We start from the raw sequence: 72,089 nt of genomic DNA on the forward strand, positions 1-72,089 counted from the left end.
TTACATGTGAAGTATATGTCAGCTGTGAAACTACAGTGGACATATTTTCCTTCAAGATTTTCATTGCAGTTTTTTATTTTAAAATAGTCCTTGGTAACTGCTCTTTTTGAAATAAAATCCATGCCTGCAGTTTGCACTTATCTAGATTCACTCTTTCACTGTTTCAACTATTTATCTTATCCAGGCCCTGTTGCTTACTGTGTCAAATTATGTCTCAATTATGAATAGTTGCTCACTTAAGGTTTCCTTTGTGATTGTTTACATGTCAAAGTAAGAAAAAATAAATCAGTCTTAAGAAAAAAATACATTATGAATAAGAGTTCTGAGGGTTTTCCTTCTTCGCATGGAAGCGTGCTCTCCGCTTTCACTCTGGCAATCTAGTGTACCCCAGTGCAAATGAATCACAGAAGATTTAGCTTTTGGAAAGGCTTTGTGAGTCTTTGCCAAATTAATAGTATTCCTAAGACAGCGATATCTTGTTCTCCCTGACTTTCAGATTTAGCTGTTGTTGTCTTAAAATTCTTTTTGTTCTACTAGAAAAAAAACATGTCCTTGCATTATAGGAAATACTACCAGAACATAATTGTTGATGATCACAGACATACAGACGCCAACAAAATAGGGTAAAAAAATACTAGAGCCCTTTCTGCATTTCATTTTGTACACTAGGAAAAAAACTTACACCTCAAGATCTGGTTTTATCTTGGCTGTGTATTAGTGAAGAAACAAAGGGCCATAGAAAACTAAAATTATCTTGAAGAAAGTGATGACCCTGATGGAATGCAGTAGCTGCCACAGCTGTATTTCTGTATACACTGGACAATAAAATGATACATCATGGGAAGATTTACATCTCTTATGCTTTCTTGTGAAATTCTTCCTCTGCCCCTTGGACAGATTCAGCTTGTCTTTTAAATATATTATCAAGCTAGAGAATTGATTTATTTACAGCTCTATGATTTTTCTCAATACACCAGAAAAAAGTTCAGTAACAAGAAAGAGGTTCAATAACAGCTACAAATGCCTTAGGTTGGTCTAACAATCTTCATTTTGGATATCAAACATTAAGGCTTTTCCAAAGTATATATGGCTCAACAGCAACAATCACTTTAGACCGAGCCTTCATTCTGTAAAACGCCTGAATAACCTAAATAGTAGTGTAGAGGCAAGTGCACTGTTTTCTTCAAATAGGATATGCAGAACCAAAATATGCTCTATGTATATCTGAGATAAAGATACATTACATATATAATGCAAGTCTCCTCTCTAACGCAGTCCCTGTGTGAATGAGGTGAAGTTATCTGGTCTCCTCTTTGATTTTCTATTTAGAAATATGAATAACATTGCTATCCTACTTCCGGGGATATTATGAGAGCCCAATCAGTAAACAATTTTGGGGTGCTCCAATATTAGGGATATAGAGTCAGATATACCATTCTAGATCAGATAGGTCCTATTAATGTGTAAATACCAAGTGCTTGCAGTATTTTTCCTGGATGTTATCCTCGCAATTTCCAGCAAGACATGACTGTTTCAGATAGTAATAACAAGATAGCAAGTTCAGATCATCATGTTGTATGTTGCTGGTAACAGCCCAAAATTGTAACAGAAGTTAATAAAGAAAAAAGATGCATTTGTTTTCAGGTGAAACATTAAAAGTAACAAAAAAAACCTCTCTGAGTTGAGAAATGCAAGCAGATGGAAAAAACTATTATGTAAATGCATGATTCAGAGTTTTCCTAAGGAAACAATTTGACCTGAAAAATCTAAAACCAGGATTTGGCCACAACACAGATGCATGTCAAAAGCCTGATCCTTACTCCTTGTTGGAGTGCTCTTTACAATTGCTTAAAGAATACTGTTTAGAGGTTCGTGAGATCCCCAGTCCAGATGACTTACTCATTTGACTTAAGTTACAGTGCCATCTACTGTAGTAATAGACACAGAGAGTCCAGATCTGTTCTAAAATTTCCCTCTCCTGAGCTTATTTTTCATTTATATTCCACTGTAACTGTAATCAAATCAATCTATGAGTTTACAAGCACTCAAAGTCATATCAAATATGAATATAAATGGAAGGACATTCAGAGTTAAAACAGCAAAGTTAGAATACAGTTTTAGGACAGACATATAAACAACAATGAAGACTTTTTGAGGGTGTGTAAATCTTGCTTCAGAGTTCAGGATGGCCAATCAGAAGGCTTTTTTCTGTATTCCACTGAATGTACTTTCGGCTAATCTTAAATACCTCCCTACCAAAAGAGAGGCCACAGAGTCGAATTTTGTGCCCATCTGCCAGAGCAGGAATGCAAAGTTGTAGATTTCCATACACAGGAATCCCAGTGCTCCATACAATGAGCATACATGAAATATCCCAGTACCTTGACATTGCAATTTCAAAGACAGAACTGGGCATGAAAACCTTGTCATTTTGTAGATAACTAGAACACACTGAAAGGACGGATGTTAGTCAGAGAGAGCTCCTCTGATTCAAGCAAGATAAAGGCAGAGAGAGAGCAGTTTTCAGAGATCTTTCAGGCATGTTGGTATCATGACTGGGACATAAACAGCTCTTAGGACGGGTGCAGTGCACACACAGCTCACGATTTTGCTGCCCATGTTCATTATGCTGCTGTAGTCTGGACAGCCCTGCAGAGTAATCAATGATATGCAATCATCTAATTTTTCTGCATGCTTGTTAAATCAGAGGTAATTATGTTCCAGAGACTCTCATGTAAATGTGTAAATACATCACATACTAGAATAAAGTTAAAGGTGCTAGCACTATTTCTGTATCAGGCTTTAGTTTTCTAGATGCAAAGAAAGAAACCATGACCCTGAAAAGTGAGGTTTTGTAGGTTATGATTTCTGTTCATGCTCTAGACCACATTCACTAATTTACTGAACCTGCAGCCAAATGGTATTTCATATTTTCCCAACACCTTTGCTTCCAAAAAAAAGTCAGGAGAATTCACATCCAAAATGCACCTGGTTGCATCACCAAACATCAAATTTAATACAAGACTATACAGCTTTGTGTCTTAGACTGATGGGGCTCCCTTCTCTTTGCTCTCTACTTCTTCAAACCAGCCTGCCCTTCCAGCTGATTCTTCAGACCTCTTGGCAGCTGACAGCTGCACTGCAAAGGCTACAGAGATTTACAGCTGGTTAATTCCCCTTTTCCAGTGAACTGCATTGTGCACCCTGCTCCTTTTCACTTGTATTGTGAATGTAAATGTTGGAAGTTTTACTGAGCAGTGGAAAACAGACCTTGATAAAACACACGATGCTGTAGTTCACTGAGAGGTCATCTCATATAAAGACTGATGCAAGTTGGTTGTGTCTCAGATGGGGCTTCTCCTAAGGATTTAATTCCATTTCAGCAGGTTTGACCCCGGGCTTTTTAGTAAGCTGGTGTGAAATATGTTGCTGCTTGAAGGCACGCCTGTTTGAAAGCCTTTATAAAGACGTTCAACATCTTTATAGCACATACACATGAAGGAAAAGGAAAATAATTTTTCACTGGCTATAGCACCAGAACTTCTGGGGGAAAAAAGCCCAACAAAACTTGAACAAAACAGACAAGCAAAGGTGCTAAGCCAGGCCTTATTTTCACCATTGTTTGGAACCATAAACCAGAATAACCACTGAGAGAAGTCATCCTGCCCTTACCAGACCCTTGTGTGTGCAGCCCCCACCACTCCCACCCAGGCACACAAAGGATCCTAAAGCCTCATGTCAGCTTTATTCTTTTTACCATTTTGAGTCAGATCACTGCTGTGACCCAGTTCACCACGGTCTACACAGGTTAGGACTTTACTGCTAATTTAGAGAGTGCCAAGCAGTGCAGGGGGACTTGCAGCTACTTTCTTTACAGCTGGTCCCCTCCGGAGAATGTCTCCTTCCTCCCCACAAATCCCTGGCCCTTGAACAGTTCACACATAGTACCACTGTGGCCTCAAGTCATAACTGCTCTTTTGTCTGCTTTTCCTCAGTTCAAAGAGTCTGAAAGGATGGGATGGCCATGTCGCAGCTTACCAGGAGAGGTTTTCTATAGCACAAAACAGCGAGCATGAGCTGCACGCTCCGCGATAACATGGGCAGGGAGGGCATTGATAATAGGACAGAGGAACCCAGAATTAACAAAGTCTTATCTGTCCCACCCAGTCAGGGCTGCTCAGGATTAAACTGCATCGTGAGCCAGCCAATGCACACAGGGAAGGTGCAGGCAGAGGAGGAGGGGGTGCAGAAGGCCAGCTTCCCTTCTTCCAGGGGCAGTCTCCACTTGAGCACTTGGAGGACTTCAGCTGCTCTTGGAAGGGGGCTGTGAATCCTGAGCAATGATGTGTAATAAACTTATCTTAAAGAAAGGGTATGTAATTCCAAGGAGTTAAAAACTGCTGAGTCGGCTTTGGGAAATGTAAAAGATGGGTGAGCAGTGGTGAGCATCAGTTCAGAAAATAAATCACTTAGTTTCAGTAAACCGGGGCTCTGTTCTACTGCTCAGGGCAGAGCAATTGAGTCTCTATCATGGATGAAGTCCTGCCAACTAAAAGCTGTTGAAGTTCACCTGTGTGAAATTATATGCTGGTGATACCAAATCTTTCCGAGTTCAACCTTGGGGCAGAGAATATTATTTGGAGAGTGTGGCAGTACACAGCAACCTTACTGCCTCTGCTAAACAGAAGTACTGAGTTTATCTTCCGAGCCCTTCCTTTTTAGTTGCCATAGAAACCACCATTAGAGCCATTTTATATCTAGCTGACAAACCCCATATTTTCTGATATGTCTTGCTTTTTTTAATCTTTCTTTTTTTTATCTTTTCATGTCTGATTTTTAATTCAATGCAAAATGTCTGACAGAGACATAACTCCTACCTGAAACACAGATACAATTTCTTTTATTTTTGTCTGTGAATTTCTCCATTGGTCCTAATATATATGTGCTCAGTTCATAATAAAATGATATATTTCTACTTGAAAATAAAGAAAAGGAATAAAGACACACATATAAAACAAGATTACAATTATAGAAACCGATTTTTTTTCTCTTGCAGTAAAGTATCAGATTAATATTAGGATGAGATCTTTCTTCTAATAGATTCCCAACTGTTTTCTTAATTTGCTCCTCTTCAGTTATCCCAAATGGATTCCAGGCACAAAACAGGAGTTTATATTTAGTTACTTGCATTTTAAATTAATCAAATTACTTTTTTTGGTGAATGTTTTCATTGACTGAGGTGTTCTTCCACTAATTCTGAAACTTTCTAGGTTTTTTTTTCCTTTAGTAATGATATCTTGTGACCTCACACCTGCAGGAAGAGAAAAACAAGATTTTTTTTAAATGTCCATTGATTTTGAGCAACTCAAGTATAAAAAGATGCTGAACTTCACCAGTGTTTCCTGACTACTGCTGATACTGCAGTGACTGACATTCTAGATGTCTGATTCTCACAAATTCAATAGGTGCTTTTGGAAATTTGAGCTCAAATGTCTCCTTTTGATTAAAATAAATATCATGGTACTTTTAACTAACTTACAGAGAGAGAGTTAATGAATAAATCATAACACTTGCAAATGATATAATCCATTCAGATTTGAAGTGTTGGGAAAATGCTAAGTATTTATGAGTATTTTGTGTATTTTCTGCAAGTCAAAATGAATTTGGGCTAATTCAGAATGAGACTTTCTATCCCAGAAGTTAATTATTACATATATAATATTTTTATTTCTAAGATACCCTTAAAATTCCTAAAGAAATAATCTTGTTGAGAATAAGGAATACTTTTCTGCCCCCAAGCTATTGATAGCAAAAGGATGTTCTATTCAGACACATGAAAGCAACGCTGAAGCAGTCCTTGAGAATGGCCTGGGAAACCATACCTTTGCTGTATGATATACAAGTATTCTGACAGTAAGCCTGGTGGTATCAGCTCAACAGTGCACATGGCTTTCACTGATTCATCTTCTGCTTATTTGCTTCCCTTTGTGGTGTTTAAATCTAAACTCCTGTCCTGTAACAACTGCGATCAATTCACACATAATTGTTTTATGGTGTGGGCAGCAGTTGATGGCCCTCCTCTGGGGTGAGTCCCTGATTTGTAGAGCAGAAAGAAGCTGCCATGGGATTTACAATGGTTATTTATTCTGCAGTATCCTCAAGACCAAACCCCCTTCCTATCTGTGCAGCCTCATGTCCCTGGCTTGTCCCTTAGGGATCTTTGGAAGGAAAACCCGATCCTTTGTTCCTCTCTGCTGTCTCTGCAAGCAGGATGGTCCCTATGAAAGCTGCAGACGAGAGTGATCCCTGTTCCTTATAGCACTTCTGCAAAGGTACCTGCAAATGGCACAGCCCATCCCGCTGCACCCACCTGCCATACCCTAGCACAGCTACTCCTGAAAATGTCAGTGGTACAAATGGGACAGCCTCTCCTCAAAATCTTGGTGCCACAAATGAGACACTCAGCTTTTCTGGTGCAATCCCAGCAGTGGGATAGGGGCTGGGACCTGGTATCCTGTCCCTACAGCAGGAGCAGGAGCTCACAGAGGGCACAGGCAGGGGCATGTCCTCTGTGACCCTTGCAAAGTGCTCATATGAACATCGCTCAGCAGAGCTGCAGAGACGTGGATCAGGGCCAGAGTGAGAATGTTGGCCTGCTCTTTGAATAAGATACATTGCTTTCCAGTTCCAGACTCATTCTGCGTATTTAAAACACAGTAATGATGGATACTACCCCTCCTGAAATCTGGAAGTGTTCAAGTTTAAAAAAGACCAAACCTGAATATTATGAAGTAGGGTTCTCTTCTCTGAAACTCTATCTCTAAACAGCTCAGCTTGACAAAGAGGAAGCCTGGAGAACAGACTTGTGCCAGCCTGTGCTCAAAGCACTAAGGCATGCACAATGCATGAGTGAGCAGTGAAGATTTCATCCAAATTCAGAGTGACTCCTGGTCTCCGAAATAAACAGAAACTATGTAACAAAGTTATCCTTGAGCTTAAATTCTTTGAAATATCAGAGAACATCCTAAAGTGGTCTTCGTGGTGCTGTTCCTTTATTTGTATATGCATATAGCCAATTCAGAGAAAGAAAGATGTGTTTAATGCAGTTCACAAGTTTAGGAGGTTTCAATCAATTTAGAAGAGGATTTGAACTGCAGAAGGGAAAAACAGATTAGTGACAGTCTTAAGAGTACAAATGAAATTTTAGAGACAGGTTTTTAAACAATGGAATGCGAAGCTATAAAAAAATAGGATGTGATATTAAGCTGGAAATTCAATTTCATACTTTTTCTGACAGTAACTGAGCCCTCTGATTAGCAGCTCATATGAAAGTGGATTCAAATGAGGCAATTGAATTTATTATCACCTTTTGCACTATACTTACCTTCTCTAATAAACTTTTCTGCCTTGAGGGTTAGAATATGCATACCATTTGCAAATCATATCCTGATTAACCATAATTTTCAACCTGGCTCTGAACCAGAGAGTGAACAGTTGAACCAAGAGAATCAGCAGACTGCCAGGCACTTATAGAGGGGAAAAAAGATGGAGCACAATGCTCACATGTATGATTCCAAAACAATTGAATACCTATAAAAAGACAACTCTGAGCAAGCAATGAATAATGCCAGCTATTTTCCTACAATAGCTCTGTCAGTTTGAGTTCTTGTAGCTGGCCTTTGGATGCAGTTTTATATTACATTTAATCCAATCTAACTGAGCCGCAACCAAGAGATGAGGTAATATTCCCTCTTTCCCAGCACGGGCTGTTGCTACCTTTGTTGAGAACACAGTTGTCTCTTTTCCTGTCAGCCTGCAATTACACAAGAGTTAACAAAACCTGAAATTTTGGCCTCTGAAAGCAAATATGCATATTTGTGCCTATTTGCCATCTCATTTAGAATAGAACGTTTTTTTCCCCCCATTTTTTGTCTGTGGAATTTTATAAACTAAGGCATTTCAGTGGAAAAAAAGCAATTTCTTATAGCTTAGAGTACACAGGACTTGCACCATTTGGATATTTTACAGGGAAAAAACAATAGAAGGGCCTGCAGAATGGCTCCAAGAGGATTTGGAAAGATCAAAACCTTCAAGACTACAAGTAAAGAAACAAAACATATTCATTGCAGTTGGACTGACATAGCTAGGACATAAGTTTATATAACAACACATACATTGCATTTCTCAACTAAGCTGAGGTCTCCTCTGATTTTGGGTACTATCTTGATTAACACAGCACTTTTTTATAGATTATCTTTTCACTTTGTTGCCTATAACATTACTCCATGAACAGTTTATGCTGACATTGAAATAAAAGTCCATTTGAAAATTCCTGAACCATTCTCAGTCTTGATTCCTCAGGTGAATTCTACACAAATTTATTTTTCAAAATGTAAATATATATTTTTGCCATGTTGATATTGGCAAAAATAGATTATTGTTTAAAAAGCACTGTGATATTGAAGCTGGTTCTGCTACTCTTAACTAAAGTAATATATTTAAATATTTTTGAGATAATCACATACAATACAAAGGGCTGGGAAAATAGCTCTCCTTCCCTTTGTCTTGCAGCAGGAACTTCCTAATAGAAAATGGTCTGAAATGCTTTGAAGAAGAAGGTGTGGAGAGTTCTGTTGGCTAACAAGATGTGTGTCATAAGGTCTTCAGAGAACCAGCTGCTGCTTTTATGCTCAAAATGAGGATTATATCTGAATTTGTATCATTAACAGCACAAGAGACCAAAGGAACAATATACAAATAAACAGGCTTTTGTGTATCTGTGAGAAAGAGAGACTTGTAGGCTACCTTCTTATGTAGAACTGCTACAGTCCCTTTCCCCCTTTCTTTTGCTATAAAGGGAGCTCCAGCTGTCATTATCAAATAACAGAACATCCCACGGTGTGAAAGAAGAACTGAAGGAAGACACCCAGTTCATCTGCTGCCATTTGTTCCTGTGGCGGGCTAAGGCTTTGGAAGGTGTGCAATTACTTCATGAGAAGTGGCTCCTGCTGTCCCCAACAAAACTTAAGAGGACACTTCTCCAAGACCAAATATTCTTTCTCTCATGATCACATTTCTGTTTCAAGCCCTGCTTCACCTCAGCCTCCTGAATTTTACGGGGTGAAGGATGGCAACGTTTTGTCTAAATAATTTAAATGCGTACAATACATAAAGCATTAATATTTTCACTGGAGTAGATCAACTCTGAAGTTGCTCCCTTGAGGCACAGTAATTCACAAAGAAGCTATTGATGACCACAAGAAAGAGGAAGATATATTTAGTAAGTCTACTCATGGAAAGAATGAAAACACAACAGAAAATAAATAGAACAGCTTGCATAATATTTAGTCTCCTACACTGCCTACAGCATTTGCTTAGTAATATGCATACAAGAATAAAAATGATCATAATCTACTCTGTAAATGACTGTGGACAATAAATCTTGCAAATCAAACTATTAAAAAGGCTCCAAAGTGGAAAAGCCCCCTGAGCATGAAACAGCATACGGGGGTCCATGGGCTTCATTGACCATCCTTCATTATCACCACGAGCACAGCAGAGGCTGATGTCTTTTCCTGCCTCTTCAAAGGCCCCAGATGAGATTGTTCAAATGCCAGTGGTAATCCCTGAGGTGGTTCTGAGGTGATGATGATGACTTTTTCATTCATATTTTATTGCCTCGCCCTTTTAAACTATCTATGGATAATGCTCAGATGCATAGAAAACATTCAGTTGCACACGACCTACTAACTGCTGTTATTTTTTAATCTGATCATCAGGATAGCAAAGCAGTTGTTGATTTTAGCAACTTTATTTAGCATGTCCAGAAGTGGTAACTGTCACAGTGCCTCACTTTATTCTCTAGAAGACTAGTTACTAAATCATTTCACCATCAGGCAAGTATGTGAACCCAATTAGATCTTAATACTGAAACAGTATCTGCATGGACTGTGAGAAATCCAGAAGAGTGGATTCTCCTTGCAAAACCAATCAATCATTTCATTCACCAGCAACTTGTGCGTTCATAGATGTGAACACGTACTTTTAACCTGTGATCAAATGTAGTAGTAAATCTAACTGCAACCAACACTAGAACTTCAATTCAGATGTCTTGTTTGTTTGCTCCTAACTACCACCTCTAAAATGTTTTTTTTCAGGTAATACTCTGAACTTTACCAAAGAGCTCACAATCTGCTAGTTTGTTCAACCAGGAAACTCCAATTAAAAACGTTTAAGTATAGTACCTCTGTTTTCTGGAATTAACAGCAGGAATGACACAAGATCTGCAGTTGATAAATTAATCATGTCACGAGTTGGATAAGAACACCAGGAATAACCCAAGCATCTCCATACCTGAAATATATTCAGACTGTCAGCAGGTGTGCCCCACAATATATCCCTTGGTTTGGATCTCTGATTTTTTAGCTATTTTTCGGTCTGTTCCTATTTCTTTTCCATGGACAATTCAGTGTGGGATTTCAAGACAGACAGGGATGATCTGCACACAGATCCAGGACCCAAGATGAAGCCAGGACACTTTGGATGCCGATCTACAGACAGTGAAGTTCTCCCAGTCATGAAACAAGAAACTTGAGTCAAGCAAAAAATAACATTTTTATTCATGGCAGTGATGTTTTTACATTATTTTAATTCAGTCTGAGAAGAACAGGCTTCTTATTGTCAGCTTGTGATAAAGTAAAAAAAGCAGGTTTATTTTTGGATGTGGAACATAATGTACAAAGCAGAAGATAACCTATTATGTAGAGCATAATGAGCACTGCGCTTCATATACCAGGAGCTGGTGTTTCTAAAAATCACCTGGAGCTTAAACATGGATCCGGGTAACAGAACATTCATTCAAAATTAATTTGAAGCTGTCTTGCAATCCAAACAGTTCTGAATGCACAACAAAAACAAACAAACAAAAAACCTAGCACCGAAAATAAGGACACCGCTTGATTTGACACTAATTTATCTTCACTCTGTGATGTTAAAAAGAGAGCTCTGCAGCAGCACAGTATAGCCCTGGCTAAACGCAGTTCGGCCTGTGCCTGTTTGTGTTCTTTCCGCACATTTCCCAGCGCTCCGGAGCCCAGCGCGGCCCTGCTTCGAAGACGCAGCACGGTGCTCATTTCTCAGCCGATAATTGCGGTCCCGGGCTGCTGAGCACCCAGCGCGCTGTGACTGTGCGCGGCAGACGAGCCTGCCCCCGCAGCGCCGACACGGGACCGCACCGCCCGGCCCGGCCCGGCCCGGCCCGGCACAGCACAGCACAGCCCCGCCGAGCAGGGCAGGGCCGGGCCGAGCTGGGCCGGGCAGAACCGTGAGGCGGCCCCGGCGGGCGGGGAGCGCCCGGGGCGGGGCGGGAGGAGCGGCCGGCGCCCGCCGCCGGCGGAAGCCCCGCCGCGCCGCCGCGGAAGTGACGCCGCGCTCCGCCTCCCCGCTCCCTCCCCCTCCCGGCGGCGGCTCGGGAGCCGGGCGCGGCTGGCGGCGGCCCCGGGTGGGACCATGGCGGACGGCGTGGACCACATCGACATCTACGCCGATGTGGGCGAGGAGTTCAACCAGGTACGCGCGGCCGGCGGGCGCGGCCTCTCCGCTGCGCTCCCCTCCCTCGCCCGCCTTCGCAGCCGCGCCGCCTGCAGGGCCCTCAGCGCGGCGGCCGCGCCGCCGCCATTGTTCGGGCGCTCCCGCCGCCGCCGAGCGCGGGGCTGCGCGGGGCCGGGGCGGGCGCGGCCTCACGCCCGGGCCGCGGGTGCCGGCGGCGGGCTCGGCCGGGCGGAGAGCGCGCCCGGCGCTGAGAGGCGGCTGCTGCCGGCGGGCTGGACGCGCCGGAGCCGAGCGCCTTCCTTCCTTCCTTTCCTCGCTTTCTCGCTTCTCACCAGCCTTCCTCCCTCCCTGCCTTTCCTTCTCAGGGGCCGCTCCAGAGGGCTCTCCCGCGCCGGCTCGTTGGACGGGACCCCCCCGGATGCGGCGGGGAGAGCGGCCCCTTCCCGCCGGCGGCGGAGGGGAAGCGCTGCCATTGTTCGCAGATGAATCAAAAAGCCGCCGAGCGGTGGCTGTTCCTCGGCCGCGTTTTGCGGGGGAGGCGGAACTAGTGCGGCTTTATTCTGCAGCACTAGAGAAAGTATCCAGCTTTTGATATTTTCTTTTTTGTTTGTTTGTTTTTCTTGCTCGTTATTATCTTCCATTTTAAAAAGTGGCGCGAGCCTGTTTTAGAGGACGAGTTTATATTTTGTTGAGGAAACACAGATGAAATAAACAACTTTTCTGGATTATAAGTAGTCCACTTTTCTAGGTTGTTTGTTTGGTTGGTTGGTTGGTTTTCTTTTCCTCCTCATCTTTACCAGATAGCCGTGTGCCAACTTTCCTACCGAAACGCGTTGTTTGTATCAGTTTTGCGTGCCATCTGTCCTGTTAGCGAGTGCTGCACTTCTCCAGGTTGAGTTGCCCCAGTTTGCTTTGTTCCTGCCCCGGAGCATAAATAACGGGAACAACTGCACTTTCACGCACTTACGGGGCCTAGCTGTATGCCAGCCTGCCCTACAGAGAACTGGGAAATAAGTAATCGCTTTGGAATTCGGAGGTAGTATGTTACCTTCTTAGCAACTTGTAGCTTTCTCAGAAGACTATTTCTTTAGATATCGATTAATACAGTAATTCTAAGTATTAATGTCATAAAGGTATACTATGAAGAATGCCATACTAAAAGGAGATGATGAAAAGTGCTGATTTGCTCTTAGCTTGTCTGCATGTGAAGGTTTCTCCCTTAGCGTTGAAGACCCACTATATGAATTTAAACAAGAATGAACCCTAGGACAGACACCATTCAGCAGAAGAGTACTTTTTTTGAGACTGTGATAACTTGAATTTGGTTTAATCGATTCTAGTTAAAACTGATAACAAAGCAGATTTTTCAGGGAAAAAAGCTTCTCTTGAATCTGGTATGGTTTGTGTAAATTCGTGTGTGCAGAAGCCCTCAGAGTAGAATAGTTATGTGCTGTAAGTATAGTGTAAAGAGAGGAACAAAAGTGATGGGGGTAATCTGTTTCACTCACACGGTCCTGGTCTACTCAGGTCTCAGGTCGTCGTTACTGTTGATATTCTCTATAACCATGGTGGTATGAATGAAGAGAGTCTTGTGATAATTTAGTTTAGCTTAATCCAGCAGGGACAGAACCCTTTTGCTTTTTTCACTGTATTCACCCCAGTTGATTCCCTCTTGGGTTTGCATTTCTGCAGTCTGTTGTTCCAGTTCATAAATCTTGCAAAATATAGGGCAGAAAGGTGAGAAGAGGCTAGTGCCCTTTTTCCATCCGCTTGAATTTGGGGGTTTTGTTTTTTTGTTTCTTTGTTTGTTTTAGGGGATTTTCTTCTGTGTTTTTGTCTGTGTCACACCCCCAAAAAATGGCTCTTTGTTATTTTACAAATTTCATTTCTGTGACTTTCAATTTAAAGTAATATTGTTGAACTGAGCAAATCTTGAGACAATATCAAAGTTTTACGGTGAGAGATTGAAGCCTCTGCACTTTCCCATTTCCTTCTGTCATATATGTAAGAATGCGAGTTGTATTAGTTGCTGCCTCTTAATTCTGACATCATTGAGAAAAGGAGCGTAGAAACTTATTCATGAAGTGCTCTTCCTGATTTGAAGCTGACAGCTTAAATGGATAAGATGGAATATAGTTCTGTGGATGTGTGAAGATGGCAATTGAAAAAATGCTTTAGGGAGAAAGTGATTTGCATTATTAATTAGGTTATGTTAGGTTATGTTAATTTGGTTATGAGAGCATTTTACAAACACCATATTTTAAAATAAACTGTCTTTATCTCTTAAATAAATTTGGTTTTTGATGTTGTTGCTCTACAGTAATGCGACTCACTAATATTTTTAAAATTGGAGTATAGAAACCCTTTCCACCTGTTTTGGCAGTAACAGGGGCAGAAAAATGTACTGTGGAGCTTGCTGTTCTTACGTATGCAGTACATAACTGTATTTATACCCAAGCTGGGACAAGCTTGTGTTTGCATCTGGAGTTAACCCGTCATTTGGGACTTGTGACTCGATAAACATCCCTTGTTTGTTTTGTCTTGTTCTACACCTCAAGGTGTAGAGCACCTTGAGGCTATTCTGGGATTTTTTTAATGCCTTTTTTCCAAGTAGGTGGAGGGTGAGGTGCTTGATTAGTGCTAATTAGGTTATAAAGGTGAAATAAAGACCACAGAGCCATGGGTTTACAAGCTGGCTAAGATGGATGACAGCCATCTTAGCTGTCAACTGTTTGGGTTGTATTTAGTGTTGGTTTCAATGAGCTGACTAACTTGGTATCAGATGTTTTGAGTGAAAATGCATCTTTCCTATTCCATCTGAAGCTCATCATCTGTCAGTGTTGCCTCTTTTATTAACTTATTGTTCATCAAAATAATATTTTTTGTCCTTAGGCTAACAGTCTTAGTCAATTTGGCTCTGACCAATTACATTTTTGTTTAAATTGTGGTTGTTTTTTTTTTCTCTGAGAACTTGGTTGACAAATTTTAAATTTTTTTCTTCTAAGCTGACTTCCCCATCCAGCAGTCTTACCTATTTATTTAAAGTCTCATTTTGAGATGATAGCTTCATAAATGTAGTACTTCCTGAATGCATTGCTTGTGCCCTGTTAGAAATAGGTATTGCATGGAATATTTTACCTTAAGCATCTCCCTAGTTGTTACACATCTTGCTCTTCAGGAGAGGGAGATCTGTGATGCTTCTTAGAACTGTTACCTGCACGCATGGCATTCTCTCAAGGGCAGTAGACCCTCAGTAAATTTGGGATGCTTTAGAAAATATTAGGGTGTTTTGTACACAAAACCCTAGGATATTGCTGTGTGGTACAGAGATAATAAGGAGCTTGTGTAGGAGTCCAGTTTGGGTCTGACTTGAGGCTGCCTGCCAGTTCGACCAACAAACTGGGTTGCATTTTTATGGTCATGAAAATTTGACCGTGTGTTATCAAGTTCCCGGATGCTCTGATCAGCTTTGCATTTTCATGGTTGGAGCTTTCTTTTCCACATGTCCTCATTCATGTAGTTCAACAGTAAAAGCATTTATTGTACACATGTAAAGATCTTTCTGATTAGAAAGAGGATGCAAAAGAATTTAGGCATATCATATTTTAATGCTGTGCTTGCTTGTTTATACTGTTGGTGAGTAAACTTGGGTAGTTGCATTGTGGATATGTCTAAACATGCCTGTAGTGTTCTATTTTGATATTTAAATGCTAACAAACTAGGGATGAAAGACTTTTCACTTTGTATTTTGTAATTGGATAATAAAACTGATTTAGATGCAATAAGCAGTTAAGAGGCTAATTATCTGAAAACTACAGTGTCTTAGGAATGTGTTAGTTACTGTCTTCAGATCTGTAACGCAAAGGAAATTTTTTTGTGTGTGCTAAATAATAAAAGCTAGCATTTAAAAGCCAGTTATTAGGAACAGCCTTTATATCAAAAAGACAGGTGTCTTATCATGAGAGGGGATGGACACATTGTGGTATAATAAATTTCTACTCAGTAGAGCTGTCCTGGTCAGAAAAAACATAAGCTGGCAGACCTGCATATCTTATAAAATATGTCCACAGTGTGTGATGGCATATGCATTTTGTCAGTTCTGCTGAAAGGGGCCCTGGGAAGACATAACTTCTGTATATTGGTAAATATCAAACTCCAGAAAAACTTCAGACCTTCTTATCTGGTGTCTCTTCACTTTGTTTTAATGTGGACAGTGATACTATGTATGTTTAGTTTGTATTTTTGACTACTTGTGAATGTCTAGTTATTATTTGTAACTCTGTAATTACTCTGTAATTTTTAGGTACAAGGGATAAGGTTGCTTTAATTTTAGTGCTGTGCCTTTTGTAGGGCCTGTAGAGGAAATGTGAATCCTGTGGTCTAACAACTTGTCCACTTCTGCCATAGGCAGTTTGCTATCTTAGAAGTATCAAAGACTCCTTTTTTGTTAATGTTTCAGTTTGTATGTTCAGACAGTTAATCAAGACCAGAACAATTTTTATGTGTTTGACTTGTTATTCTTCAGGACCTACAATTTATTGTTTTTTAAGTGAGGATACTAGCAGTGTGTTTAGAGTTTTTGACCACAAATATGGGAACTTGAGTGAAAAAAGCAGTAAGGGGGAAGCTGGATAGTTTAGTTGTTTGGTTTTTTTTTTCCCCAGAGGCAACAGTAAATATTTTTCATGAAACTTTATTTACCTTTCTGATTTTTAAAATGTGTTTTTGGAGGTGTAAGTTAGTGTTTAACTCTTAAATTGGACAAAGTTATGCAGAAAAGGCAAGTCTAACAGATGTATGGACAGCTTAAAGGAATTTTACATAACAACAAAAGCCATTTCCAAAACAGCACTTTTTAAGGAGTTAAGTGGCTCTCTGCAGCTCAGAGGAGCATGACCACTGAGTTCCAAATAAGAAATAACATGTTAAGTTTGTCCCTTCTGGACGTGAAGTTCATTGTGTTCATGGCTTTCATATGGGAATGTTTCACCCAATACCACCTATTAGCACAGAATGTGGAATTTCAGTCCTGATTTTATGATGAAGTATTTCAGACTGTGGTCTAGTTAAAACATAGACTTTGGAAATGCATTGCTGTCTGATTTGGTTTTAGAGGGGGCCAGAACAGCAGTGCTCACTTTGTTTCTTAGCATGTTTATCTGCAGGATTGTGAACTACAGTAATTGAGAAGAAATAATTTCTCTTCATGCTTGATGTCCTTCTTGTAACTAAGGAAATTGGAAGAGGTCAAAACTGGTTCCTGATACAGGCAGAGCATTTGTTTGAATAGCTGAGACTAGAGAAGTAACACTTCCTGTACTTTTTTTCCTCTTCTGCATCTGGGAAGGAAGGGTGTGCTTAGATAAGTTTCCACAGAACATATATGAAGTAGGAAGGATTGTTGGATCTTGTGCAGCATCCACCAGCACACCTCTCTTCTGTTTGCACTAGGAGTTGCTGGTTCGAATCATTCTTAATCATGGAAGCACACACCTTGCTGAGAGATCGGTAACTGAGTGAATTCCATGCTGGATGCAAAACCAGCGCGATGTGAGAAGAAAGTCTAGTGAACAACATCAGGTTTTCTCTTGTGTCTTTATTTAAATTAAGACACTGGAGCTACTGGGCCTGCCCTGCCCCCTCTCAATCACATGCAGACTCTGCTGCCTTAGTAATTCTCTCTCTCCACTAATGGAGACCTGAAAGCCTGTATGATACAAACAATCTGTTTGTGTCAGAGGACTTTCTTGTCACAGCAGAGCTGTGGACTGCTGCCCACTCTGGTGTTTTGGCAATGTTGACCTCAGAGAGATAGGTTAGTGTACATACATCGGCTGTAAGTTTGGTGATTGTGTTTTTGCATCTGTCTACCAAGACTAAATTCTACTTCCCTGAAGTTATCGTTCATATCCATAGATGACTAGAGTTACTGTCCATTTAGCAGAGGATTTCCTTAATTGCCTTGTGACATCAACCTTAATCAGCTGTAAGATGTCATGTTTAGGCCTGTCTCAGGCAGTTCTGTGTACCTGATTTCATTAGCTATGATGACAGGAGGAATCAAACTGAAAACTGGATAGACTAGGTGAAATATGAAACCCTTAATTTAATTGTGATAAACTTACCTTTAGAGAGAAATTTTTCTGTTGAAGTTTATTGGGACAATGCAGTTTGCTGAGGATTAAATGTACTTGATTGACAATGCCAAAATTCAATTTACCTTTTTGGTTTTTGTTATTGTTTTGTTTTTGTTCTTTTAAATCATATTATTTGTTTTAGTTACACTTTCCCTGTATGAGCAGTAGTTGATAATATTTTTATATTTTCAAGACAGTGGATCTTCTGATCATGGTTGTGGATATCTTGGGTTTACAGCAAACATTTCCACCTTTGTAGCCTGTGTTTTGTTGAGTCCAGCTTGGTTATCTCTAGATGCCATATATGGTACCTTGAAATGTTCTGTCTAGGATGCTTTTGTGAGTTTCTGGATATAAATTCATAGTGGATGCTGAAATATCTCTGGTACCAACACCTGGCAGAGGCAGTTTCTGTTCTGGAGCAAGGTATGAGAGTACAGGGGGCTGGAGGAAGTTGGCTCACAGGGGCGGTTGCTGCTTGTGGATGGACTGACTGGGCATTGGTGAGCGGGTGGTGAGCATCAGTGGTTATGTATCACTTGACTGGCTTGTGCATTATTTCATCTCTCTTGTTTTCTTTTTCATCATCGCCATTATTCTTTTTATATTTTACTTTATTTCAGTTATTAAACTGTTCTATGTCAACCCACAGGTTTTACCTTTTCACAAATTCTCTTCCCCTGTTCCACAGGGTTTGGGGGGTGGAGTGAGCAAATGCCTGTGTGGTACTTCGTTACCAGCTGGAGTTAAAGCACAATAGCCCTTTTTTGATCACCCATCATGGGGCTTGACAGGTTGAGAAAACAACAAATCTGACCAGAACATGCTAGAACAAAATTGCTTTTAGCATTTGTTAATTAGTTTAATAGTCAGGACACAATGTTGATTTTATGCTCTCAGCTCTCAAGCAGTTCTGCTTGTTCTCAGAGCTCCATCATTTAACTCCTTACTTCCACAACAATTCCTGTTGTGCTGTTTTTCTGGTCTAAGGTTGTTGTGTTGTGTTTTAACATAAGCAGTCTGGTCTAGTGGAAGATATTCCTGCCCACAGCAGGGGGCTTGTAACTAGATGATTTTTAAGGTTTCTTCTAACCCAAGGCATTTGATGATCCTGTGATTACTGGCATACGATACAGCAGAATTGCTGGTTGTGAAAGTAATCTGTTACTTGTATTCAGGTCTGCTGTCATCTTTGTACTTTGTGAGTGATCTATTGTAAACTATTAATGATTACACCTTTTACCTTTCATCCTCTGAGAGTTAACCTGTGGAGGAGACAGGTTATATGATCCTACATATTCCCCTTCTCTGCCAGGCTAATGACAGTAGCTCTTGAAAATTTTGAATATCCTTGGGATGTTGAAACACAGCCCTATTGCCAGGAATCATGATTGTGTGCCAGGTCTTGTTTAGGGTTAGACACATTTGCAGCTGCTCAAACCCCGTGACAGGCACTGTGGCTTCTCACATCTTTGTGGCAGGTGCTGCAGGTGCTCAGACCCTTGCGATGGGTGATGCAGCTGACCCAGAGCACCAGCCCCTGCTGGTATCAGTCACCCCTTCTCTCCAGAAGAAATGGACACAAGAGACCTTGTTTAGCAAAGCAGAACAAAGCAGGGCCATCACAAGAGCAGGAGGAAGGGGCAGAACAAGAGGGACCCACTCAATCCCTGTCCCCGAGAGAGCTGTGGGATATGCAAAAAGATTTCAGCCATCAGCCAGGTGAGCACCTGTCTGCTTGGATGCTGGGTAACAAGGCTAGGAGTTAGAAGGCTAGGGAAATTAGAATTCCTCTGCAATTAGAGGATAGGGAAAGCAAGCAGCTGGGATGACCTCCTAAGGAAGGGGGCATTGACAAGGTGATTGGCAAAGGGCCTCAGCCTTTGGGAGGTGACTCCTGTGGAGTGTGAAGGAAAGATATCCCTTCAAGGAAGATGTTCTGTGTCACCCAGGGCCACCACAGAGCTATCCAGTACTTTGTTATGACCCATACAGTGTGCAGTCACCCACAGATCTAGAAGAATTTCAGTGCATGTGATCCTTCTGGCAGAAACTTGTCCAAGCATGCCGTTTTCGTATGCTGCGTTTGCAAGAGTGTGTGGATCCCATGGCCTGGCACATCAGGCCCAGAAGAATGGAAGGCTCTAGCGCACAGGATACCCCAATGCCATCCAGCTCTGCAGGGGCAGAACCTATTTCTGTTTCTGGAGAGAGAGAAGGAACCCAACAGCTGACCAAACTAGAGGCTGAAGTGAGCCTGGAGCAGGAATGTGTGGCAGAAGCACTCTCTGTGTCTGGCCGGAAGGTTCTGTGCATCCCTGGCATAGATTGCCTTAGGAGAGGGTATTTCAAGGACCCAAAAGGTCAGTGTTCAGTACCACTGCCTTGGAGGTGGAGGAAGTTAAGCAGCTGCCTGCCTTGCCGGTTCTCTCAGAGGACACTTTGGTTGGGCTTGCTGAAGGTCAGAGAACAGGTGCTGGTCGCTACCACAGCGTTGCACCAGCAGCAGCATTGCACCAACCGAGACTCCATGATTCCCATTCACAAGCTGATCTATCAGCTGGAGAATCAAGCAGTGATCAGCAGGACCATATGGCCAGTGTGAAAGTAAATGGAGAACCACAGTGAACTATGGTGGCCTGAATGAAGTCAGGCCACAGTCACACTGTGGCCGAGTGCTGCTGCACTGGACATGCTGGAACTCCGATATGAGCTGCAGTCAAAAACTGCCGAGGGGTTTGACACAACTGACATTGCTAATGTGTTTCAATAGCTTTGACAGGCCACAATTTACTTTCACTTAAAGGAATGTCCAGTAGACCTGGAATCCAGTGCCCCGGGGGGGAAACACAGCACTGCCAATTCTGTGGGCTGATCCAGACTGCATTGGAGCAGGGTGAAGCTCTGGAACACCTGCAATACATTGATAATATCATGTGGGCCCATACAGCAGCAGAAGTTTTTGAGAAAGGGAAGAAAATAGTCCAAATTATTCCAAAAGCTGATTTTACCGTAAAACATGGTAAGGTCAAGGGACCGGCATGGGATATTGAGTTTTTAGGAATGAAATAGCAAGGTGGATGTTGTCAGATGCCAATGGATGTGATCAACAAAACAGCAGCAATGTCTCCACTTACTAGTAAGAAACAAACACAAGCTTTTTAGGTGGGTTTTTGGAGAATGCACATATTCCAGATAGCAGTCTAATTTTAAGCCCTCTCTATCAAATGACCTGGAAGAAGACTGATTTCAAGCGAGGCCCTGAGCAACAACAAGCTTTTGAACAAATTAAATGGGACATAGTTCATGCAATAGCCCCCAGGCCAGTCTGGGCAGGGCAAGATGTAAAAATGTTCTCTATACTGCAGCCAGGGCAAATGGCCCTACCTGCAGTCTCTGGTAGAAAGCACCAGGAGAGACTCCAGGCCATCTCCAGCCCTCTCTTATGGAACTGGGGAGACAGAGTATCTGAGACCTCCTATACACCTGCTGAAAGAGATACTGGAGTCTAACCAAGGAGCTGCTTTGGAAGGGATGGGTGCTGAAACACAGCTCCTCCAGCTCCCCAGAGACTGCCAGTGCTGGGCTGGATGTTCAAAGTGAGCATCTTTACGCATAATGCAGCTGGTGCCACATGAAATAAGTGGGTTGCAGTGACCATATAATGAGCTCAAATAGGAAATCCCAGTTGCCCAAGAATCTTGGAAATGATAATGGACTGTCTAAAAGACAAAGATTTCAGAATGTCACCAGAGGAGGAGATTACACAGGCTGAGGGGACCCCATTATATAATAAACTACCAGAAAATGAGATGCAGTATTCCTGGTTTATCAATGGGTCCTGCTGTATTATAGGAAAACATCAGATGGAAGAGCACCGTGCCCAGTACGTAAACTGTTGATTGTTGAGTGGAAGAGGCTGATCACTGCTCAGGGATGGGCAGTTTATTTTATTTCAGTTTTGAAACAGTTCTTATCCGACAAGTTTTACCTTTTTCTGATTTTTCTCATCTGTCCCATGGAGTGTTTGGGGAAGGGAGAAGTGAGTGAGCAATTGTGTGGTACTTAGTTGCAATCTGGGATTAAAGCATGAAGCTTCTGCATTCTGATGTATCCAATTCTGGGAGTAGGGTTTGTGGATTTTTTGATTTCTGCTTATATTACAAGGGCAAAAGTATTGGAATGGAAAACTGTGGCCAGAAGTATTTTTTTCTGCATAAGTTTAGAATGTTATAGGTGTCATAAGAATTTTATAGGTTTTGATGTGGAGGAAACTGGTGTTTAGCTTTCAACAGGGAAGTTGTGTAGGTGGTTGGTCAGACTTACTGTGTCTGTGGAACATGGCAATTATCACAACTTTTGCTTCCATAAGTTTTAAGAGTAGTACTGATTATAATCAAGATGTCTTTTTTATTTTAGGAGGCTGAATATGGTGGGCATGATCAGATTGATTTATATGATGATGTAATTTCTCCATCTGCAAATAATGGAGATGCTCCAGAGGATCGCGATTACATGGATTCTCTTCCGCCATCTGTTGGGGATGATGTAGGTAAAGGAGCTGCACCAAATGTTGTCTATACATATACTGGAAAGAGAATTGCCTTGTACATTGGAAATCTCACTTGGGTAAGTACTTTACTGCTGTTTAGTTGTAGACAGGAATTTTAATTATGGATTTAACTACTCATAAAATTTTTTGCTTTAAAATGTTTTATATGAAATATTATGTGTATCAAAACCCAGTTGCTTTTGTTGTTGATTTGATTTTCTTTGATATTCATTTGTGCTTGTGGGGTCATTTTTCCTTTTACCTGAAATTCGGAGAGCCTGTTGTGATGTCTTGAAAATCAAGGAAGTTTTCAGTAAATATAAACTTAAGCGTTTCTGTCATGTTGTAAGTGTTATGAAAGGATATTTGTGCTACTGTGTTCTTAAGGTTCTCAGAGAACCAAATGAAAGAAGAGAACAAGTTTAAACTGTTAAATACTTCATGCCTGTAAACACTTCAAGGTTACTAAACATGCCAAATTTTTAGTGGACTGTTGCTGAAGGTTTTAGTTTAAAAGGAGGTTGCTCTGGGATATTCTTGAAATTACTTTTCACATTTTTCCAGGGCCATTTCCATCGGCAGTGACTCTTTCAGCCTAACTGTTTTCAGGTATTTGTCTTGAGGCTTATTTCTCTGTCCAGGAAGAACAGGTTTATGATAACTCACTGAACTGTAGTTGCCCTTAGGAAAACTACTTTTTTAGAATGAAAGTATTTTAAAATCAATTGCAGTAAAGCAAACACAGTGCAAGAGCTGTTCAGTAGCTGAATTAAGTCAAGCTTTTATCTGGTTAAATGAAATCAAGTTCTTCAGGACCCACACATGCAAAATTCTACTTTAAAAGATAAAAAATTTATTTTTTTTTATTTCTGATAATTTCTTACTGTAGGTATTTTTTTCATTAGTTATTACAGTACTTGAGGAGCTAATAGGTAAGTAAAGAAACTGACTGTTGGTTTAAGTCGTCCCATTTTGAAGTACATGAATGGAATCAGTAAAATATACGTGAATTAGCTGAGCTAATTATTGAACTGTAAAATGAAAATGTCTACTCCAAAAGTCAGAATATATTGACAGCCTGAATAAAATATTCCTCTCGATCAGTTTTGCACACACACGCACACTCAAAAATCCATGGAAAATTTAGTTGCCCTTTGCCTGGTGTTTTAGATAAGCTCTCATAGTTGAATATTAAAAATATTTTTCAGTGGACAACAGATGAAGACTTAACTGAAGCAGTTCATTCACTGGGGGTAAATGACATTTTGGAGATAAAATTTTTTGAAAATCGTGCTAATGGCCAGTCTAAAGGGTAAGAACTTGGTTTTTTCTGTATGTGGACTGAAGTTTGGGAAGGGAAGTAGTTCTCAATTTTCATAATTGTCAATCTTTGAACTTCTCATCTTAGCTTATTGATCCAAATATGATTTGGCATATAAGTTCATACTATTGACTAAAGTTTCAGGTATAAATTCTTGTGAAGGTACTGTGTATCTCATTATTTTGTGAGTTAAAGCTTGTTGGTGATCTTCATATAAGACTATTCCTAGATTTTTAGTTGGTGTGGTGGTGATGCTTGTTTTTCTTCAGTGTAAATGCTGTTTCCCCCAACCTTCATTATTAAATCTTTCTTTACATCTTTATTTTCTATTAGCTGTTTCAAGTAAGTGATTGAGCCCATTTTTCACTGATAACCTGAATTTCATTGCATGTATGTGCCTTTCTGTCTCTTTGGCAGCAATAAGCACAGTGTATGAGTGTATGCTTAATAACTTCATCATATGAGTTCATTATGTCTGTTGATACTCTGCTGAGTAGCTGCCTTTGTTGGCATAAATTTTGATGCATCCTGTACTTGCTGTTTTGTTTCTTTCTTTTATGTCCTAGGGTAAGTTATTTTATCTGTTCTGAAAACTGGACTAAGACCTGTGAGACATTATTGGTGTCTAGTTGTCAAGTATCCCTTTGCTTACTGTGTGTAATCTTTTTCACAAGATGTCAGGATGTCAGAAAATGAACAAATTGTGATGTAACTGTTTTTGTTTCCTTTCAGGTTTGCCCTTGTGGGTGTGGGATCAGAAGCATCCTCCAAAAAGCTGATGGATTTGTTGCCTAAAAGAGAATTGCATGGGCAGAATCCTGTTGTAACTCCGTGTAATAAACAGTTTTTGAGTCAATTTGAAATGCAGTCAAGGAAAAGTAAGCTTTTCTTAAATGCTGTCTTGGAAAAGCAGAAAAAGTAGAGTAGCAGGTTTTTAGCTCAGCATCTTGTAATTTCTACATAGTTTAAAATACCTGTAAAATGCTTGGGGTCCAGGTGAATGAACTTGTATCTTTGTTTAAAGAAAGGAGGAGCTGCTGCATTCTGAAAGAACTTTGCCACTTTGTGCAGCTCTTGTCTTAGCAGCTGTGGATACTTGCTCAATTTCCTGTGGATGTAATAAAAAAAAACCCACAAGAACATTTAGAAATTTACCATTTGTAGACAAACTGGACTGAATTCTAATGTGTGGGTGGTCTGTATTTATGATAAAATGGGGCAGAGAGGTTCCGTGTTGTACTTTAGCACCATGTCTTGTGTTTCTCAGTGTGGTGTTGGGCTTCATGGAAGGAAGGACTGGCAGTTTCTCCAGATCCTCTTCCTTTAGTATGAGGCATAGTATTTTAGCAAAGAATGTTTTCCTTCCCAAATGGTATGGGTTTGGGTATGGGGAGCAGGTTGGTGCTCATAAGGTCATGCTTTAGCACTGCATAAAACTTTAGGTCAAGTATTAAAATGCTTCAACCTATTTTGATCATGTAATGACACTTTTGCTTTGCCGTTGCAGCCACACAGTCTGGCCAGATGTCTGGGGAAGGTAAAGCTGGTCCCCCAGGAGGAAGCTCACGAGCAGCATTTCCACCTAGTAATAGAGGTCGGGGCCGTTTTCCAGGTGCCATTCCAGGTGGAGACAGATTCCCTGGACCGGCAGGGCCAGGAGGGCCACCACCGCCTTTCCCAGGTAAAATTATGCATATATGGAGTTCCAGTCTTACATGTGTTTCAATGTGGTATACTTATTTGGGAAATGATAAAGATCAAGGCAATTCAGTAATGAGCCATAATCAGTGTTCACAGCTAGATTGTAGGACTTGGACTGTTCGTTTGTTGATATTCAACAGGAAGTTGGACCTAGTAAATTTGGTAGCAAGGCAAGAGCTTTTCCAGATCCATTATTTATACTATGTCAATATACATTAGCAAGTAGATTTGGCTTTAGAGTAGTGTAGTTGAGATTTTCTGATTTGCTGTATGTGCTGAGAATTGCCTGTGTTGCAGAGTGTAAAGTAACTAATTTTGTTATTGTAGTACAAGTTTGCATGTGATAAGAAATTCAGCTTTGATTCATGCCCACTGACTGGTCAGTTAGGAGGCACTTAAAACACCAGAAATTTGAAGAGGAGGTCTTTATGTTTAGTTAGGTATCTGATATAGAAGAAATACGTTAAACAGTTAGGTTTGCACTGCTGTGAAGTTCTTTTTTCAGCTGACATATTTTTTAGTAAATGTCATTCAGTAATAGATTGTCTACCAACCGTCCAAGGCACATAGTCAAATTGAGAAAACAGTTGAGATCTAAAGGAATGTTTGGAAACTGCATTTACATTACTTTATCCATTACAGCTTCTCCCATATTTTTAATATATATTTTATCTTAAGCCCCATATGACCAACTGGCTGCAGTAAGATGTAATGTTTTCTAGCTTTTGTAATATTCTTGTGTGTTTTGGAAACAGCAGCAGGTGATTAAGTGATTTGAGGAGGGGAAGTTGTCAGTGTTCAAGATAATATTGTTATTTTAGATACCTCTAGATATCTAGTGTCAATAGATACAGATAAAAATTTTCTAAGCTACTACTGGACCCAAAGCAGGAACATGCATGTCTTGTACATGTTGCACAGTGTTCAGGGAGGGAGGGTTGATTTCTTTTTTGTCATTGTTTTTTGGGAATAAAAAAACTGAAGAATTTTAAAGAATTTTATTTCTTTGTATTTATTCACTCAATTTTATTTGTTTGTTGTTTGTTTGTTTTTATTTTAGCTGGACAAACTCCCCCACGTCCACCCTTAGGTCCTCCTGGCCCACCAGGCCCACCAGGCCCTCCACCACCTGGTCAGGTCCTCCCACCTCCATTAGCTGGGCCTCCTAATCGTGGTGATCGTCCACCACCACCAGTTCTGTTTCCAGGACAGCCTTTTGGTCAGCCTCCACTTGGGCCACTTCCTCCAGGCCCTCCACCACCAGTTCCAGGCTATGGGCCACCACCAGGTCCACCACCACCTCAGCAGGGTCCACCTCCACCTCCGGGTCCATTTCCCCCTCGTCCACCTGGCCCTCTTGGGCCACCCCTGACTCTCGCTCCTCCTCCACATCTCCCTGGGCCACCACCAGGTGCTCCACCACCGGCACCACATGTGAATCCAGCTTTCTTCCCCCCACCTGCCAATAGTGGCATACCCACTTCAGACAGCCGTGGCCCACCTCCGACAGATCCATATGGCCGACCTCCACCATATGACAGAGGTGACTATGGGCCACCTGGAAGGTGAGTTCTTTTTGTCTAATGTGTTTGGGTAGCAGATTTTACTCCTCTAGTTTGGAAGCATTTGATTTTTTTTTTCCCTTTTAATGCAAATGTTAGGAACAATTAGAAGTAGGGCCAGAAGGCATCTCACTGATCTTGTAATTTGCCCCTTTTAATTTCTCCAAGGGATTAAATCTGAGAAACATATTTGCAGCAGGAGAAAAATCCTGAAATGCAACACCAGGAATCTCACTTCCCTTTTCAGCTCTGAACTGTTTGTCTTCGCTGTATTTGGCAGTGTCATCATTCCATGTGTTCTACATGTAAACTTATACATCATTTCTTATGCAGCAGCTTCTGGTTGTGCTTCTGTCTTAACTTGAAATTCTGGCTTTTACCTGTATCATGGTGCTTTGCAGGCTGCCTTTTAAGAATGCTCTGGAGTTTTCTTTTTTGAATATGTGCATATGTTGAGGTCATACCATTTTAATCTTTCGGCAGTGTTGCTTGTCCCTTTTCTCTTCAGGATTTAATTAAAATTTAGTGTTTGTCTTAAAAGCCAGGTGTGAATTTACTGCAAGACTTTTACCTTCCTTTCCTATCAAGATGTTTCTGCTCATATGGTGCAACTTGGTGTGTTTGTAGCAGTGGCTTTTCCTGTGGTTAATCCTATCTGTGACAGAGTTCTTAAGTCCCTGACTTGACTTGTCAAGTTTTTCATATCTTGTTTGAAACATCTTTTTCATCTGTGATTTCAAGCATCTCTGTCTTGCTGCTGTTTCTTGATTTTCATCATATTTGTATTTGTCAAGAATTTTGGCATAAATTGTAAGAGACAATTTTACATAGTTAGATTTGAATTTTTCAGTAGTAATTTTACTGCTAGCATGAGACACACTTTTCTGGCTTAAAATGTTTCCTGCAAAGATACTGTGCTTTGATTCTTTTTTTACCACAAAGTTTAAAACCCCCCAAGCATTTGTTTACATGTGATGTTCATACAAAAAAAACCAAAACCCAAAATATAGAAATTAGAGTATTTGGCTTAATTGCCTAAAATATAGGAGTGTAAGGTGTTGGGTGTTTTTTGATGGACTAAATCAAGGTTGTCTGCAGTTTATAGAATGTCTGGGGAGGGAAGGAGTGGGAATAGGACAGTATAACTTACTGTCCAGTATTTTCATTAATTATGTTGAAGCTATCATCCATAACTATTTAAATTGTCATTAATTATATATCATAGGCGTTTCACTGGAAATAACATGTCCATAAGAGAAAAATTACATATTCCATTCTATGGGAGGCACACGAAAAATAATACTCAAAACTCAGGGAGGTATGAATTTTTAGACATTTCCTCTTATGCTAAACTGGCTATAGGATCTTGTTCCACTTCTTGCAATTAAGAGGATAGCATTGCTTATTATTCTGCATTTTCTTTCTACCAGAAGAACTAACACTGTTCTAGAAATATCAAGCAGTGGGCCAGTTTGACAGTCTCAGCATTTATCTCTTAACACATTTCTCCAAATTTTCTGTGTGACACAGAGACTGGCTAATAGGACACTGCAAAACTTTTGGGAAAATTTAGGTTTACTTCTGTTACTTTGCAAACCCTGTATAGGTAGCTGATAATTGAAGTGTAATGAGTACAAGGATTCTGCTTTATTGCTTCCTCCTTACTGTGACTAGTAGGGAGAATAAATTGGAGTACCTTGAACTTGACCAGAAATTTAAAAAAAAAAATTGCTGTAAAATGCTGACATATAATTCAGAAAATTGAGTGTTTTAAAGATGATAACTATATTTGTTTTTCAAAAGTTACAACATTCTGGTCTTAGTTAAGATCTGGGAAACAGGATCATATAGTTCTGATTCCAGTACTGTTATGAAAATTTTCTCTAATTTTGCTCAAAGCTGCATTGCCTATGTACATGTATTTCCACATCCATTCAGTTGGGAATATCTATTTATGTACCTTCAAGGATTTTACGAAAATTGTAAATATTTGTCAAGCACAATATTAAGTGCTGCTGAATGTTTGAAATAGATGGGATGAACCAAAAAAATGTCTATTTATACAGCAATGTCTTAATTGTTTCTTTGGGGTTTTTTGTTTGGTTGGTTTGTTGGGGGTTTTTTGAGTTTTTTTTTAAGCATTCAGGATTTTGTATTGTAACAATGGTCCTTAAAAAAACCAAAACCAAACCCAGATTCTGCTTTCTTTTCTGTTTGTCACTGCTTAAAGTTGCAAACTTGGATTGTTGAAATTGCAATGATAGTTTCTGAAGTTCTCCTTAACTTTTTAAATACTAGTTTTATTGCTTGCAGAGAAATGGATGCTGCCAGGACACCTCTAAGTGAAGCAGAATTTGAAGAAATCATGAATAGAAATAGAGCAATCTCAAGCAGTGCCATTTCAAGAGCTGTATCAGATGCCAGCGCTGGTTAGTAGAACTCAGTTAATGTGTTTGATATTCTACCCAACTGAAAAGAATTTATAGGTTTTTTTAAAATTAGGAGTCTGAAAGGCCTGAAGCCACATTTTTCTGATAGAATGCTGAATTTAGATAAAACTTATGACTGATTTTGTACTGTGCTTCAGTTAGTTTCTAAGAAAACCTGAGTAGTGATCTGGACAGTATTTTAATATTTGGTGCTACAATAAATTATCTAAATGGCTTTTTAAGAGAAGATACTCAAAATGGTAATAGTGTTACAGGTAAAAATCTGTGTTTTAATTTGCATAATTTTCTGATCCTGATCATACATCATTTTCAGGGGACTATGGAAGTGCTATAGAGACCTTGGTAACTGCGATTTCCTTAATCAAACAGTCCAAAGTATCTGCAGATGATCGCTGCAAAGTGCTTATTAGCTCTCTTCAGGACTGCCTTCATGGAATTGAGTCCAAGTCTTATGGTTCTGGATCCAGGTAAAACTTTCCTCTTCCATCTGCTCTTACTTAAAAAAGAGAAGGTGTGGTGCAGGACTAGTTTACAGAGAAGAAACTAAGGTTTATAAGAAGTCAGTGATTTCCTGAGTTGCACAGGCAATATGTGAAGGAACCAAATAAGGCTTTCCTGAACCTAGGAAAGCTACCTTTTAATTACCCTCTTTTCAAAATTGATCTGACTAGCTTCAGTTTAACTCTTAGTTTTTTCTAGTGGTTTTGGCCCATATTTTCCACATGCAGATTAGCAGCCATGTTGTAGTGATCGTTTGATATGTGGTGTATTTCCCCCAACTGATTTCAGTCATCCTCCATTCTGAGTATGTACTTTGACTTTTCCTTGTTACAATAGAAAGTGGGAGCCCCTTACTACCTGTAACTGAGTTCTTAGCCACCAGTGTTTGTACCAGGCATCTTTAATATTATATACAAAAACATACCTGCATCACAATGAACAGATCTTTCCCTCATACCTACTTTTGATCAAATTCATACTCATAAGCAGAGTACAAAACTGGCACGGGGATGACAAGTATTTTGAAGAAAAAAATTAATGAAGTAATTTCTTTTAGAAGACGTGAGCGATCCAGAGAGAGGGACCACAGTAGGTCACGAGAAAAAAGTAGGCGGCACAAATCACGTAGTAGAGACCGTCACGATGACTATTACCGGGAAAGAAGCCGTGAGAGAGAGAGGCACCGCGATCGTGACAGAGATCGTGACAGAGAACGAGACAGAGAGAGAGAATACCGTCACCGTTAAAGAAGGTGAGCATTTCTTTCGTGTTCTTCAACTTTACCGACTTACTAAAAGTAACCACTCAAGGTTTGAGATTATTTATACCATTCATGTCTGTATCTAAATGATCCTGCAGTATGCACTGAATCACTTTCTTCTTGCAGCACCTGACATGAACATAGGTAAGTAATAACAGGTAATTAACTCGTCTTGGGAGGGAGCAAGTGTTTGTGCAATTATCTTCTACATTCTGCATGCCACTTCTCTTATTTTAGCTGATAATAGTGTTCCCAGTTTTTATGAAACGCGATTGAACCACTTCTTAAAAAGGCAATAAGTCAGACTGTTCTCTTTGTCATCTTGAAAGATTATATGAATTTTACCATTTTATTTCTTAATTGTATTTAAAAATACTAATTTTGTATTTTAAATTATGCTTCTGTAAAGACTGTAGCATTTAGCCCTTCATAGATTGTGTGTGGATTATTTCAGTGTCCATACAGTTATTGTCCTTGCACAGGTACAGTGGTGATTTTGTGGGTTTTGTTGTTTTGTTTTGTGTTGCTTTTGTTTTATTTTTTTTCCTGGTGAGTTTTAGTCAAATTCAGGAAATATAACCAGATTTTGCTCTTTATTTTATGAAATGTGACCTGTCAGTATCTTCTGCCCTCTAGCTAAATCCAGGTATTAACCTTCAGTAAAATTTATTATCAGTTGCTGCCCACCACCCTGATTTTTCAATCCGTCCCTCTTCTAGTAGTAAAGTCATTTTCTGAAGACTAGTAAACAAATGTGTAACACTAGAATTGATGATTTTCTGGTTGTTCACAAACTAACATGCTCTTTTATTTCATGTATCTGAAGTCTTGTATGCATCAAATGTCTAGACAGCTAGAGTAGCATGCTAAACAATGATTTTTTTCAATGTACTGCTTTAAAATACATAAAAATGTTGACATCATATAATGTACTGCTTTTAGGGTTGGGAATTAAAGCCACCCATGTTTCCTTATATTTGACAATTGAAAAAAACCAACCCTACCTAGTAGTGACTCTCTAGTGGTCTTTTCTCTTCTTGAAAGAGCTTCCACTACATCTGCACTGAAATTGAAGCTTGTAGATGTGCCTGTCTGCCCAGCTTCCATTTCTTACATTTAACCTCAGATTTAGTTTCCAGATTTGCATGTGTTTTTTATTGATGGGCGTTCATTTATAGATGTTACAGAGCAAAACATATAAAAGTCAAATAAAATGTAGTATAGTCCTAAGTGAAAATACAGTTCTCTATGTGTTAAATGTTAGTTTTTCAGTCAGGCTTTTTGTGTCACTGACACTCCTCTGGGAGAGAGCAAATTATGACAGTAAATGCTCTAGTGTGTTGAGAATAAAGTGGGATGTTGTTTCAGGTTCATATACCAGCAGAGGACACAAAAAGAAATAACAGACCTAGAGAAGGGGAGTCAAAGGCTTAAATAGGAGGGTGAAACATGGCAACTGAAATTCAGTTGGCAGTATATTTCTGTTAGTGCCACTTTTTGCCATTAAAAATGGATTGGTAGAAATATTTCTGGAATTTAGTAAAAATATCAACTCTGGTTCTTAATTGTAAAACAAGAGAATATAAAAATACAGGTATAACAAAAGTAAATGTAATCTCTTTTGTTGAACTGGGTTTTTACCTTTTATAATAGCTGCATATTTTTGATATTTGCGAATAGTTGTTACTAACAGAGTAACCATTGAGCTGAGTAATGGATGCATTTCCAGAGTGTTTTCCTTCTGTTGGAGATCAGCAAACATACTAAAAATGGTTAATAGCCTGGAATAAAAGATATTTTTTTTTAACCCTTGGCATAGTTTACTAATCTAGCTTTGATTTTTGTGTATTTATTGTTGTGCACATAGATATAGATTTACTGTGCCAAGTACAGATTTCCTACTCTCTTACTCCAAGAATATATGTCAAACAGCATTAGGTTGCATTTTATAATTTCTGAAGCACAATTTGCACTGAGGCTGTGATTTCAGTCTCAGTCCAGATGGGTTTTATATTTGCAAGATCCTTCAGCTTTGTTGTGTGCTGGGGTTTCTCTTTTCTTTCAAAAGGGGGACTTGGTAAGATTCCCTTGTGCTAAGAAAATAGGTCCTAAGAACTTGATTAAATGGCAAATTTAGTATACTACATGTAAATTAAAGCATTTGGTATTTTTTTAAGTTCAGTTGTAAAAAGTTTGTCTTGTTGCTGTCTTAATGAAGAAGAGCTTTATTGTAGTTTTGTTTATATATATTTATACACACACACACACACACATATAAAAGAAATACAGTTATTTCCTGGTTTGTATGTTTCATTTTCACCAAGATGTATGTTCCCATACATTTTTTGTTTCATTTTTTACATTTAATAATATTCATAAACTGATTTAACACTCAGTCATTTAATAAATATCGACAGTGCTGAAACAAGTTATTCCCCATATTACTGTGTTTTGCCAGAAAACATGAAGTTGCCTTTCTGCCTGCACCCTATGAATGGCACCTATATTTCTCTTTATTGTGTACCTATAGTCATGACTGTGATACTGTACTGGCATTTTTTCCAAAGTGTTACACGTCTAGTTCAGAAGGATTCTAAGGGTCCATTGTGAAAACTTTTGTGAACAGTGAAATTCTGTTTGTTCTGTATTACATTTATAGAGATGGGTTAAATTGGAATAACTTACAAAATATGTTTATAACAGCAAAACTTAAAAAAGTTTAGTTGTACCATATCAGGTATTTACACTTCTGTTTGTACACTTCATGATTTAAAATCAAATTGTTGAAAGATTTTTGTACCTTCACTTGAGTAAGACTTCATGTACATTGACAGCGCATTCTCCTGAATTACTATAAACTGAATGCTTCCTTGGAACATCTTGCCTTTGCTCATAGAAAGCCTGTAAATATAAAAGATAACAATGGATTTAAGACAAGTGTCTAACCTGTATTAGTCAAAAAAACTAAGAACCCAATAGAATGACATTTAGAAGAATTAATGTGTACAAACAGAATAGTAATGTAAATTCATCAGCATGAGTCCTGACTTGTTAGGCAGAATTTTTTTAAACTGATAATCAGTAATGTATTTCTAGCTGATACATTGTCCCAATCTTAATCTGTCTGAATTTCTATAACTGCTGAATGTTAAGTTTTTCATTTTATGTTTTTGTTACTGGGTTGGTTGATTATTTCCTATTTAAACTGGATTTGGATTGAATTGCAAAGACAAAACCACAACATTGTAACAGTTGATATGTATGTAGACTTTGTACTCCATATTTCATGTTTATTCTCTGATTTTTCTGCTCTCAAACCACTGTAAGCAAAATAATTTGAAGTTTGAGGTTAATATGCTTCTTCAAAAACTGCTCTCAGATCACTCTGAAATTACTTTCAGCTTTAGAGTGATTCAAGAAGTAACATGGTTGGAATTTTTTGTGTCAGTAGGAGGGGAAAAATGGTACTGATGGCTTACATAGTATTCATTATATTTTTGCTTCTCTAAATTGGAATGGTCCTGTAACTGTGCTAATAACCACTTATACATCAAGTGAAGTATGAAATTAGCCTTTTAAGAAAACTTGTAATGAATTGGCAAATGCTTGCTTTTAATAGGCTATTTTAATAATAAGATTCTAGTTAATATTAAGTGATAAGTGAATCATGTGGTTATATTGATCAAGACCTGGGTATATATACCTGTCTAGAATTACATCAGGTCTTGGTCTTAAACTATTATTAATATTGTTTACCTAATTTCTTTTTTTTTTAACTGTGTGTTTTATGTGGGCACTGTTCTTCTGTATTTAGCATTCACCAGAGAAGTAATGCTTTGTGCATCTCATTCAGTATTTGCAATCCAGCATAGCATGAATAGAGGCAAGCAGTGCCACTGGTTTATATGCTTCTTAAAATCTGTTTTAACCATTACTCTGGTGCTTTGCAGAAACACAGAGCTTGTCTGTTAATGTTCAATCTGATTTTCTTGAGGATGTAAAAAATTATCAGAATGTCTTATGCTACTTATTTTCAAATGAATAACTTTTATTACTTTTTTCCCATGAATATGTTGCTGTAATTTTACTGACTTTTGAGGTGTCTGTAGACACACTTATATTTTTTTGTTCCTCATATCCTGGGCTTCTTTATTTGCGAATTCATTAATTTTGACAAATTTGATCTGTGTGAAAAGTTCCCCAAGAAACTTTTAGGTATATGAAACACAGATGTGAAAATGTTGGTTTGAATCAATGTTCTTCAAAGAATGAAAAAAAAATTCACTTTTTTACTTTTGCTCATTGTGGTTTGAGAACTAAGATTTCTTTTTACCAAAAAAAAACCAAAAAGACACATGAGAGATCTTAATTTTTATGTTTACCTGTGACAGCTCCTCGATCTACCTTTTAGTCTCTCCCTCATATATGAATGTGAAAAATACTTGCCAATAATTAATATCTTTTTAACTTGTAAACTAAAGATTAACTGATGAACAGAGAAGGGTGTTCAGAAAATTCAATTTTGATGAGTAGACAGGCTGGGATAATAGAAGAAAGATACATGACAAACTCAGTTAGTTTAGAAGGATTTTCCCCCATGTAAAATTATATACAGTCATGATATTGTTGTTGTGTTGTTGTTAAATTATACACTAAGACTGAACAAAGACAGCAGGTAAGTACACTCATAATAGGAGGGGGGAACAGGCAGCAAATGTGAGAAGATGCTAGTGCGGATAAAATAATCTGTACGTGTATAGTGAGCAGAACAGAACCACATGAGTATCTGTGCTACATGCTGAAAGACAAATAGAAAGTCAAGCTTGAAATTCCTTCTTTCTCACTATGTTACAGCTAAAGCATCAGAATATGTGATGTGATATTTGGAATGTAGGTTAAATTAAAAGAAATTTTTGGCTTTTAAGCTGACACTTTCTGTGGGATTTTTGGTTTGTATATTTCTTTTTCTTCGTGTATAGAATAAAATAAAGGAGAATTACATGAAGTAATTTGTAGGAGCGTCTAGGATATAATAACAAATGTATCTTGTGCATTTTACTGAAATGTGAACATGTGAGATTGAAATTCAATCTCTGAAAATAAACTACTATGATAAAACTTGATGGGTATATGTATATACAGCTTTAAAATTGCTGTAGAATTTTCAAAATTTTAAAGGCTGTTTAAAGCTTTTATGTGAATATTTGGATAATTGGAATTAAAGGAAAAAAATTAGAGCTGCTATTGCAAGATGCTTTTGATATATATATTTATATATATAAGAAATCTACAGGGGTTTTGTTGTAAGAATGTGTTTTTGTGGGTAAAAAAGTGCTCAAGTTGCATCTTGCATAAATATAGAAATGTTTGATCACTCAAGTTCTGGGATTTCGTTTGTGAAATGTTCTGGCATAAACCCCTAACTTTTAAACCACAAAATTTCTATACAATACCTAAGTCTGAAATTTGGATAGAGTTGGTAAATTTTGATAGAAATGCTGAGAAACTGATTGCTGTCTGGTGGTAAATTGTACAAATCTAACACATGCTTGGGACAGATAGCTTATGTATGAGCTTGAGGCAGATGGAAAGATGCCAAGAAATACAGACTAGAGATTTAATTTTTTAAAAGTTTTTTGTTGCTTCAATATTCTACCTTCTTGTAGAATACTGAAAAAGGCTGAGCATGCAGGTATAATGCATACAGATTTATTTCTTTTCGGAGCCACAAGGGTTTCCAGTTTTGCCAAGATGTAGTGGCAGAATACTTGGAACTGAAATGTACACCACTTTGGATTTTAGTTGGTCGTGTTTTTAAAAATGAAGGCTCGGTGTGGTGCTGACCATCTTAAGCGCCCTATACCAAAAAGCATCAATCCTAAATTCACTTTATTGTGCATTCTTTAGAGTTCCTGTAGATCCATAAGTACCTTTACAGATATAGCAAATTATTCCCAGGAACTGAAGCTTTCTTATGGTAGTATTAACTCATATATAGGGCACTTTGGATTGCCATAACAGTTGCCATAGACATAATCAAGATCCACAATTCTGGCTGCAGCAATTGTATGATGAGAGCAGCAAATTCTGATGTGCAGTCTCACAGCTGTCAAGTACTGACTTTCTCCGCTAGAAAACTGAGATTCTCTCCTGTCTGTTTTTGCTAACTTAGCTCACAGCTCTGAATGTGTTTTCTTGTGGAGGTAACACCTTGTCACTTTGCTACTAATTAATTTCAAAAGTACATAACTCCCATGGAAATACTGGCCTCTGGGAAAGGAACTTCCCCAAAAATAGTTGTTGATCCATTCAGGACCTGGGAACAAAGTCTGTGAATAAGAGAAGAAATTTCACTCTCTGGTTTGGATTAGTTTACGTGCATACTGTAATGTATAGGATATACTTGGTTATACTTTGGGATTTTTTAAAGTTATTGTTAACAGTCATTTTGAGGAAGTGAAGAAGAAAAATTGCGTACTTGGTTTTCCCAGCTTTGAAAGTATTGTACTAATAGAAGAATATTTGACAGCTGTGTACTGTTGCACATTCATGAAATTGCTTCTCTAAATGTCTTGGTTTTCAAATGAGTAATTTAATGTGTTGGGTTTTTAAAAGAACTTGCTTAAAACTATTTTGAAATTATTGAGTGTTGAAATTGTGAATTATTAATGAAATTAAGATAGCTAATTGTTTTGTAATGGAATTCAACTGAAATCCAGTGTATGAAATTATATCATCCCAAGTATTTTGTGAACTCTTACAGTAATTAATTAACTTTGAATTGTGTGGTTCCCTGATTTGCCAAAATAGATGAGAACAGGAAGTAGGGCTTGGAGTTTTTTCAAGGGCAAGTAGGTGAGGAAACCTGCAAATCCTGCATTGTATTAATTGAAAAGTGGGTTCTTGTGCGCAACTGCAAATGTGTGGTTTTAGATGTGAATCCCATCCAGCTTGCCACTAGTCTTTTGAAATACTGGTGTCAGATTCTGTGTGCTTTTAAATGTTACTGAGCTGTGAGCCATCCACTTCATTATATAATCAATTAATTACTTAAATGTCAAACCAGCTTAAAACTTATGTAAGTGGGCAGGTAAAAATGTAAAAATCTAATTGTGGTAAAATTACTTTAAATTCTTGTTCAGTTACTCTTGCAGAATGCATACTTTAGGAAGTGTTCTATATAAATTTGGCAGACAGTCACAGAAGCAGTAGTTATTTCTTTATCATCAATACTTTCTTTAACTGTGAAGTTTATGTTCTTTCAACTTTGTTGTACAAAAACATTAATCTTATTTTTAATTACTGTATTAGAAAACTTCAAATGAGTAGCTACTGCTTCTGGGTGTTTTATGTTAGTTAACATCACGGTGAAGTAGATGCACGAGTTGTGTATGTATAGATAAGCCAACAATTTTCTGTGTGTTTTGGGGACTAGCAAAATCTACATCACAAATTTTGACACATTACAGCTGAAGGAAGAGGAACAGCGTGCAAGACAAGATACATTCTTCAAGGAAAGATGCTTGTCCAGCAGTTTGCTTCATGTGATTGAACTGAGCCTGTAAGGATTCATGGATAATATGAACAGGAATAGATCTGAATAAAGCAAATCTGCATACATGGTAACCAGTAGCTCTTTTACTTTTTTATGTTGCTTAACTGTTTTATTTGAGGGAAACCTGTGTGATTTAAACCTTATAGCTTTTGCAACTTTATTACTGGTTATATACATTTGGCAATTATAATGTGCAAGCAATTGAAAAAAGTCAAGTAAATGCTTGTTTTTATAGTAGTTTGTTCATGTTAAACTGTTCATATAATGTCTGTACACAGCACCACTGATTACAGTAGATGTAGTGTTGTAATAAACTGTTTAATGGGGCTGATGTGTAAAGCTGTTCAAGTTATTTGATGTTTACACCTCAGGGAAAGTCATGTGTTCAGCAATATTTAAAGATAATGTTACAATGAAAACATTGATGCTGTCTTCAGAAACATTGCAATAGTTCTTGCCTATGCCTCAACCTAATCTTGGATTCAGCGAGTTAAACATACTAATGTTGTGCTCTCCCACTCGATTTTGATACAAAAATAGGTGGTTACGTAAAACCTTTAATTCTGTTTTGCTTTTTAGCAGTGTTTACCTAGGTGGCTTGTGAATTTGCTAATTGACATATAAAACTGTAAAAACTGCAGCTCTCTTTGGTCAGTTGTTCTGAGGAGAGATAGTGTCAGGTCTGTGATTTTTAGCACGCTGAAAATTTTATCTCTCATACAGCCTTGATCCTGATTGACACTACAGTTAATATAAACTTTAACTGTTCATATGAACTCAAACTGCCCATAATAAGGGGTAGAAAGGTTAGGTTTAAAACATCCAAAATTCTGCAGTTGTTTACAGTTTTATAGTAATAGTGCTTGTGTGTGTTCCCTGTCCACCCCCAAGGCCGTAGCAGTCTGTACATAGTTGTATATTAGAAATGTGCCAGAAGAAATAAGATGTTACCATTTTTATGACTTCATGGGTTTGGTATTTTCTTAATACTTTGGGATTTATTCACACATGCATATAAAAGAGAAGGTACATTTGTATGTCCTTATTCACCAGTGGGCAATATTTAAAATGTCTTAGCAAAAAATGGCACTGATTAAATTTGTCAGATGAGGTTTTGTAAATTTACCTAAAAACAAATGAATGGAGCACTCAGTGAAAATAGGCATCAAATTAAAGTATTTGTTTTAAATTTCATCAAGTGTGAAATGCCAGCAAATAGAAATTTCATAAAATCTGCAAATGCTTCATTTCCCTCAGCCTTGCACAAAGGCTCACTTTTAGTCTATTGTGAAGTGTTATCTAACAGACATGCTCTTGGAGTTGTCACTCGTTCAAATAGCTACAGTTAATGTTTTAAGTTAAGTTTCAAGACCTCAGATGGCTTTAAGAGGCAACTCTTAGAAGCCTCTTGATTTATTTTTTACCAATTTTGAAGATTTTACAGCTGACTTAAAATGTTACCCTGTTCAGGAAAGCATTTAAATCTGTTTGGTTTTCCAGAGCATATAAAGCATGTGCTTGCATTTCATAGATTTCAAGAAATGTAAACCTATGCTTTAAGTGTCGTATTTGCATACATGAGTGATTTTTATGCTTTACTGAGTTGGGACCAGTAGCTTGTGCAACTGCAAAAGTTTTGCATAAGCCTGAAATGCTCTAATATTTTTGGCACCTACTATTGAACCAGGTTTCCTGCAGCCAGGTTGATGCTGTTGGACTTGGCTACAGCTTCAGACTCACCCCTTTTTCTTTTTTTCTTAAATTGTGTACCTCAGTTCCTCACGCATGGGATCACTGGTGTTTATTGAACTATTTGCTTCTGAGAAGATATTTCCACGTGTTTGTTTAATCCTGTTTGAAAATGAAAACTGCCTTTAAAAATTTTGTAAAACTGAAAGTTGTATCAAGCAAGTCATGAATCACTTCTTGCTTCTTTTGTGAATAGGTATTGGTTACAAACAGTACTGTTGTAACTTCGTTTTCTTTACTTAAAAACATTGTTTACTACTGTGTGTAATAAGTTTAAGGAAGAAATTACCTGCCTGTAGCAGTTAAATGGGGAATAGCTAATACTGGAAAAGCAGCAGGTAAGTAATGTTCCATTGCGTAGATATATTAAATTTTAAAATAAAAAAGTAACTTTACAAGCATTTTATGTAGGAACTGATATTTTAGTCCACATTGAAATAGATTTGAGACTGTTGCTCTTTTTACATAGATTGTCATTTCTCACATATTTCCATTGCTGGCAATGGAAATGGCAGGGGGTAAATAATGTAAGTTAAACAGAATGACCATTGTGACCTGAGAGATGAGATCCCTGTATGAAGCCCATTATTTCTGCCTGTTCTCCAGATTCTTAGTTTTAACCGATAAATGTACTGTGTTGCAACTTCGGTAATACTCTCTTGTTGTTGTGAGCTTCCTTTGTTAGATTTTTTTTTTTTTTTTTATAAAGCAAAAAAAATGTACAGAAAAAATCCAAAGACCCTGATAAACACCAAAAAGGAATATGCCTGATTACATCATGTGTAACTGGATCTGTAGTAGACTTTTTTACCAAGTCTTGGTTTACTAAAGGTTCCTGCAATTTCCTGTGCATATGCAGGAAACTTGCTGACTGGTGGTGATGCCATGATGGCTACTGCTGTTTAATATTCATTCACTTGTATTTCATTTCCTTCTGCTGATGAAAGGATGAAATAATCTATGAGGAAACACTTGATTTTTTTCAAATATTGAGTTTATAAGTAACATTGAAAATATTATCTTAAGGCTATGTCCTTTATCTTGAAAGACAAAACTAACAAGTAGTGACTTAGGGGTGGTGGTGCTTTACCAACAGAACTTGTTTTGGTGGTTTGTTTTTTAGAAGTAGAGGGTGGTTTTTTTAAAGTAAAATTTTTACAGGATTATACATTTTGACAGGTCAAAGTACTTAAGAAGAAGAACATAGCATTTTGAAACTGTACAGTCTTTTTTTTCCCTCATTCCTTTTTTGCTTTCTGTGCCAATATTTTTTGTTCTGATGACATTTTGGAAAATGGTTGTCAGAACTTCAGATTTTTATTTACAGTGTGGCTTAAAAGCTTGGATAGCTGTTGTGTTTTTTTTGTGTTAAACAAGATATTTTTATTAAATTTAGACATTAGCTTTTTTCTTTATGGACTGAGTAGTTTCTGGTTTTGTTCCTTTGAAATTGGTGAGGCTTAGTTTTTCTAACTGAATTTTTTTACCTGATTATTTAGTTGCATACCCAAACTCTTGTAAATGGTTTTTTTTTTCTCGTTGTATGTGGATAATTGGAGATTTAAATGTTGTATATACTTGTCATCTGTGTTTCTAGCAAAATACATGGCATTCTTTGTAGAAATACTTAATTCCTGATTTTCTTTCCTTACCCACTTCCTCCTTGTGTACAGGTTAAACAGACATTGCTCTCATTTTTATTTGTAGAATTTTATACATAGCCTGTTAAAATTGTCTTTGGTTCTTGTGTGAACTGAGATACAGCCTTAAATTTCCTAATACAATGCTCGTTAAGATACTGTCAGTCATGTAGATTTAAATATAAAACATGCACGTTTAGGACTGGTACTCTTCAGAGATCTGAGACACTAAATTGCTTCTGCATTGAAATATAAACCCTTCAAGATTTTAGAGAAGGAAAGTGCAGGTCAGTGTCCATATAAAAATACGAATTCATTTGAATTCTTTCCAAAATGAGAATTGTAACATAGAAAGAAGCAATGTGGATTCAGTTGAGATTTAGATTATTTTGGTAATTGACTGCACAGGTCTTGAACATAATGGTTGCGGCATGCTGATGAATCATGATGTTTATGCAGAAATACTGTCTCTTGCAATTATGATGCCTTGCAATTAATACTTCAGACTAGCTTGGGGTGGATGGGGGTGTTGGGGTTTTTTTGGTTTTGTACTTGTTTTGCCTTCCTCCCCTTTCTTCCCCAAGCCCTATTAAGGTCTGACATCCCATGCATTTTTAGATTTCCATTTAGCTATAGAGGATAAATTTACTAAGGAGCAGCTTGGGGTATAGAAGCTCATCAGTTTGATGTTCTTATGGGATTTGTTTTCCCCCTTTTTGGACAAAATACAATAAAGCTCCTTATTCCATTTATATGTGATACATTTGTTAATTCATGAACCCTTTCTGTAGCCCCAGTGATTGCAATGGGTTCTGAGATGATGCCTGTGCTTAACTCTTCAAAATACACTAATTTTACAGAAGTCTCTTGAAACTAGTAAACATATACCTTTGATCCTGATGGAATGGAGCATTTAAGTTGTAAAAATTCCTATCCTTACCATGTAATGTGATTTTTACATGATTTCAGAAATAACACTTTAGAATATATTCAATAGACTTCAGCCTCACCCTCTTGTACACAGTATTTTGTAATAGAAAATATTTTAAACTGTGCATATTATTATCACATTATGAAACAGACATTCCTTTGATCTTCACATGTAAGAAAATGAGGAATGTGTGTGCTTTTATAAATATAAGTGGTTGCAAATTCATATTCCTTACTACTGCAGTTGTCCTTTTTTAAATAATAAAGAAAGGAAAAAAAAAAAAGCCAAGTGTTTTGAAGGTGAAATACATTCCTGTTTGGTAAACTGTAACATTTTTATAATGATTACCAGCACTGCTGACTTTCTAAACAAAAGGCTGTATTGTCTTCCTGTACCATTCCATTTCCTGGTTCCTGCTTTGCACAAGGATATATGAGTAAATATTCAAGAAATGGTTTGAAATACAGGAGGGGGGTTGTCCAAGTTGGAATGCAGAATTGCAATGCACAGTGTAAGGGAATGGATGCCTGTCAGAATGCCTGACTCCAAAGGATTTTATATATATAGTAAACAGTTCCCTGATGCTGGCAGGCCAAAGAGCCTGTTGAATACTGCAGTTTTTGAAGACCTCTATTTCTCTGCAAGGTAAGATGGTATCATACCAAATGTGGATTTCAATACATTTTCAGCAGAGGTACTTAAATAATCTGTAAATTTAGGGATGATTTCATTTTTTAGATGTTATACTTGAAATATTGCACAACTTTTAGCTTTCATAGGTTTCTTTTTTTCAGCCTTTAGGAGACTGTTAAGCAATTTGCTGTCCAACTTTTGTGTTGGTCTTAAACTGCAATAGTAGTTTACCTTGTATTGAAGAAATAAAGACCATTTTTATATTAAAAAATACTTTTGTCTGTCTTCATTTCAGCTTGTCTAATTTCTTTGCAATTCTCATTATTGCCAGACTTCCCAAATTATCAGGCATCAAAACTTGGAGGGTGGACATTCTAAGATAGTTACAGCTAGATTCTGTGCTGTGTTTACTTCTGAATCTAGAAAGAGTTTATACTAGCTCTTATCCTTATCTGGACTTTTTGCAGCGTTTACAACCAGTGAGAAGTGCAGACTTTTTTTTTTTTTTAAGATAACCTTACTTTTCTCTAAAACACAGTGCCCCACATGAAGTCTGTTAACTAAAAGGGATGAAATAAGCATGTACATAAAGCAATTTTAGTCTCTTAAAATTACATTTTCAGACTCGGACATCAGTGTAGTAATGTTTGGAGCTGTGGGCTTTCTCTTTTTAATCTGGTTTCTTGCTTTGATTAAATCTGGCAAATATTAATCATTGTAGAGCATGTGAGTGTTAAACGCAGCGGCTGTAAAATAGCTGTATGTCAGGTTGAACTGCTGTCAGCTCATTTCATGCAAAATATTGGTTTGGTACCAGTGACAGTAACCATCCTCTGATGGTTTAAAACTACTTTTGATACTGGGGTTACATGGGCAAATATTTTAACTGCTAAAGCAGAACATTGTGTCACATAAAACACAACACTGTGTTATGAACAGAAAGCCACTTGCATTGCCATACTGTGCCATTCTAGTGGTGAACTTCCATAATTCATAATATTTGTCAAAGTTCATTCACTCTAGGACAAAATGAGCTAGATCCATTGTACCATCTTAGATTACGGTATTATTTTCTGTGCTGTTGGCTCCACCTTTGGCCTGTGATGAGCCTTTGCCATGTGACAGTGGTAGGATTATGTGAGAATGCTGGTGTTCCTTTTGGAAAAAAATAATCATTTCAAAAAAAAAGTCTAAAATTTAATATAATTGGCTTGGAAGAACACAACGTTCATGATGGTATTTAAACCCAATGTGTAACTACAGGTCTCTGTAGAGAAAACAAAATGTTAATTAGAAAATTAATCTGCATTTCTTGAGGCAGTGCTCCAAACCTGCAGTAATGGAAATAACATTCACTTGCTCTAGAGGGCTCAGACATTATTTGTCCAAATAGCAAACAATAGGATAGCAAAGCCAGCTTGGCCACTGAGTTTACTGTACTGTGTCAGAATTCACCGTAACAAGTTGATAACATGACTATGTTGTAGCCTGGTTTCACTGACCACGTGAAAATTCAGACAGAGATGGAAATGGTGTTGGGCTGTGGCTGGTGGGGTTTAGGGGATTCCAGGCTTTCTTCTGGGTTAAGAGCAGAGGGGGAAATCATTGTGAACTCTTGATTTTGAAAGTATCTTCCTACAATTTTCCTCCAGGTTAGGGTGTTCAGCAGTTCCAATTGCTGAAATGTGAGACAAGTGTAAAGCATCCTGTTCCCCAAAACATGGGATGTATACTCTAAGATAAACACAGTGAGGATTCAGTAGTACGTGGATGAATTCGTTGTGGAGGTGTTCAAGCATAGGTCAACTAACCAGGATGCAGGACCATCAAGGTATGCTCTGAAAGGGTATTGGAGAATGGGGAAAGTAATATAACAGGGACGGGGTTTGTTTTCTTCCATGAGAGTTCCCTAGGGAAAATATTATCCTTTGAGTTGTAGACATAGAAATAATTTGATTATGCTTACTAGGAAAATGTTCTCGCTTAGTTCTGCTTGTAGGAACCTTGCCTCCAACCTCTTTCAGGATCTTCATAACTGCTGCAGATTGAAAGGCCCAGAGACCTAGATGAGCTGGAGGGAGAGATCCTGGTGGAATCCAGGCTTTAGATTATTGTCCTTGCTTGTTTCTCTCTGACTGGAGAGTCCCCAGTGCTTAGCAATGTGGAAACTGGTGCAGGTGCCTCCTCTTTGCCAACTCAGCAAAGAGAGCTAACTCTTCCCATCTGTTATGTCCTCTGACAGTTAAAAACAAAAATGCCAAAAACCCAAAATCACCCACACCAGGATAAATCTGTTCCTGAACATGGCTGCAGTTGGCTGAGTAAGTTCACTGTGTGGCCCTTATTATTGACTGTTAGTTCTGTGGGAGGAGAGGGAGGTGGAAGGCATTTGTGAGGTTTGGCAGGGGAGCCTAAAATAGTTCTGTGAGCCTTCTGTTGTTACACTAACTGCAATTGAAGGGAGACTACTGAACTGTAGAAACTTTCTGTGAGGCAGCTCTGCAGTTCCTGTGCACATCTGCTGAGGGTTTTGCATCCCAGGCAGTGGGACAGCTGAGTTCTCCAGATGTTTTTACAGGAAGAAGTCTTCCCTTTTGCTGCTGTGCCTTTTCTGCACCAGCCTCACTGAAAGCACTACCGAAGTTTCTTCTCTTTCAAAGCTGGCATTTTGCTTTATTTACTGTCAATACGGGAGTTACTGATCAGAGAGAGGCTTTAGTTTTAAAAATTTGTCTCTATGGAAGTGAGACATCTTGAGCACCTTCAGGGAAGCAGGCACTGAGCAAGGAGTTGGAAGTGTCTTTTTTAACCCTTGTTTGGGCTGGAAAGAGATGCTCAGGTTTGGACTACTAGTGGTGTTCTCTGCCTTTTAATTTTCTCTGGTTCATCATTCAGACAGTTTTATAATACTGCAGCTTGTCCAGGAAAAACTGCAAGCTGCAAAAGAGAGGAGCAGCAGAAAGCAAATCAAACACCCACATAAGCAGAGCAAAGTCTGAGAAACTAAAAAAGGTAAGTTTTCCAGTGCAGACTGAGTAAAAGAAGACAGAGGTATGTGTGTAGTTCATGATCACAAAGATACCTTTTTTACAAACATTATTACATGAAGTTCGGGTGCAGGCACCTGAGTGTCTGTACCCCAAAATTCTGGACTATAACAAATCACGACACACAAGGTGAGGAAAAACTTGTTTAATAATTTTTGGGCCAGGACCTCTGTTTTGCATTGGGATTTAGCGGAGTCCCCTGGAAGGCCTGCAGTATCATGCTCCTAGCTATAAAGTAGTCAGTTGAGAAAGGAGTTTAGCCCAGTTAGCGTTTTTGAAAAGATAGCTTCCTGGTCAGCATAGCATATTTGTTAAAGGAATGTAGTCTGCACACTCAACACTTCTGACAATGGGTTTAGCACATCCTAAAGTTCTTAAAGCATGACACTACTTTCTGCATGTATCTTGACTAACAACAGAGATTACTCCAGACATAGTGAAGAATTTATGATTAATGCACATTGATGTTCTATAAGTATAGGTAAGGCTGCAGCTGCTCAGGAGACTTTGTTACACAGTAGATGGACAGATGAACTGGAACTGCATAAGGAGGAAAACTTACCTGTCACATTGAGTTTTTAGCTATTTTATCTCTTGGAAGGTAAGAAAGCAAGTGATGGCTTCTGTAAAATGTAAGTAAATGGCTGGGAATGGGAAGATGATAAGCCTGCTCTGTGTCCAGGAAAAGTAACTTGCTGGGAGATGTACAAGAGACAACAGAGACCACAGTGAGAGTGAGGTGGGAATATATTTCCTTTCTTAGCCTGGGGATAAAAGGAGGGGTTTGTGGAAGGTGCAGAAGCAGTGCTGTGGAGTGATGGCTGGGGAATGAAGCACATTTGTCATGGATGTTGCAAGCTTGAGAGATGCGGTGCTGTCCTTGGGATGAGGGAGGGAAAAGGGCTGGTGCAGATAAGCTCTTCTGCTGGACAGATTTTTAATTACTAAGTCTTGAGCCTGAAGTGAATCAGAGAAGTGACATAGTGTAACATAATGTGTAATATGATAGAAAACATATGCAGATCAGCTCATGCTCTTAAAGCTGAAACATAAAAGTGTATGGTGTTAAGGGAACTGATCAAAAATTTGCTAGCTTTTTTCTCCATTCTTTCTGTTCCTTGAGAGACAGTGTGAAAAACAAATGCAGCCCAGTAGAAACTGAGCTCTTTGCTGCAGATAGAAGATTGTATTCCTTTCAATTAATTCAATCTGAACCTGTTTATGCATCTCTTGTGAACAATTTGCAGAAAATTTTTAGCACTTTTCTTCCCATCAGACTGCTGGAAGTCTTGTAAATCCTGTGCACTTGTTGTAAGTGGGAAGTAAAATTAATTTCTTCTCAAACAAGGCTTCTCAGCTTTACAGAAAGGACCCAGTGCAAACAGATGGTTTTAAAAATTACATATTGCTGAATATTTTTTTCAAAATTACTTTAATCTACTTAGCACTGGCAGTCATTGAGTAGATTTTTTCTATATATCCTGCACCTTAGTGGTGAAGATAGGCCCCTAGGTGTCCTGTAAGGGTACGTTCAAAATGGTGTAGATGTGATCAAGGAGTGTAAAAGGGCTCTTTCTGCCATCTAGTGGCAACAAAAACCCCACTTCTATTCCCTTAATTTATAATCTCATTAATTGTGTCTGCATTGTCAGCAGAACCAGGTGTAGTATTCCTCAACTGCCCTAAATTTAAGAAGATAGCAGTCACTTTTTACTCCCCTTTTCCACAAAATAAACAACCTGTATTTTCCTTGCCTTGACACCTCATGAAAAAATCCAAATCCCTGTTTATTGTCTGAATGACTTTTAAGTGCACTGCTTTTAAATTCCTGTGTGTGTTTCCCTATATGATACATTGGTACTGAAATACTTTAAGGCTTAGAAACCTTTCTTTGATGCTGAAGACACTGGAAAAAGATATTGTTCATGCAGGGAGATAAAATGTTGCCTATAGTGGAATGCATCTCTAAAACTCTTCTGAAGACGGGTGGGCTCCTCTGTGGAACAGGCAGCATTTGCCTCTGAAGGAGCAGTGAGTTCTATGGAGCTGCTGCATTTCAGAATGGTCACTCTTATACTTAAAACTCATTTCTGAGGCTCGCTGGTGTCCCATTTCCCTGTTAGCCATTTAGTTCTTTTGACAGGCAGCTACCCTTGCCACCTTTTACAATCTGCAGACTGTGCTTCTCTTAAAAAAGATATGGCTCTGCTTGGATGTGTTATAGCTCCACACTGGTGGGAGGGGGTAGAAAAGGAGACCATTCATGCCAAACAGAATCCTTATTCATGGGTCAAGTTGTAAGGAACTTGGGGTCCTACCTCAAAAAGTTAATTGTAGCCTATATGTAATTAAAACCGAAGTTCTCACTTTCCTGAAAGTGATTTAGCCTGGATTGTTTGCAAGATGAAGGTTCATAGCCCCTACTTTCTCCAAGACCTGCAGTGTAAGGGTATTGAAAATGGTGAATAGTGTAGAATGGCTAACAGAACCCTAAAGAAGATACTGTTGAAAATAATGTCTAAATTGTTTGGTGGGTTCTTTTTTTAGTACATGAAGTACTTTGAATAAAAAGAGTCAGAGAAGGCTAGTGTTTTATTAACAGCTCTAAAAAGCTGTATTTTGAGCTCCTCTATGTAAGTATAAATTCTCCATAAGATTAAAACTATCTGTTTGCTGGCTTCCATTTCAGCAGTTCAGGAAAATTTTCTTGGTGTTAATTTCAATGTGGTAACAGTATGATACTTCAGAAAACTTATCTTGTCACGTAGGATTCCTACTGTGCCCTCTTAATTCCTAGTTTTCCCCTGCCTGTTCCATTTAGTTAAGTAATTTATCATATTTTAAAATTAGTTTTTTGCCTTTTACTCAAAAAGAATTTAGAAATAAAATTTAAACCTCTACATTATCATCTCCTATTTTTTTTGGGGGGTTATAATTACAGCAATAGCTAGTTTAGATTTTTAACTGTGGGGGGCTTGGATACATTACTGCAGAAGGGAAGGTTTCTAAAAATGCAACTTTATTTAGGGGAAAAAGTAGCAACTTGCCAAAACCATGTTACCATCAAATTAAATTTGTAGTCTGTTAAAACAGGGTTAGTGAGAGAGATGATGGTATACCATTCCTTGCTGGAGCCAGGTTTGTGCTACCTCTAGCTGCACTTGATCCTTGGAATAGGTGGCCTCTTTGCCCACTCACTTTGTCCTTTCCAGGATTGGACGAAGTTTAAGGAGAGTCTCACGTGACACTTCTGCAAGGTCAGCTCCTGTGAGATTGCATGTAATCCCCTTACAAAGAATAAAAATGTAACCTCCTCTTTTGAACTTGGAAAATAAAAGAAAAAAAAGAATAATTAAAACCCACAATTTTGGAATTATGTCTTGCAATGACCTGACCTGGGTAAAGATGCTGAGGAACCTGGTAATTTTGCTGAGAATCTGGAGTTGGAAGTTGTTCTTTATTTATTTGTTGTGTATGCCAGTATCCAGTGTTGTGTGTGCCATCTGAGGACAGCTGGCAGGTAAAGGGCTCAGCTCTGAGGAGCAGCTAGCTCCCCGTATGTGGCTCTTTCCTTTCACAACAGTGGCATATGAAAAAACTTCACCTAAACTGCACACTTGGACACAGGCTGAGCTCAACAGTTACAGCATGGTGGCAGATCATGTGCAGCAGCTCCCAGAAATAGGTTGGTAGAAGCAGATTTCAGCACTTAGATTCTTCAGGGTGCTGCCAGCCCTTTGCTACAGCCTAATGTGGTCTAGTTCAAACAATCCCATCCTTTTCCAGTCTTTCCTATGTCATCTTGTTATGCAGATTCTTCTCATTCCACATGTTCCAACAAAGGTTTTCCCTCCACAGCCACAATGTGACTCTGAAATTCAGTGACTGTCTTGAAGCTTTCTGCATTTGAGATGATTTCCTTTATTTCAGTTGGCACAGAGTACATGTCCAGTGCCAGTTTCTCCAGTTCTTCCACTTCTTTTCTTAAATGTGCTTTCATCTTGATAATAACATTCAAGCCTGTGAATATTTAGATAATATTGCATATTTAGATAATAAATGCATTAACCATTCTTTTGGTGAACAAATCTTTGCATCAGGTTAAAAAAAGTAATTCTTTTTTAATCAACCTATATCTCTATGAATGGCCCTACTTATATGCAAAACAGGTTGGGAATGGTGTGGGAGTGTTTTAGCCTTCCATTGCAAGGCCACACAAGAAAGCAAAATAGCAAGAAAGACTGGAAAATGCTGCCTGAGATATGAAGCTCAGTCTTGTCCTGGGGCAGGCAACTGCATCATTTAACTTCTTCCATGATTTATCTTAAAGCCTCATAGGGTCTGTCTGGGGTGTTTGCTCCTGCACTTCTTAAAGGATGAGTATCCTGCTCCTCCCATGCTCCAGGGGTTACAGAAGCAAATTGCTGCCTGAGTTGTTTCTTGGCTAGTTTATATTAATCTCATTTTTGTGCTGATACTGCTTGGCCTCTTGTTATTTCCCTTCCCATATTACTTAACCCCCTAAGGCATTTGCAACAGCTAGTTAATACTTTCTCTACCTTTATTTTGACAAATTTTTTTAAGGAGGCTCTGGCCTTCTTTAGGGCACATGGTGTTTACACCAATTTGCCCTGTTCTTGTGTGTTTGCCTTTCAGAGTTTTTTTCTATAACAGGAGATAATACACTAGATATTAAGAAATTTTCCACTATGAGCATGGTGAGGTACTGGAATGGGTTTCCCAGAAAAGTTCTGGATGCCCCAACCCTGGAAGTGTTCAAGGCCAAGGTGCATGGGACTCTGAGCAGCCTGGTCTGGTGGAAGGTGTCCCTGCCCACAGCAGGGGCAAGGGCAAGAACTAGATGGTCTTTAGGGCTCCTCCCAACGCAACCCATTTTATTATAGACTCTTTTAGCAGAAAGGTGCACTCTTTTCCAGATGGGGTCTTAACAGGATTTGTATGATAGCTTCTGATGAATTTTTTGATGCTCTTAAATCCTGTTCTCTTTCTGACAGATTAACAAAGGTTGGTTACACCTCTGTCTTAAAAATCCAAAGCAGAAACGTTTGAGCCCACCCATCCCAAAGGGAGATCTGTAGAGTAGTCATGAGTACATGGGAGGAAAAGGTTTCTTTAGATCAGGAGCTGCACCATTCCCCTTCTTGTTCATCTTGTTACTGGAATAAAGAGTTCCACAGAAGCCAATTATTAATTAGAATTAGATTAACCTCAGAAAACTTTTCTGTGAAGACAGAGCTTGACCACTTGTAAAAGACGGGTCCAGCTGTCAGTCTTGCCACTTGCTTTAATAAAAACAGCAGTAACATTTCAGAGCTGAGCGGTGCTGTTCACACAAGGAAGAGGGTAGGAAATTTTTACCTTCTGGGAGAGGATTAAGCATGATGTTCACTGTCTTCTTGTCTGCCAGGAGGCCCAGCGTGTCACAGGCATTGGATGGCCGCGGGAGGTGGGGGGATGCTCTGGAAAATGGTGTGCATGCAGGGTCTGGCTGCAGCTTCTCAGAGGAGTCTACCGAGTTCTCCAGTCCATCACAGGGACAGACAGAGCTGGGCTGACCAGAGGGTGCAGCTGAGGCACGGAGCAACTCCAGAAAGAAACATCGCCCCAGACTTATCTCCTCCTGAGAGAGCTGGGGTCAGCCTGGAGGAGGCTCCGGCGAGGCCTCACAGTAAGGGGGCCTGTGAGAGAGCTGGAGAGGGACTTTTTGTAAAGGCATGTAGTGACAGGCCGAGGGGGAATGACTCGAAAACTGAAAGAGGACAGATTCTAAATTGATATTGGGAAGAAATTCTTCCCTGTGAGAGTGCTGAGACACTGGACGAGGGTGCCAGGGCAGCCGCGGGTGCCCCATCACCGGCAGTGTTCCAAGGCCAGGCTGGATGAGGCTTTGAGCACTCTGGTGTAGGGGAAGGTGTCCCTGTGCTGGGCGCGGGAACCGGGGCGCGCTTTGGGGTCCCGTGCACGGAGCGCGCGTTTCCCGCGGGCCGGCCGGGCGCGCTGCTCGGCGGCGCGTTTCCACGGGCGGGCGGGCGGCAGCGGCGCGGCCCCGCCCCGGAAGCCGCGGGGGATGGCGGTCACGGGGCGGCGGCGGCGGCGGGAGCGGCGGCGGGGCCGGGCGGGGCGGGCGCGGGCGGCGGCGGCGGCGGGCGGCGCCCCCGGGCAATATGTTCAAGAGAATGGCAGAGTTCGGGCCTGACTCCGGCGGCAGGGTGAAGGTGCGGCCTCGGCGGGCGCCGGCGGGGCTCGGGCCGCGGGGGGCGGCGCGGTACGGCAGCGCCTCTCTGAACGCGCCCTCTCCGCTCGTGTTCCTTTCCTTTAAGGGCGTTACCATCGTGAAGCCGATCGTGTACGGGAACGTCGCGCGGTATTTTGGGAAGAAGAGAGAGGAGGATGGTCACACTCACCAGTGGACGGTGTATGTGAAGCCGTACCGGAACGAGGTACCGCAGAGCCGCTTCCCCGAAAGGCTGGCCGGGCTTTGGAACAGGCGGTCCGGGGAACTGCCATCCACGGAAATGGCAAAACGCCTGTGCGTGTGGCACCTGGGGTCGTGGCTTAGTGGTGGCCTTGGGTTAAGGGTTGCACTCCGTGATGTTAGAGGTCTTTTCCTGCCGAGCAGCACCGGGACCTGGGGGTTTGGAAAGCCGGGATTAGAGGAAAGGGCAGGAGGGTCTTTGGCTGTAAGCCGAGAAGACACATAGGCTGGTGGGTTTCCGAAAAGAAAAACCATGGGAAAGGCATGCCTTCGTTTATGTTTTTTGGAGTGATCTTTCCAGTGTAGGGGAAGACTGGAGAACATTCATGGGGATGAAATACTAACAGACCTGTGTGCAAGAACTAATTTTTGGATTTACTGCTTTGCTTTCCTTCTGTGCTTAAAGTCAGAAGAAATACTATTTAAAATCGGAAGTAATGTAGTTCACGTAGGATAGGTGACTGAATAGTAGCTTGGGGTGCTGAGTAATCAGAAATAACAATGTTTCTGTTTTAGGACATGTCTGCATACGTGAAAAAAATTCAATTCAAGTTGCACGAAAGCTACGGTAATCCTTTAAGAGGTGGGTTTTGCATTTCAGCAGTTGTTCCTAGAACTGGGCTTTTGTTCCGGCTTTGTCATGGGACTAACACTTCTATGTTGCCTCTTGCAGTTGTTACCAAACCACCATATGAAATCACCGAAACAGGCTGGGGTGAATTTGAAATAATCATTAAGATATTTTTCATTGATCCAAATGAAAGACCCGTAAGTACATTGAACTTTTAACAAAGCTTAAATAATTAATTATAATTAATTATGGTGGCCTTCAGCTCTAGGAAATTGCTAGTCAAAATAAGTCTCATTGGCCATGGAAGTAATAAAAGTCTCTTCTTGTAGAAAATTATTTTAAGGATTGGTCACATTTTCCTCTTTCTGTGCTACACTCCTGGTATTTATAACTGCTTTTCCTGTGCTTGGCTTCTCTGACATTTACTAATATGTGGCCACATGTTACACCCTACCTGGGCTGAGCACGCGCTGAGGATTTCTCTTCCACGTAGCTTCCAAGTTCTAGGATATTTGAGTATTTTAATATTTATTTTTTCTGTCAGATCAAAATCAGTTAAAAAACAGCAGGGCTACTATGCTAGCATAAGTCTCTGCCTAAGAGAACCACCAGGTTAAAACAACTCTGTAGTTGCATAAAGTACTGGAATTTCTTTCTTCCATTCCTGTGTTGTAGGCATATCTTGTAGGTTTGTTTATTCAGGTCTAGTAGGAAATTTGATTACTCTATTTTAGGGAAAAGGATGTTTATTTCTGGAAGGATTGAGTTCCTTCTGTCACATGAACAATCCTTTTTTTAATCCATTTTTTGCTGAATGAGAGTGAAGCTGAATTTCATGTTTTCCTTGAATACATGGCGATTGGTTAACAATGGGTTTCTTGCGCTGTTGGACTCAGTACCATCCTGACTTATATCAATTCCGTTCACAGCTTGACCAAGCTGTCCTAAGGTTGGTTGGGTGTTTTTTCTTTGCTGCTGTTCTTGGAAGGCTGTTTGGGAGCCTGTCACGTTCTTCCTTTCCAGGAGGTACCGAGGGGAGTCAGGTACTGCTGTGTTCCACCACGGCTCCTGGGCCTGTTTGTGGAAGGGGAGAAGCGTGGGCTGTGTGTGACTCTTCCCAGGCCACGGGCCGGGTGGTCAGTGGCTCCTCAGGGCTGCACAGAGGGTTTCCAGTCCTCTCCCCACCCTGCCACTTGCAGTGCGGGGATGGAAGAGTAACCCCAGAAAGAGAGATTTCAGTGAAAAGCAATTCACAGCCTTCCTGGTGCTTCACTTTCTCAAGAATAGAGGATAAAGTCACAGAAAGCACTTTCTAACTGATTAATTGAGAAAGTCAGTTTGAATTAAATCACCCATTTGGAAATGTTTCAGAAAGGGTTGTATTAGTATTTTTTATATACCAGTCCTAAACCACTTTCCCAGACATTTTTAAAGTCTCAAGAGGCCTTTAAATAGTTGGCATGTTTTAACAGTTAATGTTAAATTCAAAGTAATTCTACTGAAGCAATATGATATTTATATTTGCATTCCTAAGACATTTTTAAATTGTACGCAGTTATTTTGTAGGAACAAATACTACTTGTTGATATCTAGAACAAGATTTCTATTTCGCTACAATTTTTTAGCTAATAAAATTCTGTCTTTTGCATAGGTTACCTTATATCACTTGCTGAAGCTTTTTCAGTCGGATACCAATGCCATCCTGGGGAAGAAAACTGTAGTTTCTGAATTCTATGATGAAATGGTATGAACATTCTTAATGTAATCCTCTCTTTATTTTGAAGACTGTTAGTGATACAGTGTATTTTTCTCCTTCATTAGATATTTCAAGATCCTACTGCAATGATGCAGCAGCTGTTAACAACGTCTCGTCAACTAACACTAGGTGCTTATAAACATGAAACAGAGTGTAAGTTGAAAATGAAAATATTTTAAACTTTAGAAATAACAATAGTTGGATTTGCTTTTAATGTGTTTTTTTTGGGGGGGGAGGCTGTAACAGTACAATGGATTTGGATGCTGCAAAAAAGTGGTAGTTTTGCATTAAATTTAACTTCAGCTTTTGCAAGGGTAGTAATACTTACCTGAAAACTTCTAAGATTTTCTTATCCCCATGGCTGCTAAAAAAAAGGAATTAGGAATTACTTGGTATGAAGAGTGATGAACTACACCTAGTCTGACATCTTTGAAATTAATTAACACAGGATAAATGAAGCCACCCTATGGTACAGTTCTGTTCAGCACTGTGAGGAAAGGTCACACTTGAAGGGAAGGCCTGAAGTACAGAACAATTAGTGATGTTTAAGTCAAAGCAGCAACCCTTTGTGGATAAAGAGTAGTGCCTGAAAGCTCTTTTTCCCTTCTACTTCTTTAACTATGTATGTAGGTAATTTCATAACATGCTTCCTAAGTATAGCATAATGGTTTTTGTGTCCTTTTTATCCAATTTGTCTCCAAATATAAGCAAAAATATTAAGGGAACTAAGGAAATTAAATTAAAGATCCATTGGTTCATAAGTTGTAATGCATTTAGGGATTATTTCTGTTCCGATCTTCTCTATTTCATCTGTTATTTGCTTTCTGAGAGTAGAAGATGTAGTATTTATTGAGCCAAAATCCTGCCCTATTAGTTACAAACCTTAATCCATTGTAGTCCACCTCACCTGGCCTTATGTTCACCCTACAAAAATGTCATGTAGTTTTTGGCCAGCAGACACCTAGAGCTACGAGTGGCAAGTGATTATGAGTTTGAAGCTCTTCAAAGTTAGGGCTCCTATTTGCCTTATGTCTGCTTGGCTGTGTGCATGTGCTTGTATTTCCTGCCTTAGTTCAGCCAGTCTTGAGGTGGATTTTTGTTATTGTTGCATGGTACGATTTTTGTTTAGAAAACGTTTAATAATGTGATGGATAAAAACATCCAAATTTAAACTTTTTTCATTTAAAATTTTTGGATATTTCTCCAAACAAGCTTTTTAAATTTTTTTTTAAAATCCAGATTCTTATGTGGATAACATTTTGATTACAACCATTGAATCTCTAAGGCTAACAGTAACAGATTCTTTTTTTCAGGACAAGTGCTGTCTAAATTACTGTTTCAATTTTTTTTAAAAAAGGCAAATTTCATGGCACTTAAAATATGGGTTTTTTCTTTATCACTGCCACAGTTGCAGATCTTGAAGTGAAAACCAGGGAGAAGCTCGAAGCTGCCAAAAAGAAGACTAGTTTTGAAATTGCTGAGCTTAAGGAAAGACTAAAAGCAAGTCGTGAAACCATCAACTGTTTAAAGAATGAAATCAGGAAACTTGAAGAAGATGATCAGTCTAAGGATATGTGACAAGTGCTGACTTGAGTATGTACTGAAAATGGAAAGACTTCAGTCATGGAATTGTATGAATTCTCTTCAGTTCTGTAACTGAGACTATGAGAATTTCACTGGCAAATGATTGAAGTTTGTGGCAATCAACTCCATAAATGGAAGAAAAAAGAAAGAATGTATCCTTGTTTTATAGTTAAAAGCTGTGGGTACTTAACGATTTTTTTCAAGTGGAAGTGGTCTTGAAGACCAGACTACTTTTTCTTTGGAAACTGCATTTGAGTCGTGTATGAAAACTTTGTATTAAGTCTTGTATTAGTTCAATGTGATTTTACAAAATGCTGGTGTTTACTTTTTTTACTTTTTTTTTTTCTACTGATTGTTTAGACATGCATCTTTAAAGCTAAGAATAAAATATGCAGTTTTTTATTTAAATGTTTTTTGTCTCTGTCAAGCTGTGGGCTTCAACATCTGTAAGTATGCTACTGTAAGTGGCATACTCTGATTTCAGGCTGAGGTTGAAATACAAAGGTATACAAGTTATTTAAGTCTGGTTACAGAGATTTTTGGCATGTCTCTCTGTTATCAGCACAATGAAAACACTTTCTGAAAACTTGTGTATCTACAGGTAAGAGTTTCTAGCCCCAAAGCTGCTTTAACACATACAAATGCATCAGTGCTACAGACGATGCTCAGAAGCAGCAAATTATTCCAGTACTGTTTTGTAGGATTTTGTTTCATATTTGTACTGTACTACAGTCACTTCATCAAATATTGTCTCTGCCACTTCTTCCTCCTCTCGCTCTACCCTGCTCCAGCCTGGTGTCCCTCCCACAAGAGACAGTCTTCCATGAATTCCTCCAGTGGGAGAGCTTCTCATAGGCTACATTTCTTCACAAAGCATGAAGTTCCTCATGAGGTCACAAGTCCTGCCAGCAAACCTGCACCAGTGTGGGCTCCTTTCCAAGGAGCTACAGGAGCTGGTGCAATGCAGGCTTCCCATGGGATCACAGTCTCTGTTGGGCATCCCTTTGCTCTGGTGTGAGGTCTTCTGCAGGCTGCAAGTGGATCTCTGCTCCAGCACCTGGAGCATCTCCTTCCTCATTGTCCCTGGTGCCTGCAGGGCTGCTCCTCACATATTCTCACTCCTCTCTGCTCTTGTTCCCCCTGCCCAAGCAGGTTTTTATTGCCCCTTTTTAAATCAGCAACCTGTTGGGCTCAGCCTTGGCCAGTAGCAGGTCCATCCTGGAGCTGTCTGGCATTTGCTGTAGTGGACACGGGAAGCTTCTGGCAGCTCCTCACAGAATCCACCCCTATAGACCCCTCACTACCAAAGTCTTGCCACATAATTCTTAAGTCACTTGCAAATGTTCTCCTGAAAATTCAGTATATGATTTCATCAATCCTTTAAGAACAAAGCACTCATTTCTTCATACTTGAAACAACTGATGATTGATGGGCTTTTACATGGCTGAGTAAAGTGAAAGTTTCTTCACTCAGTATGTAGACTTAGGGTTTTCATTAAGAACAGCTACTTGGCATACTTGGTTTATGGTATTATGAATACACATAGGTTGAGGAATAGCTTGTACTGTGGTATCCACACAGATCCTTTCTAGTAACGCAGAACATCCAAATCTGTCAGGTTTTGGTTACCCAACTGCTTTGGTTTCTTTATTCAGTAGCCAATTTCCTTCTATGCAGCAGGTGAAGAATGCCATTTTCAGAGCTGTGCACTAAGACTTGCGTGAGCCACAGTATGTTGTGCACGCTGAAACAAAAATGGGAATGGAAAGCACAATTTTTGGTGTATACACTATTATTTTCATATTTGTTAGTTAAAATAATAGTAATGATGACCAACTCAAGTGGAATATTAAAGAAGTTCTGCAGGAGCTGTGACTATCATGAACAGATCTGCTGAAACAGACTTGAACTGACCAAAAAATAATGGAGATGTACTTTTTGAATCCAACTCCTTGTGGGAGCTTGAAATATTTTTTTTTTTTGTTTACATCCAATAAACAGCCTGGTGTCCTAGGATACAGGGGCAATGGTTTTGGCTCCACTGCTAGTAGCCATCAGCATGCTAGACCACTGATGTAATTTCTGTTTGGAGCTAGCGGTCTTTTTTTCTTTGGTTTTTCTTTCCACTTTTTGTATTTTTTTTTCTTCTCTTTTGCACTCTCTGCAAAGATCCTGGAAGAGTCATTAGGCTTCTGTCCCAATAATAAGAAACTAGTCCTAATTTGCTAACACAGCTGTCTCCTGAGTAGTCACTGTCAATAGACAACAGGAAGAGCACCTTCTGCTTTACCAAGTTCCATGTTAGGATCTGTGTTTTCATTAGAAAACACTTTTTTTCAGGTGCTGAGAAAGAAACTGAGCCCTGTATTAGACAGTAACTAAATTCTGGGAGAAGTTAATGACAATTAATCATAGACTCAGTCACAGAATGTCCTGAGTTGGATGGGACCCACAAGGATGGAGTCCAGCTCCTGGCCATGCACAGGCCATCCTCAAGAACTGCATGCATCTCAGCTAATTGAGAGGTTATGTTTGTTCCCATGTGCTCTGCAGTTAAAAGTTATTGATGCAAACACCTGGGAGTGTGTGTGTACACAGTACATTTACAGTGTTGATCTTCTAGTGCGTATCGTTTTCAAAGTCATTAGAACTGAAATGGAGTGGGGCACCTCAGGACACAGTTGCATTTGACCTCCATTGTCTTGGAGAAAAAGACAAACCCAAATGCTACACTTGGCTTCATTTTTGGCACCCCTACGAAGATGTGATTCCAGAAAAATAGTTCCAGTTTGTGCTTGCCAGGGTGCAAACTTAAATGCTGTGACTGACCTTAGACTGTGGCTTCATCCCAAGTTATCACTGGGAAACACAGTTGTATTTAAATCTTGCTTTGCAGAGGAGGAGACAAAATCCTCACTGTGCTACAGGTACAGTTTGATATCACTGAATTGCACAGTGATTTGTTCAGTTGCCTGCACTAACGCTTTAGCCACCACTTGAACTAACCTTTTGCTAGGTAAAGATAAACATGGTTTTTATCAGTTTACATGCTTACTTTTTTGAGTTTTACCAGTGAGCATCAATATCAAGTATGCAAAACTGTTAGTGTCATTGCCGCTTCCACTTTAAAGACTTGGGCATTTTAAATGTTTTAGATAAGACAAAGGAATACTCATCACAGTAATTTCAGACAATGACTCATTACTCAGTACTATATATCACTAGTCCTTTTCTTACCTGGCTCCATCTATGTAACTCAGTTCTTTCCTTTGGGTTTGGCACACTGTAGTTTACAGTGAGACTGTAAAGTATTATAAGGCTGTTGCCCAGGATCTTTCTCACCAAAAGTGCTATTATCTGACAGGAGATGTGTAGACACAGTTAAAGAATTCTTGTAGTCAGTAGAGATGCAGCCGGAAGCAACATTAAAGCACTGCCTTCATTTTCTTTCTAGGCAGATGCTGGTAATAACACCAACCTTTTGCTGCTTATGCATTTCATCCATATAAAATATATCAATATGTGTTTGTGTCTTCAGAATTAAGGAGCATTTCAGGTTTTCAGACACGATGTTTTCCAAACACCAGGTGGCAGGTATGCCCAAAATATTCTCCAGTCTCTACAGCAGCTTAATTACGGGGATTTTGGTAGATCTGTGACATTTTTTGTTAATCTCATTTGCTTTGAGACTTGGTCATCTAATGAGAACACCTGTATTTGTTTCTGTAGAGGTGCCCAAATGATCTCTTGCATGTTAAAGAACTTTTCAGCAGCCTTGTCAACAAATCAAGTGTGCCGTGCCAGGAAAAAAAAATATAGTGTGTTTAGAGTTTTTCCCCATTTGGGAAGGGAAGGAGCTTTCAAAATACAAATCTCTGGGGTTGCTTTTAGTTGTTTTCTTTTTTTTTTTTTTTTCCTTTTTCAGGCCAAGAATGTGTGACAATATGAGTGCACAAAACATAACTCAGGCACTCTGCTGGACTGCATACTTTGCTTGCACTCAATTGCAGGTCCAAAATGTCAGGATTTTACACCAGTAAAAGTAATTACTTTTGTTGTTTTATCAACTTAATGTTGATAAAGTTAATAAACTTCTTTGACTACTTACTGCTTAATGAATACTACAAATGTACCTTTGGCTTCCAAGTGTGTTGAAACTTCTAATTTTCCTGCATACTGCAAGGAAGAACAGTTTCACTTAAGAAGGGGGGAAAAAGAGAATTAGGATGGCAGAAAAGAATTGCAGCAATGAGAAATTAATGTTATATATATATTTATATATAACATTATATTTATATTATATAATATTTATATTATTTATATATTTATTTATATATATATATAGTCGGGATTTATGTAACATTAGCTTATGATACATTCATACTATTTCCATTTAAAAATGTTTTAAGCTAGCACATGAAGTCACGTATGTTCCTAGTGAAACAGTCTTGCCTACGCAAAAAGCTAATACATACCCAAAATTAAAATTTACATCTTGTTTTTTATAGGAAAAATCTCTTGAATGTCAGGGATTAGGCCACAAAAAGAACTTCATTAACATTGCAATATACAGTATTTGTCCTTCTCTGCCCATAATAATGACTGTATTTTTAGGATGGCATTTGTTATATTAGGTGTTCATTCCCCCACACTTGTGGGGAATTCTGTACTTTAGGACAGAAAAATGATTTTATCTGATCTACTACTGGCTTCTGCTTTGCAAATACTTTCACCTGAAGGGACCAATACCTTATTTTCTTCTTAATATCTTCATTCCACAATGTCGGGCAAATCTCACTTTTTTTCAGTCTACAAACCAGCTTTTTTCAAATTGAACATTTTATTTAACTTCTGATCTAGAATGTTTAAAAAGCATGTCTTTGTTTTTAAAATAAGAATTAATCCAGGTTATTTTGGTTTTAATTACTGTCCTGAGTAGAGTGATAACTGTGTTGCACCTAAAGCTCTATTCAGGCCACAATCCACCTGAACTCTGAGCAGGTAAAAGGAGAATGTTGAGAAGTTACGTTTGAGGAGTTTGCAGTTAACTTTTGATGTTATTTCCTGGTTTCTTCATGGAAGATTATGTAGTAGGTAAAGCATTTACTTGGTAAGCTAAATATTCCTGAGGAAAACTGCATCACTCAGATTTAGTTCTTCACCATAAGATCATGAGAGTACTCTCCTGTGCTCTGCCCTCAGTGAGCTGGGGACGGTAAGACTGGGCAAGGAACAGGCAAGAAAAAGCAAAACCTCATGTAGTGATTAGGGCATTAGGGAAAACAAATGGAGTGCTTTTTTCAAGCTGAAAAAACCACCATCTCAGGAAAGTGCTGCATCCTTAGTAAATACATAAGTCTAAATTAGATGGAATTATTTTCCTGTTACCTTTGGAAGTCGTACAGCTTTTTAGTGATTGTAGAATAATAAATGTGTATATATACATATATTGGAAAACTGGTACTGGTTTTTTTTCCCTTCTTGCTACAGGTTAAGTATGTTTGCATGGTGAAGAAAGACACAGGACTAAACTAGACAGACCGAACTCCAGCACCCACTGCATAGTGTTCAAAATGATCCAAGCATCTGCTGCTTTGCAAAGCTTTGTGGTTGCCCTGAATCTTCTTTGTATAGTCCTTAGCAGCAGCAGCCAGGAGGTGCAGTGGTGGATGAAGATGGGCATTGCCTTGGACCAGGACAGAAAATCGTGGGCCATGCCAGAGGGCACGGCTGATTTGGTGTGTGCTCAACTGCCAGGCCTGCAAGGCACCAGCCACAAGGCTGCTCCTCTTGGGTGGGACTTTGTACTCTTGGAGCATCTCATCACTGATGGGTCTGCTAGTCCTGCATCCCGAGAGATTCACTCGACTTTATTTAGTAGTCAGGAGTCTACAATTTCAAATAGCAAACACAGTCTAGCTGAATTTAAACTAAACTGTGTTGTGAGTTTTGCTTGGTTCTTATTAGTAACTATTTCTTGAGTTCTAGTCCTTGTGCATTTTGCTGAGAATAAAGAAGATACTTTTCTAAGGCTCTGAATTCCTTCTAGTATTCTTTTTTCCCTCAGGGATAAAAGACAGAAACAAAATCATTACTTTTTGGAACAGGCTGACACAGTATGTGTATTTTAAAATGGAAAAGCAGTAAAACTCTTCATGGATTCACTGTCTGAAAATTCTTTGTTCATAGTTTAATCTGACTCCATATGGTACTAAACACTTGCAATTGCTCTGCCTCTGTGTTTGGAGATGGAAATGCTTGGTCCTTCACTAAATAAACCTGACCTTCGATCCCTGTGAAGTGAGTGAATTTCAATCAGACCTCTGGTGAATGAAGGTCATAAACCAGTAAATGAAAAAGCCACATTTTAATAGCAGAAAGGACACTTTAGTAATGTTTTATATTTCATGATAGTTCAGACTTTACAGATATTAAGCTAAGGCTTTTTGAAATCTGAAGACACTCTATGTACAAATTTAAACAAACCACTTGTCAGTTTGCCACTAGCCATTACTACTGCATGCCCTCTTGTTGACTTTGCAGTAAAGATATTTTTTGCACTGTATTTTAAACATTTGCCAAAATAATTCCCTTCTATAAGTTCCATCATTCTCCTCAGTTCTATGCTACAGCTACTTCACCACTCAATAAATACTAGAGAAACGATCTGTAAGACAAAAAGCAGTGTAACTTGGTTTTGCTGCTGCTGTTGCTTCCTGAGCTTTATCTGACACTGATGCTGTAGAGTGCTAGCTTCAGTCTTCCTTAAATCTAGAGACAGTTTGTGTGACAGCTCTGAATACATTGTGATCATTGAATAGATGTGCACTCCAGCCTGTTGAACTTTGTTAGCAGCCATTTTATACCTGCATCACTTCTGTAGCCTTGTGTAAAAATACCCCTAAGAAACCAAAACTCTGGGGCTGAACTTTTATCCTAGTATCCCTGATACAAAAAATAAATTTTGCTGATCTACTGTATTTTAATGTTTTGTAAATGCCATGTAATGCTAAATCATTGATGTTTCACATCAGGTTCTTGTTATCATTACAGCTTTGGTTGGAATTTCTGTCTAAAAAACCCCACCACCACATAAATCAACTCAGTTATTTGGGTTCATTCTGATCTCTTTACTGCTCCATAGTCATACCTGGTTTTTTGAGGACTGACTGTGGTTTACTCTACTGGAGTTAGAATTGCATCCAAACTAACTTCAGTGAAGAAACTTTGTAATTGTGAAGCAGAACTGGATTTGAAATAACATTCTCATGATCAAAGATTCCAAGAAGCTTTTGTAGTAATTGGAGAATAACAACTATATAAAATGTGTTTGCTTCTCATATTTAAATGAAGCGTAAAGATAAAATGCATGAGAGGCATATTAAATGAACACACAGATACTTTATCTGATAAGACCAAAGCAATTGAGTGGGATTTTAATTTAGGCATTTGACTGACTTTGTGAAAAAAGAAATGTTTTTGAAGTAATGCTGGCCTCATTCCACAATATCTGAAAGGTTCACTCAGTTGTGGATTGCTCCACTGGGCTATTCCCTTCACTGATGATATATTATTATTTATATTGTATCCTGAGAACACTGCACATGTAAAATGCACAGGCAGCGTTCCAGGCCTGAAGGCCTGCAATCTGAATGGGCAATATAGGATGGGTGGTATAATAAACTGCAGTTCTTTACTCGAAATGTAAGTAATGTCTTTCAGATCTAAAATTATACCCTTCATCCACTTTGATCTGAAGAAGCAGTCAGTACAGTGCAGTTCTCATCCTGTGGCAGCACAACCCAGCCTGACTGTAGTGGGTAAGAGAAGCAACTGCTGTCTGTAAATTCACCATCTTTAACAAATCAGACTTATTTTAAAAGAAGTAGTATTCCAGGAAGTCACTTGCATGAAAAATGTTGAAACGGCTTTTAAAAAAGAGAGATTGAAAAAGAGCAAAAATATTCTGCCATTCTGCCATTTGTAGCAAAAAGGCTTTCTGAGGGTTGAAGTGGGCACACGTTTGGTACAGAATTAAGTAGCCTTGGGAAAAAAAACAACTTAAGAACAGAAACCCTAAGCATCTTGCTTCATACTTTGACAAAATAATCATGTACCCACCAATTTTGGAAGCAGAACAAAAAACCAAAATACTTCAGACTGCTTCACCGTGGTGTGCACTGATGAGTGGGTCTCATTTAAAAGCAGGATATGCAGTCTACCCTGAATTCTGACACAAACAGCAACTAATTGAACATCTCAGGAAAGGCCAAGAGTGTGACAGAGAGAGAAGGAAAGGCCCATCAAAAGAGCATCCATGGTCCACAGTTACCGGTTTGGCTCTCCTGTCATAATGAAGCTCTCTATCACGAGAGGCAGAAGTTTTCTTAGCAGTGCAATGAACTTCCCCAAGAGGCAGGCTCATAAACTTCACCTTTTCTCACTTCATCTTGAAGGCCTGTTCCTTTGGGGTTCTTTGTAAACACAAGACATTTTTTTAAAAACGCTTTATTAAAGCAAAAACTGTTCTGTCATCTTTCCCTCCTCCTGCAAGCAGTGAACCAGTGGGGAAATGGGGAATAACAAACATTACTGTGCATATCTCTATTAATGGAGTTAGTTAATCCCACCTGAACTGAAGTGCTTCAGGAGAAATCTTATGAGCAAGCTTCCTTGGTCTCCATCCTTCAGACTCTTCCCTGTACTTGTTTCTGCATGAGGAAATAATGCTGGTATATATATTTTGATTTTGTCCCTAAATTGCCTTAAAATGCAAGCTATTATATGCTACTGAAGGGAAATCTAATTATTTCTGCTTGAAATAACTATTGCTTAAAATATCATTACATTAACAACTCTGCTTTTATTTCCCTTGTTTCAAGCAATTATGTAGTTTGTCTCCACTGGCTTATGTGTGAACTTAGGCAGTCCTAAAAGAGAGAAATAATATGCTGGCTGCAAAATGAAGCAGTGTAAAAACAGCTTTACATTTAATTACCAATAATTCTGCTTTGCCACAAGTCACCTTTTCTTCTTCTATGCCTCTTCTGAGGGAACATGCCCAGAGTTATTTCCACAGACTTTTACATTGGCTGTCTCAGCTCTAACTTTAAAAGTTATTTTTGGAAGGGCTTGGAGTGGTTCATCACTTTGGATGGCCCATTACCTTCACTTGGCAGTATCTGCCCACATGGTAATAAGGTTCTTTTTTTACTGAAGAAGCCCACTCCTAATATGATGGGGAGAAATGAAAAAAACCCTGCCATTTATGCTTTTCTTCCCTTAAAACACCAGGGTATGATCAGTACTTCAGCGACAGCTTCAAAAACTGAGCCTTTACCTAAGCAGGGGTGAGACCCTTCCAGGGGAGGGTAGATGATACCCTTCAGAGTGCTCCAATTTTCACCTGTCTGTATAAATCACAAGGCTTAGTTATCACTCATCTCATGTCCAGATGTGATTTTGGAGCCTGTGGGATAACGGCACATGAACGAGGGAGAGTGAAGCCTGCTCTACCAGTGCTCAGAACAGCTGACCTTGCACTTCCTTTGACCACTGCTTTCACTAACAAATTATGATTAAGAGGCAGAAGCGTAATCCTGCCAGTGTGAGCTGGGGTTCCCTCTGTAGATTTACTGCTGAGTAGGCAGAATTGTTTTGGAAGACAGAGAGTGTGTTTTACTGTTTCTCAACATGATAATTTGACTTCTTCAGAGAAGCTTTTATGTTTTTCCTGAAGTAGTATATCCATACCAGAGAAACTGCATATGGCCGTGAGTCCAATTTACGTCACTATTTATAAAAAAGCTAATTTGAAGTAATGAATTTTATTTTTTCTACTCCAGATAGGAAAAACAGGATTAAAACAATCACCATTGTATCTGATTTTGCTAAATCAGTTCTGTCACTTCTAGGTGAAAAAAATTCAGGTTGCAACTTTAAATGTTCCTTTAAACTTCTTCCTGAGCATAGCAAAGGACAATTTTCTAGGAAAAGCCATGGTATCACTCTCATTGCACAGGACACATTAATTTGTGTGTAAGAGCAAGGAGTTTCAGGAAGGCAGATACACAGCCCTGGTATGTAATGTAGGTTAGAAGTTAACATGGAAGACTATTTTAATGTCCCTTAGCTATGCAAATGACCAAGCAGAGCAGTGATTGTCTGCCTGTGACAATGCAGGTCTTTCCACTACTGCTAAGGATAGCTTTTTGAGACGGTATCTGGTTGCCTGAGGGTCATTTTAACAATCTTTGAACGTGAAAAAAGTTTATTTAAATGTAGTCCTGGAACCTGAAATGCTTCATCCACCCATTCATGAAAAGCTGTCTGTAAGCTGATGCAAAATACATACATTAGGAGCTATTCTAGTAAAAGTTTACATCCATTTGCCAGTTTTCTTCCCTCACTGTCTCAGATCCTACATATTGCCATGTTATCACCAGACTTTCTGCTACTGCCCTGCATTTATTGATTGGAAACCATAGCAGGACACATTCTTCTAATAATGCAGACCCAAGGAGAAAGTTGTGTTTTCTCTCTAGTAGTCACCATTCATAACTTATGATATACACTGTGAAAAGACTGAAAAAACCCATTGATTGATTTAAATCTGCCTTAATTTTTGACCAAAGGCAAAAACTCCACACACTGGTGCTTAATCATACTTTACATCAAGTACAAGCATGCAGTTTTCCATACAAATTCCATAAGGTGTTTAATCTGCTATTGCAAAAATACTTATTTGCATACAATCACACCCTGCTGTGGTTTTAAATGTTTTCTGAGAATACATTTTTGAGACTATTATCTTAACCTCACTGCCTTTCTACCCACATACAGACTAACAAACATGCAAACCCTTTAATTTTTATTCAGGCCTGACTGTAATTAAGTTGAAGTACATTTGTTCTTTAAAACTATAGGACTCAGCTTATTCCATAAGTATTGCTGATGAATACACGGTTGTTAAGTGGCTGAGCTGTGGCAGGATCTTCAGCTTACAAATAAAACTTCTTATTACAGGAGAAAACAGTGATGGGCAGTTTTGGGTGCTGCTGTAGTCTGAATTGTTTGTTCATGCCATGTGTTCCAGGTGTTGAACAAAAGCAGTCAGCACAAACAGCATTATCTCACCTTTCAAAGATCTTAGCCCAAGTGCTAAGAAGCACTGACCCTAGTTAGACATATCAGGGTGAAGAACATATTTTTACTGACTTTCTTGCTGGAGACAGGTTTGATCCAGAGAACATGTACCTACACAAACACGTCATGTCACATGGCAGCAGATGCTATGCCAGGTTAACTCTTCCCCATCATTCAGCGTCTGACAAATGAATTATGTCATTTGTTTAAAGAAGACAGTGGAAGTAAAAACCTTAGGAATGGACAAACAACAGTACCCCTTATTGACTCCTGCTATAGCTGCACCCTGACAATCAATTCCTCTTGTTGGCATTTTACAAAGTATTTTAATACTTCGTTGAGCCACTAGACAGAAAGCACCAGAGCTGACTCTTGCTTTGTTCATGCCAAATCCAAAGGGCCTTAGCCTCACAGTGTTCTTGAATTGAGTTTTAGTATGTAGTTGTTAACCTGGAGCAAATATATTCCACTTCTGTCACGAATATGCCATCTGAAATAATGTATAGTTAGGGCACAAGCATGTGGTAAGATCCCATCTTAAGAAACCAGAAGCCATAGGTTGCAATGGGCCTCTGGAGGTCACTTGGGACAAGCTACTCCTCAAAGTGGGGCCAGTCAGCCCAGATTGCTCAGTCAGACTCTGGGTAGCTCCCTGGAAGGAGGTCACATGCATCTCTTGGCAACATCTTACGATGTTTGACCACCTTCACGATAGAAAGAAAGATAGAAAAAGACAGAAAGAGAAATAGGGACTGAAAGAGAGAAAGAGAGCAAGAAAGAGAAATAAATAAATCTCTGAATCTAAGCAGAACTTAGCAGGATGTGCCCATTCCCTCTCAGCTTATCACTGTGCACCTCTGAGAAGAATCTGGCACATTTTTCCATGAGGGCAACAGCAGTCAGTTCTTCCTGCAGCTGCCTCCTTGAAGCAATACTCCACTTTTCCAGCCTCTGACCATCTCCGTGTCTCTGTCCTATATTAGCTGCCAAATGGCCATACTGCATCAGGCTACACACGTATCCCTAACTCGCTTCTGGATTTAATGACCAGGACTGAACAGTCAAGGGTAGAAAGAACAGGTCAGGTACAGCACAATCCTTTTTGATATATATTCAGCTTTTTGTAAATCATTGGCTAGGGAAAACCAGAACCAAAGGCCACTGTATTCCATTCCATTTACTAGCTGCTAATGCACTGCTTTGCTTTTATTTCCTTCATCTGTTTTGCCTGCATTACTTTACATTTAGAGACCAAATTTCCACTCTAGTCCAACACCCATGCTGTTCAGCAGAAGGAGATCCTTTTGAAGATCCTTGCTGTCAGCTTCACAGTGGACTACTGCACAGGATTTTGCATCAGCAGCAAACTGTGCTGCTGCTTTTACTCAAGTCTCTTTCCTAGACCATTTCTGAGTATGCTAACTAGTGCAGGTCCCAGCATGAATCCCTGTGGGAGTACAACCTACTCTCCCACATTGTAAAAAATGACTATTTATTGCTACCTTGTTAACCCTTCTCTTTCAGCTAGTCACTGATTCACAGGAGAGGCTTCCTCCCTAGCCTGTGACAGCCAGTACTCTTTAGCAGCACTGCTGAGGGACGGTGCCAGAGGCTCTTTTGAAATCACTACAATGAATGTATCACCCCGGTTTATCAGTTTGTTGATTTTGTCAAAGAACTTCATAATTATGACAAAGCTCCTCTATCTACGAAAACCCATGTTGATTTTTCCACAGTCTGACGTATTTGTCTGTATGCTAAAGCCTCACCCCACCTCTCTGTCCCTGGTTAGCCTCTATGACCTGAGACAAGTCTTGATGACTATTCCAACAAGAGGGCTCAGATGCTGAAAATCAACACTTATGTTCCTTAAATCTGAAACTACTGTCTCAAAAATTCTCAGTTGTTTTCCAGCTATGAAGGTGCTTACATTCCATAAATTCTTTCTTCGGTACCGTTCCCGTAACATTTCTGACCGCTTTCACTTGTACCTCCCAGCAAGCTAATTCCATTCCTAAAAGTCCAGCCCACATGATCAATTAAACAATTTCAGTGGATTGATTTCAGAGCTGAAGGAAGCTGTAATAACTCTTATGATGGCTGTAGCACACCCCGAGTATGTGGAAAATAATAATTTATAAGTTCACAGATCGAGGATGAAATGAAACCCACATCCCCCACAGGTGAATTTCAGACTTTCTAATCACTGAACTATAGGAAAAGGACAGGATGGCTTCTCCCAGCCTTGAATATGCATAAAAGATGCCTAGCAAAAAAAGTTCACTGACATGAACTCCAAGTGGAGCAAGCAGCTCCTTCCAACTCTGTTATTTTGAGGATTTTGAGGGACACAGTTTTAAGTTTTGCATCTGTACTTGCCTGCCTGCTCTGCCTCTGCACCCAAACACTGAAACACTTGCTGTGTTGGCAAAATGGAGTGTTTGTCAGTGTCCTGGTAATGAACTTGCAGTGTGGACTTAACTGAACATTCCTGAATTAGCACTGTCGTGGCTGAGGCAAAGGTGCACAGTTGACCCACAAGTTTTCCAACAGCAGCTGTAACACTGGCTCATGGGGCACAACTGACACAAGCCCAGCATTTGCCAAGATTATTTAGCACTATTCCCCAGTCACTGTGACATCAGTCACACAGATGTCATTTCACAGTGCAAAGTTTAGCCAGCATCTTTTTCAGACTGGATCCCAAGTGATCCTGTTTGTCCACTTGCTTCCCTCACACACCACACAGGAAACCTGGGCAGAGAATCAGATGCAATTGAATTCACCCAGCACCAAGGTTATTCAATGTTAACTGCCACAAATCTGAGCTGTGTAGTACCAAGACCTGCTGCAGACCTAACCCACATTTCCTTGTAAGCAAAATGAAACCATGGCTTCTCTTGCCAAAGAAGCACAGACATAATTCCACCAATGATAATGAAGTATCAACTAATACAATGACAAATGCCCTAAGAATATTTACGTATTTACTCACTAAATGAATAAGGCAAAGAGCATTTGCTGCATGCAGAGATTTAAAAAAACCAGCTGATTCCTCCTGTGAGAGGCCTCTATTCTGTCCCCCAAAAGGCACAAAATAGAAAAATGCCGTATGATAGGCAACCTAATTCTACCATACTTGGTGCCCACAAGGAAGTCAAAACCACAGGTGCACAAGCTGCCTAATTTTTAAAAGTCTGCCACTGTGAAGGTGTTCTTTGGACACTGTTTTGTACATAGCACATAGTCAAGGGTACGCAGTTCTGAGGCCCTTTTAATTAATTAATTAATATCCCACTTGTTTGTTACAGGCGTAATAACCTGGAAACAGACATGTGTACATTCCACAAACTGATGGTTCTCCAGGGAAACAATCACCAAGAAGTTACAGGAACTGCATATGACAGCCTTTTTTAGGAAAATGAAACCAGTGCAATTTGGTTACACAGAACATGAACTTGTGAGAAGAACTGAATTAGGATATATACTTGTGAGGCCCAAAAAGCAGCTTCACTTTCAATGATGTTTTTCAGGCTCTCAATATTCAAATGATAAAGGACCAAACATCTAGCATCTCTAAGGATAAACTACATAATACCTCAGACAGCAAGCTCAGACTAAAATGAGGTCAGAGGAGATACCTAAGTTTAAAATTACATTTTTGCAACTCACTGTATTATCTTTAAAAGTTTACTGACCAACTGTCACAACTACCCTGTCCTTCATAGAGTATTACTTACACATGGATCCTTTAACCTTGTCAGCAGTTTATTTGTACAAGGACAAGACAATTTATAAAACTGAGGAAAACCAAATTACAGTACAAACAGCCATCGGGAGAATTCCTGAATGACCAGGTCTGGTCCACTTTTCCCTGTGAGAGCAGAAAGTTTGTCATATTCCAGCAGTCATTTCAGGAGAAAATTCAGTATGTGAATTAAAATGTGCAGCTGCAGGACACCTTTATTTACTATTGGATTTATAATTTCTTTTTCACTTTTAAGTGAAATCACAACTAATGACAATGCACCATGAAGCAGTAAACTACTAGCTTAAACAAACTCAACCTTGCACTTCCTTCTGAAAAAAACCCCAAATATTAACTGTACTGTGGATGTGTGCTTTCACAAGAAGGGCAGGATCTGGCTGTAAGTAGCTGCTGTATGGCCCTTACTGTATGCAGGGGGTTTGTTTGGTTGTGAAAACAAAACAAAAACTTCTTGATGTGATATACAAAGGGTTATTCTACTTAACATGCCACACATGAGGGGACACAGAATGTGACGTGACTGGAGTTATTCTGCTCAGCTAGCATGCTGAGTCCAACTTTCTCCCTTTGTAAATTTGTTTTCCAGCTTCTGAAATGTTTTCATAGTCTGAATGTGTGGATTTTAATTTTCAAAAAGAAGGGTTTGTTAGTGTCAAATGGATTTTGGAAAGTGTGGGTC

The 72,089-nt window shown here is 39.2% G+C and overlaps 2 protein-coding genes across 5 annotated transcripts; both read left to right on the forward strand.

Annotated features, from left to right (window-relative positions):
- Positions 1-11,426: 11,426 nt before the first annotated feature.
- CPSF6 (cleavage and polyadenylation specific factor 6) lies at positions 11,427-43,313 on the forward strand. Of its 4 annotated transcripts, none has more exons than XM_038153841.1 (11): positions 11,427-11,568; positions 22,107-22,316; positions 23,448-23,551; positions 24,293-24,438; positions 25,068-25,241; positions 26,322-26,826; positions 28,049-28,141; positions 29,137-29,252; positions 29,587-29,740; positions 30,331-30,525; positions 38,004-43,313. In XM_038153841.1, the coding sequence occupies exons 1-10, from the start codon at positions 11,509-11,511 to the stop codon at positions 30,518-30,520; spliced, it is 1,752 nt and encodes a 583-aa protein (XP_038009769.1). In that variant the 5' UTR covers positions 11,427-11,508; the 3' UTR covers positions 30,521-30,525; positions 38,004-43,313. The 4 variants fall into 4 exon arrangements, with proteins under 4 accessions (XP_038009769.1, XP_038009771.1, XP_038009772.1 ...); XM_038153843.1 differs by having other exon boundaries at positions 30,334-30,525; XM_038153844.1 differs by lacking the exon at positions 28,049-28,141.
- Positions 43,314-52,194: 8,881 nt separating this feature from the next.
- YEATS4 (YEATS domain containing 4) lies at positions 52,195-56,920 on the forward strand. The gene is made up of 7 exons (XM_038155639.1): positions 52,195-52,325; positions 52,431-52,550; positions 53,102-53,168; positions 53,259-53,353; positions 54,808-54,900; positions 54,978-55,065; positions 56,321-56,920. The coding sequence occupies exons 1-7, from the start codon at positions 52,275-52,277 to the stop codon at positions 56,488-56,490; spliced, it is 684 nt and encodes a 227-aa protein (XP_038011567.1). The 5' UTR covers positions 52,195-52,274; the 3' UTR covers positions 56,491-56,920.
- Positions 56,921-72,089: the final 15,169 nt, after the last annotated feature.

This window comes from Motacilla alba, chromosome 1A, assembly GCF_015832195.1.
Source record: "Motacilla alba alba isolate MOTALB_02 chromosome 1A, Motacilla_alba_V1.0_pri, whole genome shotgun sequence".
NCBI classification, from domain to species: Eukaryota; Metazoa; Chordata; class Aves; order Passeriformes; family Motacillidae; genus Motacilla; species Motacilla alba.

Bases quoted from the DNA above. Each gene is read 5' to 3' on its own strand.
- YEATS4 (XM_038155639.1), top strand. From the start codon at position 52,275: ATGTTCAAGAGAATGGCAGAGTTCGGGCCTGACTCCGGCGGCAGGGTG. The intron at 53,169-53,258 runs GTGGGTTTTGCA...TGCCTCTTGCAG, and splicing joins CTACGGTAATCCTTTAAGAG to TTGTTACCAAACCACCATAT. The intron at 53,354-54,807 runs GTAAGTACATTG...TCTTTTGCATAG, and splicing joins TTGATCCAAATGAAAGACCC to GTTACCTTATATCACTTGCT.
- CPSF6 (XM_038153841.1), top strand. From the start codon at position 11,509: ATGGCGGACGGCGTGGACCACATCGACATCTACGCCGATGTGGGCGAG. The intron at 23,552-24,292 runs GTAAGAACTTGG...GTTTCCTTTCAG, and splicing joins GCTAATGGCCAGTCTAAAGG to GTTTGCCCTTGTGGGTGTGG. The intron at 29,253-29,586 runs GTTAGTAGAACT...CATCATTTTCAG, and splicing joins TGTATCAGATGCCAGCGCTG to GGGACTATGGAAGTGCTATA.